At 38.6% G+C, this 60,948-nt stretch overlaps 5 protein-coding genes and 1 pseudogene across 7 annotated transcripts; 1 reads left to right on the top strand and 5 right to left on the bottom strand.

Moving 5' to 3' along the window:
• The first annotated feature begins 1,274 nt into the window (after positions 1–1,274).
• LOC127638860 (glycogen [starch] synthase, liver-like) lies at positions 1,275–7,790 on the top strand (annotated as a pseudogene).
• Positions 7,791–9,369: 1,579 nt separating this feature from the next.
• LOC127639257 (spexin prohormone 1) lies at positions 9,370–10,961 on the bottom strand. The gene is made up of 5 exons (XM_052121174.1): positions 10,861–10,961; positions 10,068–10,142; positions 9,915–9,972; positions 9,730–9,792; positions 9,370–9,508 (listed from the first exon to the last, which is right to left on the bottom strand). The coding sequence occupies exons 1-5, from the start codon at positions 10,864–10,866 to the stop codon at positions 9,408–9,410; spliced, it is 303 nt and encodes a 100-aa protein (XP_051977134.1). The 5' UTR covers positions 10,867–10,961; the 3' UTR covers positions 9,370–9,407.
• A 2,906-nt stretch (positions 10,962–13,867) lies between these two features.
• On the bottom strand, positions 13,868–19,652 carry LOC127639150 (vesicle transport protein GOT1B-like). 2 transcript variants are annotated; one of them, XM_052121024.1, is made up of 5 exons: positions 19,567–19,652; positions 19,028–19,119; positions 18,436–18,614; positions 17,051–17,132; positions 13,868–14,582 (listed from the first exon to the last, which is right to left on the bottom strand). In XM_052121024.1, exons 1-5 carry the CDS (start codon positions 19,589–19,591, stop codon positions 14,544–14,546), a joined length of 417 nt encoding a protein of 138 aa, XP_051976984.1. In that variant the 5' UTR covers positions 19,592–19,652; the 3' UTR covers positions 13,868–14,543. The 2 variants fall into 2 exon arrangements, with proteins under 2 accessions (XP_051976984.1, XP_051976985.1); XM_052121025.1 differs by lacking the exon at positions 13,868–14,582 and adding an exon at positions 14,621–14,906.
• A 2,611-nt stretch (positions 19,653–22,263) lies between these two features.
• LOC127639220 (short transmembrane mitochondrial protein 1-like) lies at positions 22,264–23,387 on the bottom strand. The gene is made up of 3 exons (XM_052121128.1): positions 23,233–23,387; positions 22,915–22,968; positions 22,264–22,763 (listed from the first exon to the last, which is right to left on the bottom strand). Exons 1-3 carry the CDS (start codon positions 23,245–23,247, stop codon positions 22,692–22,694), a joined length of 141 nt encoding a protein of 46 aa, XP_051977088.1. The 5' UTR covers positions 23,248–23,387; the 3' UTR covers positions 22,264–22,691.
• A 1,106-nt stretch (positions 23,388–24,493) lies between these two features.
• LOC127639247 (T-complex protein 11-like protein 2) lies at positions 24,494–35,229 on the bottom strand. 2 transcript variants are annotated; one of them, XM_052121160.1, is made up of 10 exons: positions 35,111–35,229; positions 32,105–32,285; positions 30,669–30,801; positions 30,045–30,165; positions 29,732–29,955; positions 29,439–29,575; positions 28,936–29,120; positions 27,887–28,068; positions 27,583–27,755; positions 24,494–25,924 (listed from the first exon to the last, which is right to left on the bottom strand). In XM_052121160.1, the coding sequence occupies exons 2-10, from the start codon at positions 32,274–32,276 to the stop codon at positions 25,722–25,724; spliced, it is 1,530 nt and encodes a 509-aa protein (XP_051977120.1). In that variant the 5' UTR covers positions 32,277–32,285; positions 35,111–35,229; the 3' UTR covers positions 24,494–25,721. The 2 variants fall into 2 exon arrangements, with proteins under 2 accessions (XP_051977120.1, XP_051977119.1); XM_052121159.1 differs by having other exon boundaries at positions 32,105–32,288; positions 35,111–35,219.
• An 847-nt stretch (positions 35,230–36,076) lies between these two features.
• Positions 36,077–46,992, bottom strand: LOC127639060 (plakophilin-2-like). Its single transcript, XM_052120895.1, is given in 14 exon segments — positions 36,077–36,407; positions 38,971–39,058; positions 39,176–39,368; positions 39,853–40,006; positions 40,145–40,321; positions 40,435–40,596; positions 40,749–40,866; positions 41,268–41,445; positions 42,108–42,315; positions 43,481–43,625; positions 44,994–45,613; positions 45,694–45,767; positions 46,700–46,928; positions 46,930–46,992. Coding segments are annotated over 14 exon segments (2,478 nt in total). The 3' UTR covers positions 36,077–36,338.
• Between the last annotated feature and the right edge of the window lie 13,956 nt (positions 46,993–60,948).

Genomic DNA, 60,948 nt, shown 5'->3' with positions numbered 1-60,948 from the left:
AAAACAAGAAGCTAAGTCTGATTAAAAAGTAAAGTAGCTCTGATGCATTACTTGGAGTGAACACTTGAAAAAGTTGGAGCATGAGTGAGTGTGGGACTGTGTGTAGTGATAATTAGGCCTGGTGTAGGGAACATAAAGGTCATCATGCCTGAAGGTCACAGAGGTTGATTGAAGGATAACTGACAGCATCTTATGATTTACCGGCAGATTCAATGCCTATTGGCCCCAGAGAGACCTCTATCTACTGATGAGGAAATGCTGAGGCTCTCTGCTAAAAATTATTTTTAATTTAAAATTTTTACTATAAGCATGCATGCTTTGTATTGCAGATGAATGCGTTCATCCATGTGTGTACTTAGCCTTCTTTTCTTAGACTTGGGCTATTCATTTTTCCCCCGATTTGATGCAGTTCAACATAGACCGGGAGGCAGAAGAGAAAAAGATTTACCATCGGTACTGTTTGGAGAGGGCTGCAGTCCACTGCACACACGTTTTCACCACTGTGTCCCAGATCACAGCAGTGGAGGCAAATCACATGCTCCACAGACAACCAGGTTAGATAGAATCCCCGTTTTAAAATTCTAGGCCTGCAATAATTGACCATAAAATATTCAGAATTTATATTCATTCTGAAATCATTGGGAGGTTGTAGTGTAGTTGGTAGAGGTTCAGTTCATAAACTGGAGAGCTACAATCCTAGACTGCTCAGAAAGGTTTTGTATTTCAAATTGCTTTAGTGAGAAAGTGTCTGCTAAGAAAATAAAGGTTAATGTAGGCATGTTCATTTTGGAGAAAAACATCCAACAATTTCAAAACGGTACTATCCAGGTGCTTAAATGTGCTCTCTAGTTGGTTTACAGTTCTTTGTTTTTTTGTCTTGGATGTTGTCTGCCTTATTGTTTACAACAGACAAATGCTTTTGGACATTGGTTGTACATTTGATATGTAAATTGTGTTGTGTAAGTATGTTGTTTATTGTAATTGGTATATGTCTCGTCACTGTCATGACTGCTATGTTGCTCGGAACTGCACACAAGAATTTCACCTACTGTTGCACTTGTGTACATGGTAGTGTGACAATAAAGTGATTTGATTTGATTTGATAATGAACAGATTTCATATTCAAATACTTCAGTCATTTTTCTAGCTCCATATTCTTGAAAATTGTATAATCCTTCTAGAGATATAGAGCATGTTTTCCCTGTGTTCATATTAAATTGCCATCACAGTGTACAGATCATATTTGCATTAATATTTTGTCATCCTTGCAGATATTGTCACCCTTAATGGCCTATATGTTAGAAAGTTCTCAGCCATGCATGAATTCCAAAGCTTGCACTCCACAAACAAAGCCAAGATAATTGGGTTTTTAAGGGGACATTTCTATGGGTCAGCAGACTCCCATATATACACTATTTACACTTGCCGTATATTTGGCATGTTATAATTTTCTAATACTACTACTCATTGGCAGCCATCTGGATTTCAATCTGGAGAAGACCCTGTTCTTCTTCATTGCAGGGCAATACGAGCTTTCCAATAAGGGAGCAGACCTGTTCCTGGAATCTCTGTCCAGATTGAACTATTTGCTGAGGGTATGAATAGTCACTTTACTTTGAAAACACACAACAGTGGTTCCAAAACACATGCTATTGTAATTGCTCGCATTGTAATACCGCAAATTGTATGACTTATTGAGGTTCAGTTTGATTTTTGTTAAGCATTCGTATTTTCTCCTGGCTTACCAGAATATCATAGGGACTTGAGGGTGTTTTTGTTTTTTTTTTTTTTTTTTAACTAGTAAGCAACCACCCAGAACACCCTAGCAACTACACAGCAATTCCTTGGCAATCAAACAGAATACCCTAGTGTTGTGGCATAGAGTTTTGCACAGAAAAGCACCACTCACATTATCACAAGTCTAATTAGTGTTACTGTAGTGTTAGTGAACTAGTCAAATGCAAGTGACCATTTACTGATTGTGTTTGTATAACAGGTGCATAAGAGTGATGTCACAGTGGTTGTGTTCTTCATCATGCCTGCCAAGACCAACAACTTCAACGTGAAGTCTCTTAAAGGACAGGCTATATGCAAGCAGCTGTGGAGCGTAACTGCTTAAGGGAAATAACCTCTACCATCCATCTAAACCTGTACTAAAAATTCTATATAAAAGATTGAAGTGCAAGAACTGTTTTTTCCCCACAGCTCATCTTCATTTATAACAGTTAGCACAGCTTTATAAACTATATATACACACACACACACAGTGGATATAAAAAGTCTATTTTTTGCAACTTTAATGTAAAAATTACAGCCTATGCAAACCAAATTGACACAATTAAGAGAAAAATAAATAAACAATTGCAGTGAAAATAAATAAAACAATCTAGATTTTCTTTTATATCCACTGTGTGTGTATAGATGTATGTGTATGTATATATATGGCATCAGACACCTCAGCTTTCCTCACAGAATGGCATCATTTATTAATGTATTTTGGTTAGGACAATTTCAAGGCCCCTGGACAGACAGGGGGCAACCAGAACCCTCAAGACTTTTCCTATGTGGTTTTGTTATAAATAGCCACTTAGCACTGGTTAGCAAAAATAAAGACTGCTCTTGTACAATATATTATTTATCAAATATTGAAAAGCAAGCCCCAGTTGAGAACAGGCTCTTATTTTTACTTATTTTTATTTTTCATTTAAGAATCCAATCTATCTGTCCATTGTCTCTCAGGGATACCGCCCAGTCTGTGAAAGAGAAGTTTGTCAAACGGCTTTACGAGGGCTTGTTAAGGTGGGTGACTCCCAATCTCTGTAAACCCTTAATCCTGTCATAGCAGAGCTCAAAACTGATGTTAGTATATGTTGTTGAAGAGAGAACTAACTTCTAACGAAGTAAGCTGGAGTGGCTACGTAACATTTGTGTGATTAAAAGTGTTGATTTTTGAGACTGTTAACCAGGTGTTGATGAGAGGCCATTACACTTCCTCAGTGAGTTGTCTGTTCATTATGACATTCTGTGATGTCAACAGGTCATTTCTAGTGTGATTTATTATTGTGTAATATTATTAATTTATAATATTCTTATTATAAATGTTGTGAACTAGTGTTTTTAGAATATCTTCTAATGAAGATTTGTGTTCACAGGGGTGAGATCCCAGACATGAACAAAATCCTGGACAGAGATGAATTCACAATTATGAAGAGGGCCATTTTTGCAACACAGGTCAGGTGAATGAATCATGATAACATTGAAAATTGACATGTAGCTTCTAAAAGTTAACTTACCCTGAAATCAACCTCATTCTACTGAATTAATGACAAGTGGCGTCCCCTCTCAGACATTCTGTAGATCAGTTCAACCATTATCACCTTTCCCTCTAGAGCTTCTGAGATCATGTTGCATAAGCAACACTGGAAACATGGGTTCTGGTACTGTGGAAACAAAAAAGTAATCAGGTTCACATAAACAATGATGAGCATGATTTGGAAGTTACATTTTTGCCTTTAAATTGCATTTTTACTCCACTGATTGTTAGATTTAGGGTTTGGGTTTGGGCGTGTTTAATTCCTGTTAACTGCATTACAGTATTTATAACTAAAAATGCAACTCGATTTTGGCACCACTCTGTGGACATTTATCCTGGAAACTGGTGCTCACACATACCCTCCATTCAACAGCACTTCCAGCTTTGGCCACTGGGGGCAGTGATTCGAATTTCAATAAGCACAGACCGATTTTAGTAGCAGAACTTTCGACCAACTGGCTCCGAATTCACCGTTTGATTAGTCTGGCTAAAAGTTCCACAATTATTAAATCACTAGAAACCACGTTGTAAATTAACGAGATTAGAAACTAAACCAACCCCTGTTCTTTACCCTTGGTGGTTTTGATGCAGTAAATTAATTCAATAATAAATTATTTTGGAACACAAAACATGACAACAGTATTTGAAGACAATATCTTCAATATATCAGAAAACAATATGTTTTTCCAAACCAATATGAATTTCTTGTTAGGCAGAATGTTAGCTTCAGTCCCCATTCATTTTCTTTGCATCTTTTTTCCATAAAATGAAAGTGAATGGTGACCAAGACTGTTATTCTGCCTAACATCTCCTTTTGTGTTCCACTGAAATATTTCATGAGGGTGAGTAAATGAGGATACAAGTTTTGTTTTTGGGTGAACTGTCCCTTTAATATTTCCATCTCTTTTAAAAAATCCACTTCATAAAAAAGGTTTCAGGACAAATTGGAAGTTGTGTCCAAAGATGAATGTTATGGAACTAATGACTAAAATCTCTCAGGGGGTTTTCATTCATTCTCTCCTGCATCTGTTTTTTATTAATAGACTTTCATCAAAGGTCAGCCTCAGGTTATAGTGAATATCGATATACTACGCGTCTTTAAATCCGAGGTGGAATCCCCTGTATCATTATACTGGGTCGCTGGCAGAAAGCTTGTGTTGCAATGCTCAGTGACGTATTTTCCTGACTGTCTGTGGTCGATAGATTGAATGTTACTGAGATTTATTCTATAGCTTCTTAATGGCAGTGCTATGAGCCACCAGTCAATATACAGCCACTCCACTTAGATTTATCTGTATATCAATATTTGTGGGAGCTACCTAAGGAGAACTATTAATCAGTTTGCATTGGTGTTTGTTTATAAAGAAGGAAAGAGAGTAAAAAATGAGCCTAATTTTTCCACAGGGTTAAAGACTGTTTTCTTATTTCCTAGAGGTGACTCAGTCTATAGACTTCAATAGCAAGAATAACATATAGAAACCATCAAAACTGTGCAAGTTCAACACAGTATTTTTCCAGCTGAACTATTTTAACCCCCTATTGCACCCATTATGAAAGCAATGTTGTCTTGAATAAATTGTTCCAAAAACTAAAATCGATAATATGGGGGCCCTTTTTAGCTATCTTGCCTGGAGGCAACACTGCATCAATGGAAATAAATAAATGATAAAAATTAAATGACAAATAATAATTAAGTGAACAATTTAATTATAATTTAATTATACAGTTTATAAGTTAATTTTATAATAAAATAAAATAAAATAAAAATGACTGCCAGAATGTCACAAAACCAAATAAAAGATAAGTAATCCCTTCATTATTATGACATTTTATGTGGTTTGTGTGATTGCAAAATGAAGAAAATGGGTTTTGTTACCCTTAGGCAAAACAATATATGGTTAAATGTCATTTTCTAAGAGGAGGACACTTAAGAGTATAAGAGCGACCTTAAGTTGAGACTCATGACTGAACATTGTGGTCCTCCTGATTTTTATTTTCAGACTTATGCATCACTGCTTTTATTGATTGTTAATCTTTAATTTACTTCCATTGTCAAATGCACTTGCATGCAATTACATACATGCCTTCTGTCACAACTCACAATATGCTGAATGACTCTACAGACCCCATCCTGAGCAACATCTGCCAAATCAGCCTCTTCAGTGGGCGCAATGACAGAGTAAAGGTGTCACTTTATTTGCTGTGATTCAAGTGCTTTGTGTGTGACCCCAACATAGTTGAGTAAAATCAATTGAAATGCTTTTTAAATGCTTCCTACTGGTTGCATGTTGTATTGATTGTATTTGGGGACTTAATATAAAAACAATAGTGTTTTATGGCCTTAGTGTGTTGAGAATAATTGTTGTGCCAGATTGTGTTCCACCCAGATTTCCTGTCCTCCACCAGTCCTCTTCTACAGATGGACTATGAGGAGTTTGTCCGAGGCTGCACATGGGAGTGTTTCCGTCCTATTATGAACCGTGTGGATACACGCCAGGTTTGATACAGAACACTCAACTAAACACACACCCATCTTACAAATGTACACACACATGTTTGTCTGTTTTTACATCTTAAAATGTTTTAATCGGGTGGAACACTGGGCTTCAAATAAAACTAATTGCATGGACAGATTTACAGCCTTTGTAATATACTGTACATATTATATGGTTGATTCTCATGAAACCAGTCAAGAAAATGATTACAATTAACTCTAAATCAATAAATAAATATGTATATATTATATTATATTTCGCATCAAGAAAAGTAAACCTACATTTAGGACCATGTTTTCAATGATGACCACTATAACAGTTTTTTACTGTATTACAGTAATATGCTGTTGTACTACTATTTTTAAAATTAAGATCAGATACAATGAAAGGCAGAACCAAGGGAGTACTACTGTGATGTATAAATGATTTACAATTAAAAAGAAGAACGGTAAGGATTGACACCTGTGGGAAATTATCTCTAACCACTGTTCTGTGTTGCAGTAAGAGATAAAGGAGGCAATCCAGACCGCCGAAGGAGAGCAAGAGAGAAAGAGAGAGAGATGCACAAATCTGTGTGTGTGACTGAGGTCATTTTACAATATAAAATACTGATTTGAGTTCAGTTTGTTTAATTTTGTGAGAAGGAGACCGTAGAGTGACATGAGACATGAACTAGCACAGTAGGAAGTAGAAGGAAATCAGTTGCCCCGGATAACGGTCAGTTATACAGTTTAGCAGTCGTTATATGGAAATATTTGAATACAGATGGCCGCAATTGACCAATCAGAAACAAATATGTTAGAAAGCCGTGTACAGTAATAATATGGAATAAGATGTTATATATTCAGATGTTATATATTCATGATGGCCCATTTTTTGTCTCTGCTCAGTTTTACATGCATGCCAGGCATCTCGCCCTCAGCAGATCATTCCCTGCTAAATTCAAAAAGGAGCATCTGAACCTTCCACCGGTGAGCCTTGAAAAAACTCACAATCTCTCTGATGCACATTAATTCTCATAATGAACTGCCTGTCCAGACTGCCATCCTGTCACACTTATATATATGCTATAAATGTTTTAGACAATAAAGTTTCATATCAGATATATCACAGGCTTTTTAACACTCTTAAGCGTTAGCAGATCATTCGAGTTAGGGCCTAGTTTGTCTGATTACATTAGTGTAAACTAATGTGTAGTAGAGAATGAATTGTAGGCTTACTCATTTTCTTCCACACCAACCCTCTTATTGCAACAAAATTCACATTGAGTGTGTTATAGAATGCATGTGTGAAGTCTAACACTCTTCAGTCAAAAAGATGAACCACTGAGGTTTTTTCTCGCCAAGTTTAATTGACAGGATAACATTTAACTGTGCAGAAAGATGACCTGATCCCTATTCCACCTCTGGTGGTCCCCATAGACTAACTCAATATGATCTACATGTGTGCTATACAAACCATGAAACACACACACACACACACACACACACACAACCAGAAAATAAAAGACAGAAGAATCTGTCATATTTATGGGGTAAATGAATAATCAGTTTATAAATGGGTCAATTTGGTTTTACATTGAATTTTAGCTTTAAATTTAGTAAAACGTTTCAGAATTAAGTATCAGAATCAGGATCAGAGAACGTGTCTTCATTTGTTTCCACAGACACAAGCTTTCCTTTACCCGCGGCCCTCCTCTGTTCCCCCTTCTCCATCGGCTTCGCTCCATTCCTCACCACAGCGACAAGTAGGATGAAGATGATGAGCCATATGATGAAGATGAGGAGGTGGAGAGGGACACGCAGAACATCAAGGCACCTTTCACTCTGCGTGCAGTGCCCGATGGTAAGAAGAAACAACCAGGACAGAATGAGTCATATTTGCAAACCTCCTGCTTATCTCATCTCCACAGTTCAGCCCAGCATCAGAGCTTCGAATTCTGCAACTTTACAAATTGTAACTCGAGGACAAATCAGCTCTGACTACCAGCTGAGAATATGATACATTTTCTGCCTATAACTTTTGGATGGATTGATGATACAATATCATCAAAACCCGTACCTACTAACATGAACAAGAATAGTGGTTCTCAATTGGTGGGTTGCAAACCAAAAATGTGTTGAAGATTTGTTCTGACAGAGTTGTGGACTGCGTTTACATTGATTCATGTAGCAGACAATTTTATTCAAAGTGAGTTACAGCAGAGAAAAAAACAGCGCTAAAGCAAAATTATAACTCATGCATAGTTAGAATAGCAAAATGAATGGCCTTGTCAACTAAAAGGCAGTAGAAAGCACTTCCTAGAGCTATTTTTGCTGACGTCAAAGGTTGTGCATCCAATCAAACTATTCATTCAATTCAAGTTTGGCAAACTAGGCAAATGCGAACAGGGACAGTTTGCATGACATGACCTCATCCTTGAAAAATATCATATAAAATACTGTGTTTTCAGTATTTGACTTTTGTACAATAAACAATTTTGGTGTTGGGTCTTCACTTGATGCCATCTTTTAGATCTGGGTCCTGAAGCAAAACCAGTTGAGAACCATTGAATTAGAAAGTATCTTGAACATATCAAATGCCCATGTACACTTTGTTCAACTGGTGATATATTGGTTGGACATATCTTCATCAGCCCTTTTGTTTTTGTGTTCAGTCATAATGTTAATGTGTAGCGAGGTCTTGTTTCACGTCTACTTTTATTAATTTAACAGATGTTTTTATCTAAAGTGACTTATAAAATGAGAAAGGATATATCATGAATGATTCATCTTTAAGATACAGTAACATGAAATATGCTGCAAACCATGAAAACCACTATGTTTTAATTGTATTAGAAAAGTATGAGCCAAGACAGAGACTGCAAATAATTTGTATTATTATTTTATTAATAAGAGTGTAGGGTTAAGTGCTCATGTAAAAGTTGTGTCTCTGGTTGTTTTCAAGTCTTTTCACCAGATTTGGGATATTGATTTGGTGAAGCCATAATATTTTATGAAATATGTAGATAAAATCTGATTTCATTTTCTCTCCATCAATGTCATTATTTTTCCAGTACAGTTCAATTACAATGTGCAAAATTGTCAAACATCACGCTAATATTATATTAAAGTCTCACACAATATAGTGGTTTTCAGTGCAAATTCAGTTTAATTAAACTCAGTCTCATATGGATTTTACATAGCATTAAATTCAAATGTTGAATCAACATGAGAAAATTAAAAGGTACAGTTACTTTATATTACACATCATTTTAATCATCATAAATGGTCTCTTTTCCAGGATATGGATATGTCTGGGAAAAATAAAAAATATCATCTCTCCTAAAAATAATAATAATAAAAAAAATGAAAATATCTTGCCATCAGTCTGCTATATTCTTTGAGATACTTAAATTATTATAAGTGGAATTACAGAAAAATCCTAATGTATCACAGGATGACAGAAGAACTTTAATCTAACATTAATTGTCTTCAAACAGAGATGAATGTAGAACCTTCAGATAAGCTGCAGATGACCATCTTGAAACATTTTATTCCACATGGCTCACAAAAATGCAAATATTCAGATGGAAGAGTGAGTTGTAACAGCCTGTGGTTTCAGTAAGGCTCCCCCTCATCTCTGGCTTGTTGGAGGACATTTAAGAGAAATGCAGCCGCTTTGGAGATACTCAGATTTTCTGTGTTTTGGGTGCGTGATTCTGTGGAGAGAAAGTGTTAGGCTAAACTTCACATTAGTGTTCATGTTACAGTTAATTGCAGAAGTACATACTGTGTAATTCTAATTGTAACCTTGTAAATATACTTTGGTAGTATGATTACTATTATTAAGATTAATTAGCTTTATGAACAAGGATAATTAACGGTTTTGAGAACAAAGTCATAGGCCTAAATTATGATATTTACAAATAATGATTCATACCCAAACGAATTGTGTCGTATAAGTCCCCTTCGTTTCTGTCCTCTGCTACAAAGCGCCGTCCTTCTATTATAAACATTGAAAAGTTCATTCACAATCTCGTAATGACAGGTATGGGAAAAACTCCCTCATACGTGCATTTTTAGACGCAAAGATGGTTGGAAAAATATAGCAGTAGCCTAACATACGTGTGCCCTTTAGATATAGCATTGCTTGGGGCGTCCAATTCCTGCGCTGAAAGCTTCCCTTTAATAAAAAACATTTGAATTATTTGCAGAAGTTCATATAAAACGTCATAATTTCAAACATATTTAGACGGTGCCATCACGCCGCTCCGTTACCTTTGGCGCGCTCCAGGAATGGGACGTCGCCAGAAGTAAGAGCGCAAGTGCGTACGCCGCAAGAGTTCTTAAACCCTGCAAATGTAAGTCATGCTCATATATAACTTTCAACACATTGAGTACAATCGCAAAAATATCAATTTAACATCTAGAATAACGCCCGTTTTCTCTAAACTGTGATTTACACTGTGCGTAAAAGTGTCTCCAGACAAGTCCATCATGCGTAAAAGCTGTGCCATTCTGTTTTTTTTAAAGTTCAACACGAGTTAGGCTCAATCAACAGCCTTTGTGACATAATGTTTTATTAGAAAGGAAAGTAATTTCGACTCGTCCCTCGTTTATTTTAAAAAGCAAAAGTCGGGGTGATAGTAGCCTATAAGGCACTTACAATGCAAGTGAATGGGGCCAGTCCATTAACATTAAAATACACACTGTTGCAGAAGTATAGCCACAGGACGTGAACGTTATACGTGTTAACATGATTTGAATGTGATCTGTTCTACATCATTTTAGTGCTATAACATCGCTTACCGGGATTACATGATGTACGGCGTTGTTGCCATGACAACAAAGTTGTAAAATTGGATATTATGATATGGTTTGTAAGCGATTGTATCACACAAAATGTAAACACGTATAACGTTCACGTCTTATAGATATACATTTGCAACATGTGTGTATTTTAACGTGTATAGGCTGGCCCCATTCACTTGCTATTCCAAGTGTCTTGCTTACAAAACACACCAAAATACAGTTTGCTAAAAGTGACGGGACTACTGAGCGCACGACTTACTTTCATGGCGACAGGCGTCCTCTTCAGCAGTTTAGTCTTGGCAAGATCAAGTGTGAAGAAGGCGAAGTGTGTGCTTGATATTTATAATCTTCAGGGTGGAGGAATGCTGAATGAATTAGTCTTCAGCTATAGGTCAAGTCCCATTGATTCTCAATGGGGCCGGACCACAAACCTTTTGGACACATTAGTTAACCCTGCCTTCAAAAATAAATACAACTAAACAAATCGTACGCCATTACACACACACACACACACACACCACACACACACACACACACACACACACACACACACACACACACACAGGTTTCTCCATAAACTATGAGTGATTCTGTAACGTCAGAATCTGTAGGGGAAACTCCAAGCGAGTGTACTTTTATTAGTAGCTAATAAAAAGAGGGCGGAAAGTATTGATATGTTTACACCTGCAGCAATGAAGCGACTCATAGATAAAATACCTTATTTTTTTTTTATGAATGAACGCAAGGTAGTTTCTCAGCAAGAGACTGATGGAGTTTCCCTACAGACAATGTATCCTGCTGTGCTTTAGCTCCAAATTACATTCATCTTATGCCTCTTCTTAAACGTGAGTAATGGAAAGGAAACGATCTTATATATATATATATAAGATCAAGGACTGTGATGATTCAGAGGTGTTTGCCTTAGAATGTTCATAAAAACCTTATATATATATATTATTTTATACTTATAATATACTTATAATATATATATATATTATTTTATTATTTTTTATTTAACAGGGACCATACAGTCAAACATAGTTACAATACAAAGCCTGTAACTAATTTTCAACTCCTGTCCAATGGTTGGGCATTTTTAAGTACATTATAAAACCAATACATAAAAATAAAAAAATCACATTTCTTTAAACACAAGCACACACACACACAGACCGACAGACACACACACACACACACACACACACACAGACAGACACACAGAAAAATAACAATAGTTTAAAAAAAAAAAAAAAAATATATATATATATATATATATATATATATATATATATATATAGCCACTAAAATACATTACAAACAACAAATCTTGGCAGATCTCATTACAACAATTAACAATAAATGAGCTTTAAAGGTGCACGTAGCATTTTGATTCCACATTAAAAAAGTTTTGTTCCTAAATAAATTAATTGTTAAACACGTGTATAACATTATGAGCGCTCGCATGAGATAGACCAGAGCCGGATTATCCATAAGGGCACTTGGGCCAGTGCCCAGGGGCACCAACCATTCACAACCACTAGGGGGGCACCACATGACACAAGCTTTAAAAATATTTTTCGTAAATTGTTATATTATTAACTTGAAATTCTTGAAAGACCATACATAACTTGTTTATGAACACTAATTTAACAATAATAATAATAATAATAATAATAATAAATTATAAATAAATGAAGATTACATGACCACTATCACTCCCCCCCTCCCCAATCTGTCACAGTTGAGTTGGTCCACAACAATTACGCGCAAATGTGTCATTTTTTTAACGGCTACTACAGAAAATGAATCAAAATCCAAAATGGACAGACGGCAATTGAGTGGTTTCGCAAAAAGAAGATTAAAGAAAGAGAAGGATGCTAGACGTTTAGCTACAATAAAAAATGTTCCAGGGATCGACAAATTTTTTGTTAAATCACTAGTTTTTGGGAGAACACAGGAATTGCAGACACCAGCAGCACCAAGTCTGACACCGCTGGCGCTGCTAGCGGGGGAGATGCAGCAGCTGCTAATGTTAGTCAGGGCGTCGGCGATGACCGCCATGCGAATGAGGATATTCTCCTTGTCCTTGGGGAAACAGGAGCGAGGAAGACTTCGGGTGAGGAAGAGGACATTAATGAAGATAAATATTAGGGGTGGGACGGTACATGTAAGTTATTCGTATTGAACCGAAACGGTACGGGCGTCACGTCTCGGTGCACGAATTTACACAGAGAATACACGGTATAAAATAAATAAAACTAAATAGCGATACATATCGCTCTATTTCGCATAATGAACAGTCTGATCAAGATTGCAATGCTGGAGTGTGTGTGTGTTTGTGTGCGCGCGCGCGTGATCAAACTTTTTTTTTTGGGGGGGCCTTTTGAGGTATAGTGCCCAGGGGCACCACACTGTCTTGATACGGCCCTGGATAGACTCCAGTCATATCGGTTTTATTTTACATGGAGGGGGTCCCCTGATGAAGAATGCCATTTCACTATCACATGACCAGCTGAATACTACTCCCTTATTCACAATAACCGCCCTGTTATTAGATCTTTTAATTTGTGGATTTAATTATGCCACACGTTTTTTTTAAATATCTAATTTACATAAAATGTTCTCGATTTCACCAATCATTTGCATATGCAAAAAAAAGCTAATTTATGTAACTTCACTACAGTAAACAACTACACTTCTATAAGTTGAAACAATGAAAGAATGAGAATGTATTGGGGCAGATTGCTGCCATCTGGTGTACAAAGAAAAATAACATGACTTGAAAAACATGTTATGACAATAATTGCCAGTAGATGGCGGCAGTGTTCTATGCAGCCACCTCCTGTGTAAGTTATGCATTTGTAAATACATTAAGACATTATCAAATTATTACTTGCCAGAGTTTAGCATTTTTTTTTATGTGTTTATTTTGCACTCTGTATGTTTTACAATCACACACCTTCATTTCTGTGTGTTTGTTCGGCATTGTGCTGATTTATATATTGTATTTGGCGAAAAAAAAAAACACTTAGGCTCATTGAATCAAGAAAAAAATTGTTGTATGTTCAGATGGCAAGTTGAGGAAAAGCTACCAAATCTTGCACTGCTCTGATAAAGGAAACTACTTTCATTGCATCTGAGAACAGCATAGGAAGGTTAACTGATAGGCCTAATACTTTTAATAATTATAATGATATCCTGTTCACTAACAAAACAAGCTAATACAAGCATAAATGAAACCAATACAAATGACACAAACTCATGGAAAGTTTTTAAATGTTTTCAATAGATTTAAGGTTTTCAACATACAAATTTCAGATACATGTTTGATAAAATAGAGCTAGAAACAAATGATGGCAACACCTTAGCATGCCAGTTGTCTAAGTAGTAAGAATTAGTAAGGTAACCGCTAATTTTACAAGAGTGTAAATATTGCACTTGGTGTTTCAACAGGTGTGTCGGCAAAAACAAGAAATGAAGTCATTCAGCTCTTTAAAATAACACCATAGATACAACAGTGTAACAAGGCCATTTTTGTAACCGAATTCAAAATTCTCAATAAAAAAAAAGTCAATAAAAACCAGGAATCTCTTCAACACATTCAACAAACCGTCCCTCGTGGAAGGACCTCTCCTACTTCTTCGTGAATTATGCATTCATAAAGTATACACCTTGTGGAAGGATGCTAGGTCCAGCGAAGCAGCTCAGTAGATTGCATTGTCCGGCAGGACGGAGGTGTGGAGTCTTTTCCACCCTGCACAATTCGCTTCTTGTTGTCTTAAATATCACGCACACTCAGACATCATTATTACAATGGTAATATGTCTGAATGCAAAGCTTCAGTAATATGAGCCCTAGATTTCACATGGCTGTTTTAAGGTAAAGCTTTAGAAAATCCATCATAAATAAGAGGTTTTTTTTTTTTTTTTAAATCAGTTTCTGTTAAACCATGTTGCTGCTTCCATTTGTGGAGTCCACAAACTGAAAAAAAAAAAAAAGAGTTATGGTAAAATAAGGATACAAATATTTTTTAATTATATATGAGAAACTATAGTAATATTGCTTAGAAATATATGTAATACATTTCAGATAATGAACTGCATTTGATGTACTTTGGTCTTAAAATGGAAGATCTGATTCGTGAGTCGTGACACTGTCATATTGTTATAAATACATGAAACCCTGAATTGACTAGTATCACTTCAAATATTCAGTGCACATAGAACGGCATGATTCATGCTCACATGCAAGACAGAATTAGCATTGACTGACCAAGATGGTCGACTGTCCTCAGCATTAGGAGGGCTTTAAAAAAACAACAAACACACATTCAAAGACAAAAGAAACTCGCAAGAACTTGTTTTCTATTCTGAAGTTGAAAACAGAAGAATCTTGCCCAAAAAAATGCTAAAGTGTGTATCTTGGTGCTCATGTTAACCTAATTCGCAAATGGTGGTCAACAAAGTGGATATGTTATTCCAGATTTCTAATTAAAGAGGTGTTAAGAAGATGTCAAGAAATCAAGACTCAAAGACCTTAAAGGAAACTTCACCCCAAAATAGTCATTCCAAACCCATGACTTTTTTTCTTCCATGGAAAACAAAAGGAGACGTTAAGCAGAATGACAGTCATCTTTCACTTTTGTTTGGAAAATAGATGCTTTGAAAATGAATGGTGACCTAGTTTAACATTATGGGGTCTATTTTCTTGAGTGCGCAAAGCACAGCGCTACGTGCAATGACCATGCGCTACATCTTATCCAATTTTCGTGGGAGTGCTATTTCTAAGTAAAATTTTCGTGCCAGCGCAAGTGGCCGTGGGTGGAAGCGTTTGCGCTAACTGTGAGTGTACTGAAGTGGCGCAAAGCACAATTTGCAATTTTCCAGAGAAATATTACATTGCGCCAAGATGTTTCAAAACCACGCCCTATCTCAGCGCAAGTTTAAACTCAGTTCCGGCATTTGTAATTTAGAGATTCCACCAGCAGGAGGTAATACATTTCATGTCAAAACTCTGAAAATATAGTGAAACATCAAAGTTTGGCCCTGACAATTGCCGTTTTATGAAACAAAAATGTATGAGATGTGTGTTCAATTTTCTAGAGGTCATGGTTTATTTGTCAATTATTACTATTATTTTTATATTTACAATTGTATTTATGATCTTATTTGTATTGGTATTTTTCCACCTGTTGTCATAGTGATTTTTAAGTCAATACAAAAGGTGCCTGTGAAAGTTGGAGAGGATAAAATATTTGGATTTTTTATATGATTTTTTTACCATTTCAATTTATTTCAGGTGTAATTTGAAATGTAGAAATATTTCTGGTTAAATATTTTCATGTTTCAATTTAATGTAATTGTTCAAAATCGACAGGTAGAAGTGAAGAGTGTGCCGTTTCATGATTTGTGTGTCAGTAGATGAAAATTATGAATAATACTTACATTCCCTATAATTTAACATCTAAATCCTGATTTATAACATTTTCTAATCATATAAAAGGATTTCTATAATTCTAATTCATTGCATACAGTCCACACTTCCAACTTCTTATGTGCCATTTTTGTATATATCGCTGGTGCTTGAGGGAATGAATATAATAGGATGCATACAGTGCAATACCCAGAGAAGAACCTCCAAATAAAATTGCACTTGACCCAGCCCATTAGTGCGTTGCACGTGTGATTTCGCCAAACCCACGCTTGCACGAATATACCAAAACATCATGGCCATGCCCACTGACTTAGCACTTACGATTTATGGCATAGCACTGTGCTTAACACTAGCACTTTTAAAATAAGGCCCAATGCCTGACATCCCCTTTTGTGTTCAACAGGTCATATGGGTTTGAAAGAAAATGAGGATAACTAAATTATGATAGAATTTAACTGTGGGTGATTACCCCTTTTAATAACCAAGTATCCTTGTTGTTTTTAAAATTCCAAACATCTTCCATATCACCTGTATTACATTAGTGACTAAGACTGTTAGTCTCAGAGCTGCTAAAGCAAGCAAACGCATTTTAGATGAATTTACATTGACTTAAAACTTGTCTTAACCAGGTGCAACAAGTTTCCAGCGACAAGTACTTTCTCTGTCCACACTAAAAGTGGAAACAGCATGTGACGTAGCACAATCAATCAATGTGGAGTGGATTTGGGATTGGGATGAGATTTCACTGTGGGCAGGGAAACACAACCAATAGAAAACAAGCGACAAGCAAAATTTCTTGATGCAAGCCACTTTTTGCGATTTTAAGGCTGGCTAAGGCAACAAATCTGATTAAAATGGTAAGATGAAAAAAGCTTTTACCACTTATCCCTGAATCGCATAACGTCTGGTTATTTCACATTAAATACACTGTAAACTCTGACCATTCTTTATTTAAAAGAGAGATAAAAGAGCACTGCATTCTCTTCTTCATCACCCTACTGAGTAAAACAACTTACCCCACTAATGAAGGGGAGATTTAGCAAATATCCAAGCACAGGAATCCTCCTGATGAAGCCTATTACAACTGGAAAGAATCCCCTACACACAAATAAGAGAGAGAGAATAAGGATATGAAGATATGCCTATTTGGCCATATTGAAATTATTGAAAAGGGGGTCCCTACAAATACTGAGGACATCCAACTGTATATAAAGTCTGGCATCATCTCACAACTTTATCTACAAATAAAAAGGCAGCTTTTTTTTTTTTTTTTTTTTAAGGCAGTTGACCTCGAGGCAAAGTCTTTTCAATATTATTTTCATGGTTTCTATCATGAGATTTAATTTTCCTTGAAAAATGTAGTTTTATGAAGAATAAGCATCTGAATTTCACCTTGGTCTTTTTTGACCCATATATGCATTGAATGGGGGTGAAATTACATATGCATTCTAGGGTTCATTGCACTAATAAAAAAAATTATAATAATTATTGCACAGAATGAATGCATTAAACTGATATTATATCTGCCATAGACACTTTCCTCTCTCCATATCACATCAACCATTTAAAAACCCATAATGGTCGACCACTACTTCTGAAAACACTTCTTAAAATTTTTTTTAAAGAGATTTTTCATCCCTAGGCCACGTCAACTCCAATATGTTTTCGTTTTAAACACATTTCACTACGTTTACGCCAGACAATCCACAGGCAGCAAATTAACCATTACAAATAAAACCAAAACGTTTTGCTGCATTTTGTCGGGGCTGAACGAGCCCCGGGTTTCTTTTTGCACACACAATGTATGATGATGATAGAAAGTTCTTCAATATGAAAACAGACAAATCTAGCAATCTGAATCTGACCGGATGCAAGAGCATGTATGTTCTCCCTAGGTTTCATTTAAAAATTAGCAGATTTGTGTTTAAAAAAACCCAAAAAAAACAGGCAAAAGACAGGGAATTACGTTAATACAACCTCTGCTTATTGCATCTGGTGCGACTCAAAGTTTCAGGCATTGACAGCTTTTGGGTGGGTTTATTGTTGTAACATTAATTTTCCAGTAATTTTTTAAGCCACCTATAGTTGTTATAACATCCTCTAAAAGCACATATTCCAAAAGCCTCCAATAATAGAGCTCTAGCATACAATAACAACAACTAAGTGAAAGTGCGGAGCATCCGAGAGGATGTAGCTCGTCATAAAGGCGCAGCCCATGGAGAAGTCAGGACAAAGGTGGATAACTCTGTTTTCCTCCCATCAAAAAGCAGAGTGCTTTGAAAACGTTTCAAAACTCTGCTTTCAGTTTCCTAACGTAACTGTTTTGCAAAGTATGCAGTTATGTAGACAGAAATGGATAATTGTGGACGTGGCCCAAGTCTCATGAGCCTTTAAAGCATACCTGAATAAAAGGAAGAAGCCATAAAACTCTAGAACCACTCCGATGATGGGCCATCCAATCAGCACCACGAAGATGCCCCCCAAGAAGAAGCTGGTGGCTTTCATCTTGTGCTTCTGAAAGAAGAACCTAAACGTCCTCTCCAAGCCGATAACAAACGCCAAGCCAACAACAAAAAGGATCTGAATCAAACCGAAGATCAAGAGGAGAGGTGAGAGAGATAAACTGTCTTTTGGTTAGGGGATATGCGTTTAAGCATCTCAATAAACTACTTAAAAGGATAGTTTGCAACAAAAAACTATTAAATTCTATCATCATTTACTCATGCACATCTTGCTCCAAACCACTATGACTTTCTTCCATGGAACACAAAAGGAGATGTTAGGCAGTATATTCAGTCTCAGTCACCTTTATTGTATGGAAAAAGATGCAATGAAAGTAAATGGTGACTGAGATTAACATGCAGAATGCCTACCATAGGCAAGTCCCTGAACCCTCATGACAGCTGTTTGCTTCTCATAAACCCTATTGGACATGCATAAACTAAACCAATCATGAGTACAAAGGCCACTTTGAGGACAAAATTAAAACTCACATTTCCTATAGCAAGGAGGGCTTTATCAAAAAATAGGATCATCCCAAAAAACAGGAAAAATACACCAAATCCTGTAAGCCCCACTCCAATTTCTGTTGAGAGAAAGCAACGAATCAGAACAAACCATTGTTATAACACCAATATAAGGTTGTTTACACTTTGCATGTTATATCTCTGTATTTTAAACAGCCGAGTATGACGACACATTATGTTACATAATATCAGTGAATAGATGAATATTACACTGCTGCATCGTCGTGCAGTTCAGTATGGTGCAGTCAGTGCAATATGACAACATTTAAACAGCTCAGGCTTTAAACCAGAACATTTGAGGAAGACTGCCGATTTATGTAAATGCAACCCAATATTTACATTTAAAGCATTTGCTCGAATGTGACAACTTCATGCAGCTGCAAGACACATTGTACACCTAAAATAAGACTTGAGATTATATAGAATAATTTAGCCTTTTCATGGGCATGCGCTGATGCAAAACATTATCTGCTATAAAGGTGTCAAAGCGGTTATAATGGTCTTACTCTGGGAGTCTGTGAGGGAAATCATCTTTGCTTTCACTCCTCTTCACACCCGCCTGCCGCTCACCAGCGGTTACAGTAGAGCCACGTGTTCCGGAAACATTCGCGTTCAACTTCCGGTGAAACTTTTCGCTAACATTTTTTACTAATTTACATGCACACTACTTTAATTTAATTCTAAACTGGTATTTTAGTCAACGTTAAAACTTTTAACAGACCGTAAGACATTATTTGCATGCGTGGTCATGATGAGTTAAAAGTTCCAGTGCCAAATATTAGATACATTATAATTTTTTTTCTAAATGATTCAGTTAATTAATATACAATGAGACACGTTAATACATTTAAACGGAGATGCGATCGTTGCATTTCGAACGCTGAAAAGCCGCGTGTTGTTTCCGGGTTCAGTCCGCCACCTGGTGGTGGTATTTACAACTGCGCTCTTCAAATTTGACCCATTTTAAAATGTAGAACTTTCTTCATTGTTCGTTCTATGGAGGGCCAAATTACTCGAGATTAAATAATTAAACTAATATTTAAATACACAATTAAATAGTAAAACAAATACAAAAATGTCATCTTTAATCACTGACTTTAACAATAAATGCCCCTTAATTTTAGCCCTATGTTGTATTTTCATTTTAGCATTATCTCTGGGTTTATTATTCATTTAGCTTCGCGATTCCATATAACAGCACCTCACTCAATGATAGTGGGCGTCACATATAAAATAATAAAAGAATAATACCCACAGCAGAGACTCTTTACTTGGAGCAGCAAGGACCATTCTAAGCATGCAGTCTCGAATATATTATTGGCTCATCTCCCAAAGCCTGGCAGATAGCTTCAACTCAGTCAATATTCAAGCTACACCTCTTACAGATCACAGAGCTATCTCTCTTAAGGTTAGTCTTTCTGCATCCCTTAATTCCGGTTCAACTCCTTCTTACTGGAAACTCAACAACTCTCTTCTCCAATTTGAAGATGCCAAAATTAATTTTATCTTACTAATAGAGCATCATTGGAAGAGAGCTTTAGCACTGAATTATTATTGTTGCCATTGGGAACTGTTAAAAATTGAAATATGCAAGTATTTAGAAAACTTTGGTAGTAATTTAGCTAAACTTAAAAGTGCGGATGAAAATAAGGTGGTCTCTAAAATTGCAACCTTCTCTCTTAAATCCCCTGAGCTGCTTTCTGAAACTGATAAGCTTGAGTATGCTAACCTGCAATGTAAATTAGACGAGATCTAGACTTGGGTGCCTACATAAGATCAAGACAAAAATGGGTGGAGATGGGAGAATTCAATTCAGCATAGAAATAAATTGCTTAAAAACCTCATTAATTGAAATCCTGAATGTTGATGGTACAGTCACTAATAATGCACAAGAAATTGCACATTTCTGTGCTAATTTCTACAGTCACCTTTACCAATGCAATTACTCTGAAGCGGCAGCCTGTACATTTTTGGAATCTGTTAAAAATTGTGAGATTAACAATGACTACAAAATCCTAGGTCTCTAAAAGATTCAAATCTGTACTGGGCTCCATAATAGAAGAGACACAATCCGGGTTCATGAAGAAAAGGCATTTAGCCAACAATATAAGATTAGTTATTGATTTATTAGATTATTCAGAATTAATACATGAGGACAGCTTTATTCTCTTGTTAGATTTAATAAGGCATTTGATTCATTAGCGCACCAATTTATTATTAAGCCTTTAGACAGATTTGGTTTTGGGGATATGTTCTGCAGAGTAATTAAAGCCCTTTACAATAATGGTAGCTGCTCAGTTAAATAATAAAATGGCACTTCATGAAGATTTAACCTGTCTAGAGGAGTAAGACAAGGCTGTCCCATCTCCCCTATTTATTTCTACTGTCTGTGCAGTTACTTTCAACATCTATAATTGAAAGCAGTATTCGAGGTATCAGTGTAGCAGATTATTATTAGTCAATTAGAGGATGACACCACTTATTTTTAAGAGATGCTTCCCAAATCCCTAGCAATTGATCATATAAAAACATTCTCTAAATGTTCAGGTCTTAATCTATATAAACATTAACAAATGTGAGCTATATGAAATATTTTATTATTAATTTATTATTGATACTTGCCCAATTTCACATTCATCTATGTAAATTCAGTCATCAAAAACCCTTATTTATTATTTTAAAAGATAAATCAAGCAATACATCCAACAATTTCACATTCAAAGAACTCCAAAGCCCTTAAGATAGTGAACCTGTGCTACCTCTTTAAATTATTGTGTTAAACTTTGATATGTAATACATTATATTTGTATATTTGGTCCTTCTCGCTTATATTTGTATGTACTACATTTATTAAGTTTGTACATTTGTATTTATTATGTATGTATTTCCTTGGCAATAAAAAACAAATGTTAAAAGGAAAATGGATGCAAATTATTGCTAAAATTAAATAAAAGAGATATTTAATTGTTTTGTTTTGTAATTATTTTAGAGTTATTTTAACAATTGTATGTATTAAGAATTTAAAACTTAACTTTGAGTATTATGGCCCTCCATATTGTTCAAGCTAAATCACCAGTCTTTATGTAATGCGTGAGATAATTTTACATTTAATTAAAATAAATATTAATTATCAGAGTTTATTTGTGAGTTAGTTCTGATGTACTATACTACACAGGCATTTCAAAATAATTTGAGTCACACTGTGATTCGTAACGACAAGAGTTTTTAAAGAGGAAAATGAAGGAGACTACAGAAATTGTTCAAGTTAATATTGTCATTTGTATTTGTGCAAGCTCGCTCCTTTAGAACATAATCATATTAAGAAGCTTTTATAAAGTACTGTTGTTTGCTATTCAACTGATAAATAATTAAACAATTTGTAACAGCAAACATATCTTTATCAGGTGTAAAACAAATGTACCCTGCTTAAAAAAAGAGGACAGGGAATACAATGCAAAACGCAGCAGAACACATCAACTTTGAACACATTGAGGCACCATTGACACTAGGATTATACTCTGCATTTTTGGGGCTCTTTTGTTCATACTTATGAACAGTAACATTGAGTATATTTCCTTGTTCCAAAATGTTCATCATAATGAGCCTTATTTCCACTTGTGACTCATATTTGTTAATCTGGAGGTTTCTTCTTGGCTTCCACGTCCTTTTTAAAGGCCTCTATTTTCTTTAAAATGTTGGGCACCTTTAAAACAAGTAGAAATGTCCATTAATCAAATTACATGACATGTAAAAATAGAAACAATCACTAAACAATATAGCTGTTCTATTTTATGATTAATAAAGTCAGATATTATGATAAATGTTAATAAGATGAAAAATGTTATTTCTCTAACCTCATAATTCTGTGCCAGATACATACCAACCACGTTTCCCAGAGTGAAGCCAAGCTGTGGAAACAATAGATGCTCTATTAGCACAATTTAATATGACAGATGACCTACAGAAAACACCAATCTTCTTCTGATTATGATTATTAATAGATATTCGTCTATTTAACTGCAATTGCATATTGCTATTACATAATGCTATTTGTTTTAACTCAGTGAGCCCTAATTAGCTACTCAAGTACATTAGTTTAAACACAGTTGTGATTGTGAAATTTCTCTAGCAAGTTGTCTAAACAGAACACACAAACTAAAGAAAATACTTACTATAAATTGCATCATGATTAAAGCTTTACAATTTTTTTTGGGCGAAAAAAGCTAAATAAATGTCAGAATGGTCCCGAAAGCTGTAACTGTCACTGGTTTTAACACGGTTAGCCTTCAACTAGCATCATTTGTCATCCGCAAGAAAACAAGAAACCAGAAGTAGTCTTCGTGCAAAATAAAAGTCTTTGAAGGAGTATTCCGGGTCGAATAGTACAAGTTTAGTTCTGTCGACAGCATTTGTGGCATAATGTTGAATACCACAAAAAATATTTCGACTCATTCCTCCTTTTCTTAAAAACAATAAATAAATAAAAACTACAAAAACTAAATAAAACAATAGCAAAAATAGAGGTTACAGTGGAAGTGAATGGGCCAATTTTTGGACTTAAAAAAAAAAGAAATGTGAAACTTATAATTTTATAAAAGCACACAACAAATGTGTTGAAACGTGGGTATTATTTGAGCTGTTAAGTTGTTTAAATAGTCGTTTTACTTTTTAGGGGTTTTGGAGTTAACCGTGATTATGGTGTTAGGTCGTCATAGCAACAAAGTTGACAATTTTACACAGAAAATGTAAGTGATTTTATAACACTAGAATCATGTCAACACGAATATTGTTTACATCCTGAGGATCTATGTGTGAGTTTTTTTATGTTTATGGATTGGCCCCATTCACTTTCATTGTAAGTGCCTCACTGAAACCCAGATTTTTGCTCTTTTTTTTTTTTTTAAAGAAAAGGGAGGATGAGTCGAAATTAATTTTAGTACTAATTAATATTATGCCATTGAATTTTATGCCATTATGTACTGAACTTAGAATATTCCTTGACGTCTGAGATGAGGGGGCATATATGCAATACTTACAATGTTTGTTTGATAAATTAAGATTTCACTTTGTAAAGTAAAGCATTCATTAGATACAGGATTCAAAACCCTCATACTGAAATATAGTCATGACACCAAACAAGTGTTGCTAAGAGTTTTGGGGACTCTACATGTTACACATCTAATGCATTTTTGTTAGGCTACAGAAAAGTAGTGTTAGTATTATGTCTCACAGTACTATATGTTCTTGTTTTTGTAATGGATCACTGTAATCTATATATTGATTTTAAGTTCTAGCTACCCAGTCAGATGACATAAGACATTACAGCATAATTTTCTGTCAAGCTGCTTTGAAACCATGTGTATTGTGAAAAGTGCAATACAAATAAAAATGACTTGACTCAACATAACATTTTCATTATTTTATTTTAATGCTTGTCACACATATTATATTTTTGTTGTTCTTACAAATATTCAGAAAACAAACAATACATATACTGAAGGTCTGTAAGGGTGAAAAAAACATAAAAAAAAAAAGATATATGTAAAAAAGAAATGCATGGCTTCCTTTACAAAGATGTCATACTTATCAGAATGGAGAAAAAAAAATCAATAGTCTTTATAATGTTGTTTGGCGTGACCTAAATGTAAAACAGAATCAGAATTCTAAGCAAGAACACAAACACATATGAACACTTAAATTTCAACTGTAATAAAACAAACATGCCTTTAACCAAAGCACAATAACATACATCATACAAAAGTAACCCTAAGTTTGCTTTCTAATTGATAAAAAAAAAAAAAAAAAAGGAAAACAAATGATCATGCAGTTGTAAACCTAAAAAAGACACTACCATGACCACAATCAAATTGAATTTGATATATAATAAAAATCCAGAGTTCTGGTCACTTCCATTTAAAATCATGCAGAATTAGAAATTCAGCCAACATTTTTTCAAGTTTCCAAGTATATATATATATACATCAAACTAATGTAACAATACTTTCAAACAAAGTATAATTTCACTTTGTTACCAATGTATTTTCATTCGCTCTGATAACATTAGGAAATCAGCGTGGGATAACACACACTGGTATCTCTAAGTAGACCAAGCAAATACATATCCTCAAATGTCTTTAAAGGATCTATTTAAATATATTTGCCTAGTTTGTCTATTATTTTAAAAATCTGTATGAAAAGAAAATGATTAGCCTTGAACAAAACAATATTTGTTAAATAACATTATTTTATTATACTGTATGTAAATTAATACATTTCCATTGCAGCAACACTATCAAGTGAAAACCACATTTATGGAGATGCTAAAAATATAACTTGGACTATAAGAACATAGTTTCTTTATAACATAATGAACAACAACGAACACTTCCCATATCTTATAATTTCTCAACTTTAAGCACCATAGCACAAAGTTGTTCTTCTGTCTTTTTCATACTGCAGAAATCCCACTGAACTCCACTGGTCATTTGAGACGTTACAGATGATTCCTTATCTTTAGTTACTTAACACTCAAGTGAAATGTCTATGTCAATGGCACCTCCTCAAAGCTGGAGGCAGTGAGCAAAACTTCCTCTATTTGGACTCTAGTGGGCTGGTTGGTGGACCCTGTTTGTTTCCATTTTGTTGAGTTGCCCCTGTTGAATCAGTTAACAGTAATATTCTTCAGGATGCTAAAGTAGAAAGGACTGTAAACCTGTTTGTTGTAGTTGACAAGGTTGACAAAACTGAGCCCCATTGCCATGAGCTCTGGCTGAATCAGGCCCAACCCTGGCGGTACGGGAGGTGGGGTATTGTTTGAGTTGGCAGAAGAGAGGACCACTTTGAAGTACATCTGTGTCCTTGTTTCTGTGGGACAGCAGAGGTGTGTTAAAAATTAGACAATGGATATGTTACAAAACATAGTGAGCTGCCTCACTGCCTACTATGTACATAGGCATCTGCCTTTATTGGCACCATGCTAACAGAAACAGAAAATCAGTGACTGATTTGGAACTCTTTACATAGGTACAAACTCTGTGTCATAAATAGTGCTCCTAACGTGAATCGCTCGGGAAACTTAACAAAAAAATTATTTCAATAAAAGGCGATGCCAGAGGAATGATGCAACACTAATACAGTTTTCTCAACCAGGGCTGCAAACCTTCACAGGGTTTTTCCAGCATAGAGAACTACTAGGCGGTCGCCTCCGTCAAATTTCGTGTTGGCCGTCTACAAAACTCTGGTGGGTGTCTTCATGGAAAACACTAAAAAGCGTTGCACTCGGTGGATTGTCATTTGTAACTGCAAATCTCAGAGATAATAATAAAAATTTCCATTGTCGAATAGTTGCTTGATGTCATTTATCATAACATGAGATCATATAAAACTATAATGTTTTGGATAGACTAGACTGACAAATGCTTATCAATAATACTCGTATGGCTAAAAATGTCAACAGTTTTGATTGACAAAACTACATTAAAATGCCCAGACTTTGTCAACTAAAACTTGACTAAAACATTTTTTTAAAAATAGGATAAGGTTGACTAAATATGATAAAAACTAAAAAGGACATTTGACACAGGACTAAAACTAAATTAAAACACAGCTGGCAAAATTAACACTAGTATTCAGTAGCCAGGTCATTAGGATTGTATTAATGCAAAGCCAACATTTACGTGTTTTCAACGTCAATTTTGATCAGTATAGTACCAGCTCCGCCTCATTTTGAGCCAGGAAAAACCCTGCTTCAAGGGGGGCTAAAGATGAATTAGAATAATTTAAAATAAGTTAGCCTATGATATAATACTCTACAGAACTCGCTAAAATCAATCTTAAAAAATCCACACGTTTTTAATTGAAGAACATACAGTTGAAACTTCTGGAATCACAAAATGAATCGGGGTGAATTACTTTAATAATTGATTTGAAATTTTAACTAATATTGTAATATTGACATTTCTGGTTCCTGTAAATAAAGGGGGGCCTTCAAATTTTGTCTTGGACAGTGGAAGGCCTTGGAGTCAAACAGGCTGAAAATCAATGCTGTAATAATTATATACATATATATATAAGATTATAATTATATACAGTATATGTCAGTGCATCAATGATGCCTTGGGTGTTGTTCACTCTGAATGTGTTGCGTGTCTGTCTGCACCGTTTTTGAATGTACAGCACAAATGCGGTAGATGGATGTCTTTGACCATTACACTGTGTCTCACTGTTTTTTCAGCATCTTGCACAAGAGCACCATGTTTTAAGATGGCATGTAAATTAAATTTTTTTTGGACTGCTGCATTTGGTTCTGTTTGTTGCTTTGCATCTAGCTTTTTTAGTACAAGAACACCTTCTAGATGTCCCCTTAGGCCACCTCCACACTCCACGCGTTTTCATATACAACTCTCATCCACACCAGAATGCTTTCTTTCCTCCACCAAAGAGTTTTTGGAGTCTCTTTAAACAAAATCAGCTCTTTTAAGAACAATACAAATGTTTTAAAGAGGTTAATGTGTTTTCCTTACCAACAAGAGTACGTATTGGGTTGTTCTGCTGGGAGATGTCACAGATCTGGCCTTTCAAAGTTGCTTGCAGTTCGACAGGGAGAGCTGGGAAATTTCTTTCGGTCAGAGATTTGTTGACCTCACAGCAGATCTGATCACGGACATTACCAAGAGCTTCAGTCAGGTTGAAATCTCTGTATATCAGGCATCCAAAAGGAAGGGGGGACATTCATTTATACTGCAATTATTTTTATTAGGTTATGCACAAGTATGCATGTGTTGCATGCAATAGTAGTATTTTGGGAAGGACACGCATCGGACTCACACACTATGCATGCCCTCGAGCAATACTGCTGTCATCTTCTTAAGTCGCTCAACAAGAGCAGGCAGGCCTGACACGGCTTCTCCAATTGAGCTGTAGACTATAAGCAGAACAGATGCCACAGCTTGGTACAGCTGAAGAGACCTCTGCAACTCTTGCAACCTCACTTCATCAGTCATCAAAGTCTACAAGTGCAAAAAAAAAAAAAAAAAATGAAGAAAGAGACTGTTAAATCATAAAAACACTCAAATATTCATGCTTCGAGGGGCCTGGGTAGCTCAGCAAGTAAAGATGCTGACTACCACACCTGGAGTCGCAAGTTCTAATCCAGGGCATGCTGATTGACTCCAGTCAGGCTTCCTAAGCAACCAGTTGGCCTGGTTGTTAGGGTGAGTAGAGTCATGTTGCGTTATTCTCCTCATGGTCACTATAATGTGTGGTTCTCGCTCTCGGTGGGGCACATGGCGAGTTGTGCGCGGATGCCGCGGAGAATGGCGTGAAGCCTCCACGCGCTATGTCTCCGCGGTAACGTGCTCAACAAGTCACGTGATAAAATGCAAAGATTGACGGTCTCAGACGTGGAGGCAACTGAGATTTGTCCTCCACCACCTGGATTGAGGCGAGTCACTATACCACCATGTGGACTTAAAAGCGCATTGTTAATTGGGCAAATTGGGAAATTGGGGAGAGAAAAAAAAAAATACAAATAAAAATGATGCACGCCTCAAAATGCAGCCATTTACCAAAGTATAGAGTACAAGTATGAAAACTTGCAATATACACTGTCTTAACCACGCACGATATGAAACGTTTCCAGCGACAAATAATTTCTCTTTTCAGACTTACTGTGAAACTGCTGCCCAACATGACACATTCACAGATAAAAGATATGTATACAGTTATGTGGAGAAGAAGCTGGTATCACCCAGCTCAATGCCACAGAATTAGAAATCAAGTGATCATCAAAATGCCTTGTTTCTGGTCTCGTTCGCGGCTGGTTAGGACACTGTATAAGAGTTACCATTGTGTGTGTGTGCGCGAGTAACTCTAACCTCAGGTAGAGGGCCATTGCTCTTGTCCCAGGTGAGCAGTCTAAGGTAGGCAACATTTAGAAGCAGCATGGGCCCTGGTAAGGATTTGCCGCTCTGCCCAGAATCGCTGCCCTTTGCTGGGGGCATGATACGGATGGCCTCCTCTATTGATCCTTTGATCCACTCAGTTGTGTGATTCAGAGCATCTGCATGCAAATTTACATTATATCTAAAGTCATGTGCCACTTTCGGTTTGTGGAACACAAAAGGAGATGCTAGACAGAATGAGCACCTCAGTCAACTTTCATTATATGGAAAAAGATTCAAAGTAATTGCACGGTGACTGAGACTAACATACTAGATGCCATCTCATTTTGTGTTCCACTGAGAATATAATTTTTGGGGGTGAACTAAAACTTTAAGGCAAAAAGAAACGCTTCATATAATCAACTTCAAGCGATTTCACCTGATTCAATGTGTGAATATATGCATCCAATATATTTATGGTATTTAAAATGACTTACTAGGAGTTTTTTCCAGAATGCTTTGGAATTTGGCTCGCTCATACTCTACTGACTGCCTCTGCAGCTCTGGCCTGAGGTTCTGGATAGTAAAATTCACCATGTCCATTTTCATCAGGTCCAGAACTCTGAAGATCTCCCTAATCCACCATAAGTTACCAATGAGAATTTATTTGTTTCAGGCAAATGCATGCTTGGCAACTATTTTTCATGTTATTATGTCATACCTAGTTCTACAAAATAATACAAGAATAAACCTAATATTCTTCATCAAACAAAGACTTCAAACGACATACTTGAACACATTCACAATGTCGCCCGAGTTCTCCTTGAGTTTCTTGATTTCATCGTCACGGACAGGCGCGCAGAACTTGCCCATAGTATTGATGATGTAAGAAGCAAGGCCCTGGATATCAACCACATTGTTATCAGCCTGCTGCCGTATCAGGTCCATGTCCAACACCTCCATGATCTGAGTACGGAGGCGGTTTGCCCCAGGGTTCAGGAAGGAAATCAGGATCTTTGATAGAAAACAAAGAATGATTGATCAATAGATGTAATTGCATGTGCTTTTTCATCATGGTTAAATAAGATTAACATGTGACGTACATCTCTGATCTCTTCCAGAAGTTTGATGGCATAATCGTACTTAGGGGGGTCGTCATTCAGCTCTGATTCAAGACAATCCCAGAAGGCCTTGTGCACCATATCTTTCACTCTTTTCTCCAAGCTAGTGGTAAAACAAAGGATATTGAGAGATTGAGTTTCAATGTTATGATTTTTATGAGTTATGACTAATTTTATTAGTTTTTTTATGACTACAGATTCCAAGCCTGCACACCTTAATTATGAGAATATGGGGAGGGGGCTCACTGTAGGGACCATTAGTTCAGGTCCTCTAATCTGATTGGACAAGCGGCAATCCAAGAGTGCTGATATTAATATAACAGCACTGGGATACTTTGCTGTTTGTATCAGTCTGATATAAATATCATTATTATATACATTATCGTTATTACATTCACACTGTAATGTTGAGCTCAAAATGCAAATTAGGGTACTTTAATTCTGCACAGATCAGCACAAAATATATGATGGCTAAAAGAATGCTTCAGTGTTTTGACTTTATATACTGTATTTATATTGTATACGAGTACATTTTCTCAAACCCCATGTATATAGTTATAAGCACCGTTATCAAGGAAAGTGGGACCAATCAGATTAGTCTAGTACCTATTCTGAGGTAGTTCTGGTGGCTCGAGTTGGAAGTTGCGGTTGACTACAATCTCATGAGCCAGACTCAGATTGGACAGGTCCCGGGCTGAAGCCATAACCTCATCAAGCGTGAGGGTTTTAGGTGGGCTGCCTGAAAACACATGGCAATACAGATTTGTACATGTTAATATGTTAGACTTATTAGGTGTTCTGACCTTCACTATTAATCTGCATTCAGGGGTCTGAATTTTAATCCTGCAATTTGATAACAGGTCAATCTTAGTGGTCACTCTAAAAGATACTTTTTGCTTAAAGGGATTGTTCACCCACGAATGAAAATTCTATCACCATTTACTCACCCTCATGCCATCCCAGAAGTGAATGAATTTCTTCTGCATAAATTAAGATTTTATCTGAGCTCTGTAGGTCCATACAATGCAAGTGAATGGTGGCCAGAACTTTGAATCTCCAGAAGCACACAAAGGCAGCATAAAAGTAATCCATACAACTCTAGTGAAGTCTTAATCATTCATCTTTTCTGAAGTGATATGATAGGTGTGGATGAGAAACAGACCAATATTGAAGTCCCTTTTTACTATAATTTCTCCTCCCTGCCCAGTAGGTGGCAATATGCATAAAGACTGCGAATCACCAAATGTATTAGGAATTAGAAAGTGAAAGTGGAGATTCATAGTACAAATTGATGTAAATATCTATCTGTTTCCAACCCACACCTATCATATTGTTTCAGAAGACATAGATTAAACAACTGGAGACGTATGGATTACTTTTATATGCTTTGTGGAACTTCTAATTTCTGGCCAATATCCACTTGCATTGTACAGACCCACTGAGCTGAGATATTCTTCTAAAGATCTATGTTTGTGTTCTGCAGAGGAAAGAAATTCATACACATTTGGGATAGCATGAGGGTGAACAAATGATGAACAATGTTAATTTTTGGGTGAACTAATCCTTTAAAGCTGATTAGCTTAATATGCAGAATCAGCTATAAGCAAGCCATTTGTTGGTTGATGTGGCACTATCAAAACATGAAATGTTTGTTTGAGCTGCCTATCTGGACCGACACAGCAAAATTGAGTTTGTAAATATTGGGTAGGACTATCTGTTTGTACAACCAATGGAAGACAGAGGGAGTTTCTTGAATCTGATTGGCACAAAAATATCTCACTTCAGCTTTAAATGAGGACGAGCAAGAACCTCTTTTAAATTGTTAAATTTCATTAAATGTCATAATTACATACAGTACATTTATTAAATAAAATAATATAGAAATAGATATATTATATAAAGAAAGAATGAGTGCCAATTGAATTTCTGTGATGAATTTAATGTAAAACCATCAGATCTACACAAATAACATTTGAATAGCAAATCTCTTTCTGTGCCTTTGTGAGTATGTGTCTCTGTTTATGTGTTGGCAGAACACTTACAGGAAGGAGAGTTGTGTTTGCTGGAAGAGTCACTGGTGAAGCTCTGGCGAGAAAAGTCCACATCACTGGACAAGGTCAAACTGTCACACCTTTCCGATGACTCGGTGTCACTGATCTGATCCTCGCTGGACACTGTAGACGTGGAGGTGGGACGTTCATCGTTCAGTGGCATTGTGAGCAGCTGCTGGGAGTTAAAGTTAGTTGAATGTAAAAAGGGTCTGCAATTTTTCGCTGACAAACTAATTCTAGAAAGGGAATTAGGGCAATCTCTTATAACAGCAATGGAAAAACTACAACTATAAAAGTGATGGCACACTTTCAATGATGGAAATTTCCACAAATACATAAAGCTTAATTGACATGACCAAGGAAAGCGGTTTGCAGAGGCAACAGCAAATAAAGAGGCAACAAAAAGGCTCAGAGATATTCATGTGACCCACAAAGGGACATTGTATTTTAAATGTTATGTAGACGTTGAGTGATGCCATCTCTTGGGAAACAGATAACGCTTGATAACAGTGTGTTCTTTATGAGCAAACCTATCTAGTTACACCCTGCTGCCTTTTATAGGCTCCATTACACACCTGTTACCTGATGTAACGGAGTTTGTCTGCCTGTCTTTTCAGCTTATTCAGCTCAAGCAAAAGATGTCTTATATAATTAAATATAACAAAACATATTTAACAATGATTTTCAGATGTTATGTAGAAAAATTAGTTGCTCATCAAGACTAAACTTTTTGACTAATCCCACCTGTTATGCAAGTTAAAATTATTTAAACTGACAAAAAAGCTTGTTTATTTAACTCCCTTGTAATATGAGGTTTATCTACTGTGGATTAATGGATAATCTGTTATAATAGAAACACAAATGATATAATCTGTTCTAGCCTTTCCATTCTTAACACACCCAAAAGAGTGTCTATTTTTGGCCCCCCCCCCAAAAAAAACACTTGAGACCTCCTCATGTAATAAGCCAGTACTGCGACTCATGGTGGAAATAGAAACCCCCTGGGCTGCCCTGCAAATTCTCAGTCGGGTTTAACTGTCACCCGTGCATGAGGGGAGGGCACTGGTGACGCACTGCTGACATTGGTTTCGGCCCGTGCAGCTTTGGGCTCTAAAAGGAGATGCTGTACCAATGTGAGACAAGGGATATGTTTGGAATCACATACTACCATACTGCATCTGCAGTATGCAGTTGGTACAGTACATTTTCTATTTTCTAATTTAATGTTTTTATTACAAATAATATAATCCGTATGACAGTGAAAAGCTTAATAGAAAAATTAACATTCATTGGTGTAGTATGTCCCCCTTTTTTCTCTAATGTGCACTGTCATTTTTTATGCATGTCATCTTGGAAAAATACTGACACCTAGTGGCATGGAGACAGCATTATTCAAACTCAATAGTTTTCATTTAAAGGGGTCATGACATGCCCTTTTTAATTATGGTTATATGTTCATTATTGTTCACTTAAAATATTAGTAGTTTTTTTTTTTTTGCACAAAATTTTTACATATATATATATATATATATATATATATGAATCAAGCATGATCATTTTCCACCCTCATTTTGACCCTCTGTCAGAAACACTCAGTATTGGTGCTGCTTCTCTTTTAGACTTGACAGTAAAGCCCACTGTTATTATTGGCTTTCTCCTCTTGCCATCTCACTGCTCATCACTACTGGGTGGGACTACGGAAGTGATAATAAGGTAAAGTAGGTGTTGATGTGAAGCCGGTTAGATGCAAATATCTGTCAAAGTGTGACATCACAATGTGGAGGAACAAGTTGTTTTAGCGGCACAGTTTCAACAAATGCTTTTTTTTCAGTGAGGAGAAAGTTTTGAGTTCTAAATATTACAGTATGTTTTTTTATAGTACAATAAACTCATATGTCAAAGATAAAGGAAAATTGGATCCCCCGTGTCATGACTCCCTTTAAAGAGACCTTTGTAGAAATGCACTATTCACAGCTAGCCATAATTAATTTAATCCAGGAGTGTTACTGATATAAAACACACAGTATTTGGCTGCTCTTGTGATTCTAAAATTGCAGCCCCCATGAGTGTAGAATAAAACAGCTTTTATGAGGTTACTGATATGACTGGATTTGTCATCTCATGTGAGAGCTCATGATTTTATAGGTTTCCAAATCACAATTAATTTATTAAAGAGTACAACTTTTTTAATGAGGAAAAAAATACTGAGTGCACCTTTAAATGACACCATATACTCGATGTGAAGTATTCAACAAACTGCATACTTCGAGAAATACTGTATCCCATTCAATTTATTATGTCAACCACAATTTTAACATATTCTTGACTTTAAAATAAAGTTAATACATGTTTTAACAATGATTAAAAATGCAAAAAAGAAAAGTTGTTTATTTCCAAAATAACTGGATGCCACTTGCTGAAATAAATATATCAACGTTAAAACATTTATCATTACATACTGCTTCACATACCAAAAAGAGTAGGCAAAAAAGGTGTACACTACGCAGTACGCTAGTATTCGACACTGCGCCCAGTTGCTCTTCACACGGGCTTCTGGTGACACGTGACCTTATCATCAGCACACAAACAAGGACAAAACATATGAGTAAACTCAAAACAGAAGAGCGACGGAACTAGACTTTACATAGCAGGCAACACCAGCCTTTTCAAATAGGAGCGAAATCGTGGGTGAAATTATTAAACACTCACTTTAAAATCTAAAATAAATGTTAAATAAACCGTGAATGCATGACCATTTGATAGTGATATACAGTCGTCTGCGCATGAATGCATAGCTCGCGAGACATCCTGTGTGTGTGTCCGATTTAATTTACCAAGGAGGGTTAGTAACGCTTGATTAACTAATTCCTTAGTAATCCATTGAGTCAGTGTTATAAACATAACCATTGTCTAGCTCTGTGAATTTCCTGAGGTATTATAAATACCACAAATATAAACTCATGAAAGAACTGACGAATAAAAGTATGTAACAGTTACCTGAGTCAAGTCCCCGAGAAAGGAGACTTGGCAAACAACAGGGAACAATTGAGATTTTCTCGATTTGCAAGAGAAAAGTATCGACACTCCTTCACCAGCAATACATTGGGACTTTAAAGGGCTCTGTAAATATCACTTGGCTTGCAGTGTTTTGTCAAGCGGGAGGGTCTATTATTCCGCATATAGAGGGGTTCCCATACATTTTCATCGACCGAAGATGTAAGGGCACAGGCGTGATATTACTACACAACTGTCGGGGAGTTAAAGTAATTTTAAATGCGCACATTTAGGGCAATGATATTTTTTTTCAGTGAGATAAACGAACAGAATGTTAATAATAGTGTATCTTCAGCAGTGACGCGCAACCCCTAGTAACACAATGGTGCAGTCCAGTTCGCATGAGCTTCTTTGTTTACGGATGTGACGTAGGGGTACATTAAAAAATGCTTGGTGAACACGACGACCTCATGGAAAAAAACAATTGTTTTCAAACGCAGTAGTCATTTATCCTCGTCAAATTCACCTCAGAATTTTATACAAACGCTTTCATTCCTTTTAAACAGTCTTCTTTTCCATCCATCTCGCGCTTGATCCCTCCCACCGAGGATTATGATGATGATTTGTTTTTATTCAAAGACTCAAATCACTTCCTGACTGTAACACGAGCTCATACACAGTTCTCAAACTACATGCAAATGATCAAGCCTATCAAACGTTACGGGCGAGTTCCTTCTGATATTTTTTATTAACGTTTGGATTTTAACAAACAGTGTTTGCTCATGCGTTAATTGCAGGCTGAATTCAAACGGAACCATGGTAACAAAACAAACCAAACAAAGTGTATCCCCTCAGTTACGTGGGTAATGGTTAGAAATATTTCACTACACGAGTCTCGAAAGCTGCTTTACCCAAGGTAAAAAAAAAAAAGACAAGCATAAAAGAAACACAGATTTTAAGAATGTGGTTTTAATTTTGTATTTAAACAGACCAAAACATAAATAAATAAATACAACAAAGCTATATACAGTCAACAGACTTGTATTTAATTAACACAAATGTTTAAATATTTAGTATTTAAAATAGGATAGCACACACCATAGCTATGTTACTTGGCAAGTTTTTATAAGGCATATTTCATCCAAAAATGAAAAACTCAAAGTAATGTATTTACATTTTTCCTTAAATAAACAGGTGAAATTCTTTGTCCTGGCGATACATCTGGATTGCTTTAGTCATGAGCAGAATTCACAGCCTTCACTGTCCTGTTGTTAATGAAGTCGGTTTTCTTATAACCAGCCTGACAAAGATTGGAAAACAGATAAGATTAAGAATACATGAACATACATGCACCATAATAGCACCTTATGTTTTTAATGTATTTTCTTTTTAATTCTTTTGGAAATTGTTGTTTGTCATTAACAATTTTTTATTGATTCCAAACACAAATTAACACAAACAGCACTTGGAAAAACGAAATTAACTTTTAATTTTTTAATTAAATTACCTAAAAGAAAATTATGTATTTGTCCCCTACATTAATAAATGTAGAATAAAACGTTAGTGCTCAAGACCACACAGATATGCAGTGCATCCGGAAATTATTCACAGCACTTTTTCCACATTTTGCTATGTTATAGCCTTATTCCAAAATGGATTAAATTCATTATTTTCCTCAAAATTCTACAAACAATACACCATAATGACAACATGAAATAAGTTTGTTTGAAATCTTTGCAAATGTATTAATAATTAAAAACGAAAAAATCACATGTACATAAGTATTCACAGCCTTTGCCATGACACATGACAAAAATTGAGCTCAGGTGCATCCTGTTTCCACTGATCATCTTTGAGATGTTATTACAACTTGATTGGACATGATTTGGAAAGGCACACACATATAAAGTTCCACAGTTAACAGTGCATGTCAGAGCACAAACTAAGCAATGAAGTCCAAGTAATTGTCTGTAGACCTCTGAGACCGGCTTGTATCAAGGCACAGATCTGGGGAAGGGTACAGAAAAATGTCTGCAGCATTGAAGGTCCCAGTGAGCACAGTGGCCTCCATCATCTGTAAATGGAAGAAGTTTGGAAACACCAGGACTCTTCGTAGAGCTGGCCGCACGGCCAAACTGAGCAATCGGAAGGAGAAGGGCCTTATTCAGAGAGGTGACCAAGAACCCGATGGTCACTCTGACAGAGCTCCAGCGTTTCTCTGTGGAGAGAGGAGAACCTTCCAGAAGAACAACCGTCTTTGCAGCACTCCACCAATCAGGCCTGTATGTTAGAGTGGCCAGACGGAAGCCACCCCTCAGTAAAAGGCAAATGACAACCTGCCTGGAGTTTGCCAAAAGGCACCTGAAGGACTCTCAGACCATGAGAAACAAAATTCTCTGGTCTGATGAAACAAAGATTGAACTCTTTGGCCTGAATGGCAAGCGTCATTTCTGGAGTAATCCAGGCACCTCTCATCACCTGGCCAATACCATCCCTACAGTGAAGCATGGTGGTGGCAGCATCATGCTGAGGGATGTTTTTCAGCGGCAGGAACTGGGAGACTAGTCGGGATCGAGGGAAAGATGAATGCAGCAATGTACAGAGACATCCTTCATGAAAACCTGCTCCAGAGCGTTCTGAACCTCAGACTGGGGTGAAGGTTCATCTTCCAACAGGACAATGACCCTAAGCACACAGCCAAGATAACAAATGAGTGGCTACGGGACAACTCTGTGAATGTCCATGAGTGGCCCGGCCAGAGCCCAGACTTGAACCCAATTGAATATCTCTGGAGAGATCTGAAAATGGCTGTGAACCGATGTTCCCCATCCAACCTGATGGAGCTTGAGAGGTCCTGCAAAGAAGAATGGGAGAAACTGCCCAAAAATAGGTGTGCCAAGATTGTAGCATCATACACAAAAAGACTTGAGGCTGTAATTGGTGCCAAAGGTGCTTCAACAAAGTATTGAGCAAAGGTTGTGAATACTTATGTACATGTGATTTTTTATTTTTTTTTTCTCATAAATTTGCAAAGATTTCAAACAAACATCTTTCACCTTGTCATTATGGTATTGTTTGTAGAATTTTGAGGAATGTAATGAATTTAATACATTTTGGAATAAGGTTGTAACATGACAAAATGTGGAAAAAGTGAAGCGCTGTGAATACTTTCCGGATGCACTGTAACCTTAGTATTTATTCTCAATTTGGCCAGGAATATTAGTGCAAAAGCGACCTCCTGTTGATGTAAGAGTTTCTTGCAATCCTTGAATCGATCACTTTTCTCTCTTGTCGAATTCGCAAAGTCTGGGAACAAGAAAATGTTGTGGTTCTTCCAAGGAAAACTTCCTATGAGAGCTTTATCGGATAATCTCAGAAATTTGGCTAGAACTGATCGGGCCTGTCTCCCTCCGTGGATCTATGAGCCAGGACCTTGTGAGCTTGCTCAATTTCCAGCTTATGGCCTGTTATGTCGAGCAGACTCGGGAAGAGCTCATCCTTCGCCAGCATTGCCGACATGCTCGACAGTTGATGCTGAATCTCTCCCACTGCACCGTCCAAACCACATCCCTGGTCTGCGGCCTTGTCAGGAGTATCAGCTTGAGCACTTATGTGTCTTTTACTATCTCCAGAGCCTGAGGATTTTGAATTCTTTGACATATTGACTTCATAGAACAGTTATGGAACAGGGTGTATCAAATCTCACCGCTTTGTGACAGAAATAGTATTAAAACTAGCAAAGTGCGCAGAACTCACCGTTCACACATTCGACCCTTGGATGGCAACCCCCAGTGTTGCTTATTCTTGTATATATCAGTACAATATCTTGGACATTGTATGATGTAAACTTGTTGTAACCTCACCTTCTTGAAAGTGCTATGAAGCTCAGAGTGCTTCCACAGAGTATGCAGTAATATACAGGCTGCTTGGCCCGCTCGTGTGGGCCCAAATCTATATTTAATAGAGAATTAAACACATGAATTAAAAACATGAATGTACATATACGAGTCAGTTCCATTATTACAAATTCCAAAGTCTTTTGTCGTGCAAATGAAAACCACAGAATACCCATTATCTTTGTTGCTGATGCTGATAATCTTGGGTAACACTCCTTGTTTTATGATGGCACAGGTGTTCTGTACAGATGCATGGCTCATGTTGATGAGGATGTGACAGATTGACACTGTGACATCTATTGGCTGCTCTGAGCTTCTATCAGAGTTTGGTAACCTAGCAACCAGCTCTGGCAACACCTGTTTAACTGTAATTATAAACATGGACGCATTCAAATAAATGAGTTTATCAGTATGTACAGCAATACAGCATGTGACAAAAGAGTGTTAAAGGGATAGTACAGCCAAAGAATGAAAATTGTGATCATTTACTCACCCTCATCTTGTTCAAAACCCATATGCATTAAAAAAGGATGTTATTCAGAATGACAGCCTCAGTCACCATTCACTTTCATTGTATGAAAAAAGATGCAATGAAAGAGAATGGTGACTGAGGCTACCAGTCTCTAACATTCTACTGAACAACATCTGTATTCCACAGAAAAAGTGAGTCATACAAGTTTGGAACAACACAAGGGTAAACAATAACCACATTTTAATCTTTTGGGTGAACTAACCCTTGAAACTACTGTAAAACAATAAAAAAGAATTATGTCTTTTACAGATTTATTACTTATAAATGACATTGCAGTGAAATGTTACTCCTTATACTGGAATGTCAATCCAGCTCACCAATGTCTGTATGCAATTCTCTGTAGCGAGAGACATTTCGTAGCAATGACACAGATATTCTAATCTCTTCCTTCTTTTCTTCTTGCAGCATCTTCTTCACCTGAAGTAGGACTCCCTCCTTTTGCACAATGAAGTGTGCGATGGCCTGGGATGTCTAAAGGACAAATAGAGTTATTTATTCAGTCCCGGTGTATGCAGACAAGAAATACTTTGCTTCTAAATGTTACATTTAAAGTGAATGCTCAAAATGTGATCCAGTTTATAGCCATTATCTAGTCAATCCAGACCATACCTCTCCAGAAAGAGCAGTAAGGTTCTGCAGAGCTCCAATGGAAGCCTCCTTCGTATGTTGGTTTGCGCTAACAGCAATAAGAGAGAGATACATGCGTAAAGTGATAGCGCTCCAGAGCCACTCTTCACCTTGTGGATTGCCATTCTCCTCGAGTTGGGGATAGTCAGCATCTGTATCCTGAGATTATAATTACACATGAGGCTAGCATGCTTTCAATACCATCATCTCACAACAATAAATCAACTTTGTTTGATTTTGAAGTCTTTAATTATCTGTGGTGTAGGACTAACCTCCTCAGACTTTTTAGGACTCTTAAGGATGAAACAGCCTGGTGTAGTTTCTGTTGTGTGATTCTGTTTGGGCTCTTGTATCACCGGGGAATCCACACTAGGTATCTCAGAATCAAACCCGAATGACAGGTTATGCAGGATGCACACACAGTTTTCTGTGGCCTGGAAAGGATAAATTATGAACCATGAATTATGAAATGAAACATTTCAAGGCTCACATTTTACAAGTAATGTTATTGTTAAACATAAATCGAAGGCTGACTGTTGCTGTTATTTAAGGGATAAAAAGGAGGAATTAATGTGAGTGACTCTACCTTATCATCAGGTTTGTAGTCTGCAATGGTGCCACGGATATAATAGATGAGACATTCGATGAGATCATCGCAGTTCCGCATGACTTTACGTCCATCAGGACCAGCTGAACTCAAATTTCTACAGAAACAAAATTAAATTTAATTTAATTAACAATTTTTGTGGAAACAATTCAGTACAAAGTTCATAGCAAGTGAAATCCATATTAGAGCCAAAAAATTCAAAAAGATGCACTCTGGAAGTTGACTTTTTAAACGTATCATTACTGCTAAGTCAATACCACATAAATCCTTGTCATTACCCAACATGATCCCACAGGAAATTGGCATGTTGGTTCTGATTTTTATACCCTTGAATGGTTAATTATAAAATAAGGTATAAGGGAAAATCTGTGCAATTCTTCGGCAGAACTTGCATACGGAATGTGTGGATTTGATTTTTGTGGAAAGTTTTTTCAGGAGTTAATATAATAGTCTGCTTCCTAAATATACTTTTTAGCTTAATCGTTTAGTTTGGAATACCTCAGGCAGCCAGTTGCATTGTAGAAGATCTCTGGGTCAGCAAGGAGCTCCAATTTTGGATCCTCCCCTTCAGAAAGGCCTGAGCAAGGCACCAGCACACTGTCTGTGAGAGGTTTGACCGCTTCTCTCGAGAGCTGCTCTTTCAGCAGGTCATGGGATGACAGGTTCCACAGCAGCCCTGAGGAAAGAATGACCGTCTGGACGATTAGTGAAAGGGTAGGGGTCAAACTTTCAAGAGGCTTTGGATGTTTTCTAGGTTACAGTCAAGGCTTAGATTTAAGTCTTAATAGGAAAAGTCAGGTTTGGATATGTAATGAAATAAAGTTGATGAATTAAACTGCACTATAGCTCATTCTTAATAGGTACAGTGGGGTCCAAAAGTCTAAAACCATTTTGAAAATCTGGGATTCAAATGTATTGTAATATAAACCTGGAGAGGATTTTGGGAACATTTTGGCAGAAAAATAATAAGAGATTTTGCACCATTTCTAGGTCACTAATAAAATCTAAGCAAATTTGGACTTTGAGAATGTTAACTCCAAAAGGCAGATTTCCTTGCTTCTGAAAAACACAAGAAGCTCTTTGGAACATTCTCAAATCATGCTGGATCTTACATGGATGAACATGTTTTGCATAAACCTGTCCATGTCAGCTTGAGATCAAAAAGTCAACTTTTCAACATTTATGGTGATAATATAATTTGTGGTGGAACTAAACGTTTTACTTCAGAAACATGCAAAAAAGTAAGCATTTTCACAAGTGGTCTCAGACATTTGGACCCCACAGTTCTGTATGTGCCATTGCTATTGCTAAAACTCATTCAACAAATGGTTCACTTACCTGTGAGCTGTCGTCGAGTCTCAATGTCTCTGTTCTTCTTGAGCAGGTTCAGGAGCACTGGAAGCCCCTCACAGTCTTTGACTTGCATTTTGTTTTCATTGTTTTCAAAAACGACATTTCGGAGTGCACTGACGGCAGCCTGCTGGAGATCCTCGCTCTCATCCTGCATGAGTTTCAGCAGTTTGGGGATGCCTTGTAGATAAAGTAGCTGAGGAGACAGACTATAAATAAACCCTAGCACAAGAGGTATGTTTTATTTCATTATTTTATTTATTACATGCTTAATTGGATGGCAATGAAATGTGATTTGTTTTCTCCTGATAGATATTACTATGCCGTTTTTAGAAGGAACTACACTGTAAAAAATGTATCCAAAAGATTTTTTACTTTTCTCAACTTTTGACCAAAGTACTGTACCTCACTCAACCCAAATGTTTAGCTTTGCATTGGAAAAAAATTGTTGAGAAGTTAAAAAAAAATTTAAAAACAGATTTCTGAGTATTTGTAAAAGTGTAAATGTCCTCAATACTTTGGCCAACTTTAATTTGTTTGTCCAGCTGACTCTGTTAGGTTAGTTGAGTAGTTAACATATGCGCTGATCTCTGATAACACTGATCTCTGCCCTAGTTTCAAGCAAGCTATGAGCATGTGAACTGTAGTCAGTTGCTTTCAAATGGACATTGAAATGTTTGTTGTTCTCAATAGATAAAGGTACATTTGCTATCATTCCCTTTTGTCAAATTAGAAATAGCAAGTCAAAGAAACGTATTGCATTGAAACTCTGTGGAACTAACACTTAAAATGTCCATTAGAAGTTTTTGTTCCCCCAAGCATTATAGACTATAGATTTTCTAGCATCATGAATTCAAGTGACTCATCATGGAGCAACTTAGATTAAATTGCGCACAATGGAGAGAGTTCATGAATCACATACAGTAGCTCATATCTGTAAGCAGTTGGTTACACCACCCCTTTTAATGGGATCTGCCCTTTAAACGCTCGTTTACTTTCCCTATGTCAAATGATTAGCTTCAATACAACTCTAAAAAGACATGAGATATAGCTCTTTCAATATTTTCCTTCATTTCTGCCATATTGGAACACTGGTGCAAATGATCTCATCAAATGTTGTCATTCTGATGTTTTACTCCAACAGAGATATCACAGATATCACAGCATCAAGAACATTGTCTGCTTTCCTCTTACTTTTATACACACTTATTTTTCCTCATTGTTTCATTTTGCCTGGAGTGTTTGTTATCTGCACAACCACTAAGGCAGGAGTTTAAGGATTCTGCATGATATGATAATCATGTAAATTACATTTTGGGTGGATAATTGCATGAGCCATTTCAGAGAACAGCATCACTTACCTTTTTCTTAGCATCAGGAATGTTAAAGCACTGGTTCTGTATAAAGTTAGCTGCTGTGATTTGTGATTCCAAATTATCTTGTCCCAAGAGCTCTACAGCCTCCTTTAGTGTCATTTCTGAGCTGTGCTCACCCTGTTTGCCCTTCCTTCAAAACAAACACACACAGAATGTACATTATTAAGATAAAATCAAGAAGATAAAAGTACAATGATGTCGATTCAATCCAGAATACTTCAAACCAAATTGTTAAAGGCTTCTGAAAGTTAATGCCTAAAGGCATGCTGTCAAAATACACTAATTACCTAATAATACTACTACATACTTACGTACTAATTATTTATAATAAACCACCTTAATCAAGTTAGCTATTCAAAACATAAACATTTCTGTAACACTTTACAATAAAGTGCCATATGTTAACATTATTTAACAACATTAGTTAACATGAACTAACAACGAACAACACATTTACAGCATTTATTAATGTTTGTTAATGTTAATTAAGACAATAACTAATACATTTTTAACTAATACGTGTATTTGTTAACATTAGTTAATACAATATGAACTAACATTAACTATCAATGAACATTTGTATAAGATAACAGTAGCAAAACTTAATAAAAGCTGTAATAAATATATTGTTCATTGTTAATTAATGATACCTAATGCATTAACTAATGTTACTTTATTGTAAAGTGTCACAAAAATGTCTTTATCAAACTTAAATAACAACTTAAAAGGGTAGTTGATGCATAATATGTTCATATGCTTGTTTCTTATTTCTTCGTCTTTTAAACATACACATTTTAGGTTACAGTGTATAAAGGAAAATGTATATTGTAGGTCCAATATCATAATTTCTTTTTAAGTATTTCACATTTTTGCCATTACTAGTTCATTAAAAATGGTCCTGAAGTGACAAATATTCCATATATTCTCTCAATTATAAAAGCTATAAAAAAGTCAGAAAAGCTTACATTTATTTATTTATATTTATCCCATTTTTTCCCAATTTGGAATGCCCAATTCCCACTACTTAGTAGGTCCTCGTGGTGGTGCAGTTACTCACTCAATCCGGGTGGAGGAGGACAAGTTAATCCACACATCTCCTCATGTGGCTTGCTGTGCATGACACCGCGGAGACTCACAGCATATGAAGGCTCATGCTACTCTCTGTGATCCACGCACATCTTACCACACACCCCATTGATAGCGAGAACCCCTAATCACGACCACGAGGAGGTTACCCCATGTGATTCTATCCTCCCTAGCAATCGGGCCAATTTGGTTTCTTAGGAGACCTGGCTGAAGTCACCCAGCATAAAAGCTTGATTTAAACAATTCTAAAATAATTGCTAAATGCTGTTTACAATAGTTTTTGGACTCTTGCCACACTGCAGGATATGTCAACTTCTCCAAAGTATTTAATGTCAACTACCCAAATACAATCATTTGTGTGTTGTAACTCTATATGATTCAGTAACTAAACATGTATAAACTATTGACTTACTTTGGAGGAACTGCCATTGCATGTTGCTTGACCCCCACCTTTTCAATCATTCCTAAACTTCCTGACTTCTCTTCCATCCTGATAAGGGAGCTCTTCTGGGAGGGTCGTCTTCCTGCAACAAACTCCAGGCTCAGTTTCCGTTTGTGACTCTGCCAAAATACGTTCTCTAAACCCCCCTCTCTTGGCTGGCTGAGGGTTCTCTGAATGGTGTTCTTCTCTAATTCCATCCTGTTCCTCTCTAATCCTTCTGAAGCACCTTTAAGAGGGGTGCTGCTTAAAAACACGACATCTGTATCATCTACGTGTTTGTTCTCAAAGGCAAGTTTACTGGGGAAAGGTGTGACAGTTGACAGGTCAGTAACATAACGTGTTTTTCGTAGAACCTCAGAGTGGGCATAACGTAATGGGTGAAGGCTCATATGGAAATGGTCCATTGTAGGGGCAATTGGGAGCGTGAAAGAATTGGACCCCCAGCATAAACCTGCCCTAGAACTGGGGTGACGAAAGCTTCTGTAACTGCTGTGAAACCAGTTCGGCTCAGAACTTGGCCATTGAGATGTATCAACCCTCTTCAGTGGTCTGGGGGCTTGTGGTATGGCATCATGGTTGACAGATGTATGCTGCAAAATACAGTGTATGCAACATCATTTCAAGTCAGATTATTCAAATCAAATGAAGGAAACTGAAGAAATTACTGTACCTTCACATGTGCACTTCCTAAAGATGAGCTACTTGAAATGTGGCAGCTGGACAGACTTGCTGAGAGAAATGAATCTGTAAAACCAATAACGCACACACTTATACGCAAAAATATAATACATGCACAGTGCAGTGTTCATGTTCATTTATGAATCCTATTTAAATTACATTTTAAGTTCTGACAGATCACACCTATTCCAAAAAAAAATAAAAAAATAATAAACAAAATACAAAAATGTACCATGGCATTTCCATTTATTTGAGCATGGTACCTTGCTACTACTTTTTGGACATACAACATGTTAGTATCGTGGTAATACCATATGATGCCATTACTCTACTAAGGTTCAACCAAAGGAGTTTTAAAGGGATAGTTCACCCAAAAATGAAAATGCTTATTATTTACTCACCCATAATGCCATCCCAGATGTGAATGACTTTCTTCTGCAGAATGAAAATTAAGATTTTTAGAATAATATCTAAGCTCTGTAGGTCCAAACAACGCAAGTGAATGGTGACCAGAAATTTGAATCTCCAAAAAGCCTGCTGGCCACCATTCACTTGCATTGTGTGGACCTACAGCTGGGACATTATTCTAAAAACTTAATTTATGTTCTGCAGTATAAAGTCATACACATCTGGGATAGTATGGGGTGAATAAAAGATGAGAGTATTTTAAGTTTTGGGTGAACTATCCCTTTAAGGATCCAAAGGCTATAAAATAAAGAATAAATCAATGAAATTATATTTCAGTCTTCTAAACTTTAACATAGGTTTATGGCTATGGCCAAAGTTTAGAAGACTGAGCAGACTGAAAGCAGAGATCTGAGAACAAAGGGCCAGTGAAAGCTGGCCATTAAACACAGTGCTGACCTGACTGACTTTCATCTTAAACTTTTATCAATACATTTAAAATCCTGCCATCTATTCAAAACATAAACACTGCGTATCTTTCCATAGTGTGTTTTATACTATCCACCATTCCCTTGCATTTTGCTTCTGCATACCTGGCAGTTTTGGTTTGTTTCTTTTCCGGGAGAGGGTGAGCTGCACTTGTTGCTGCAGTCGGCTGCGCCGGTGCGTGTCAGCGTGAGTGAGTTTGTCCGCATGCGGTACAGCTAAAGAAGTGTCCTCCGATTGAAAAGAGCCGTGAACGGGCAACACGGTACGCATAAAATCTGCCTCCTCCGCCATGGGCTTTTTTTCAGATGGGGTGTAGTGTCTAATGTCAGGTGTGTGATTCTCTGTTGGGCGTGTAGCGCTGCGGTTGTCCTTTGTGCTGAGGGTGCGGTTTAAACATGCGTCACCTGACTCAGATCGTGTTACTGAGTTTATAGTGATGGACACACGCGTGCACTTACTGTAAACTTGGGGATTATTTATCAATAAAACTTGGGCCCCGCATTTTTTTTTATGTAATTGAAGGATGTTTTAGGACACGGGGCCCCTGCCACAAACAATTACGTAATACGCAAAAGTTTGTATCTTGATGAAATACCTTCACAAAAACTTTACCATGTAACCATAGTTCTCTTACGAGAGGTTCTCTCGTATTGCGTAAGCTAGCTTACGCTACGGAAAGATTCATCTTTTCTGAGATATTGAAGTCAAAAAATTATCCTTAATTTTGTATCATTTGTCAACGCAGTGCAGCAAATGCAGACCTTGAGCGGGCTAGCTAGCGAGCTCATTGGTTGCTCTGCAGAAACTGCTGCAGCCTATAGACGAACTTGGGCGAACTCGCGTCCAATGAGAGGCGTCCGCGCGCTTACTGCATCAAAGCCCGCCAAAATGGGCGTGGCTAGAGTGCATATAAGCGTAGTTCGTAGGCTGGAACCCTGATTTTCATCTCTTCAGCGAAGCTTTTCGCATCTCTGAACTGGAAGCCACGTCGCCGTTCGAGGGGCATCTAGCAAGCTTGGACAGCGCTCGAAGAAGCCGGCCGTCTCCGCCACCTTCAGCCATCCTGCGAGCTACACCATCCGGCGACGTATCCTTTTTTAGAGCAAGCTAGTTCTTAACGAACTTCACAAAAGAGTAACGATCGTCTTTTTTAAGATGCCTCGCACCACTTGCGCTTCATGCCGCGCCTCTCAGCGCCGGAGACCGCCACATCATCTGCGCTCTCTGCCTGGGACTGTGGCATGCAGAGCTCGCCCTCGCTGAAGGCGGATGCGACCTCTGCGAGGAGCTTCCGATGTCGACCCTGCGGGCTCGACTCGAAGCGCTCAGAACCGAAGCTGCCGCGCCGCCTTCCGTTCCGCCGCACAGGAAAAAGCGCCGCTCCCAAAGGCTGCCAGAACCGGTGATAGAAGCGACTGCCTCGCCGGAGCCTCTCCCTCGAGCATCGCTCTCACCCTCCCCGCCCCCCCGGGAAGCGCAGTTGCCGCCCAGCGGCCGCACTGCTGCCATCTCGGAGGACGAGGCGGAGGATAAGGGCTGTTCCATCATGGCTTCGGACAGCGAGGAGTGGTCAGGCTCCTACGCCTCCTCCTCGGCCCAGGAATCCAGCAGGACCCGCGCTGGAGTCGAAGGGGAACTAACATGCCTCCTCACACAGGCCATCGACCGCCTCGGGCTCGAGTGGTCACCGCCCCCTGAGCAGGCTCCCAACAGACTCGACGGCTGCTTTCTTCAGAGCCGTCGCCGCGCAACACCCGCAGCCTGGGCCGCTCCCTTCCTGCCGGAACTCCACACTGAGCTTGTAAAGTCGTGGAACGCGCCTTTCTCGGCCAGGATCTAAGAAGCGCGACGGACCTCGCCCTTCGCGCCACCAAAGCTGCAGCCCAAGCTCTAGGGAAGTGCATGGCCTCGCTGACTGTGACCGAGAGACCTGTGGCTAACGCTAGCCGACATGGGAGAAGCAGAGCGCTCCACGTTCCTCAACGCACCGCTCTCTCCGACCGGTCTCTTCGGCTCCGCGGTGAGTGGCATTGTTGACCGCTTATCAGAAGTCCAGAAAGCCACCCAAGCCATGAACCTCTTCCTGCCGCGTCGCGCTAGCTCCTCTGCAGGCCGCCCCCGTGACCAGCCTCCTGCACGAGCCTCTTCACAGCGCCCAGCTCAACAAAGTCAGACTTCTCAGCGTCGACAGGGCGGCCGCCCTCGATCGCGCTCAGACAGCCGCCGCAGACCGCCGCCCCCCCGCGGGCCTCGGTCTAAGGTTGCGCTGAAACCTGAGCAACCGAAGTCCTCCTAGCCTTGTTGAAAAAAACGACGGCTCAGTCCCGCCACGGCGGGACCACCGGCAAAGCTTCGCCCCCTGTCAGTCCCCCTCTCTCAGGCTACTACAGTGGTGGATTCAGCAGCCAACAAGCCGGTGATACTGCCCGCTTGCCTGCACTCAAATGCAGTTTTCACGGCAACCCAAAGAAATCTTGTAAAGAGCAAATATGCCTTATGTGTAGAAAATGTGCCCACAATCCAGTGTTCACCCCTACACACAAGCATTACACTTCCCGTGTTCCTATCAGAGCCCACTCACATAAAGCGGACACAGCCCGCTCGAGTGTTAGAGTCAATAAACGCGCCCACGAATCCGTGCGCGCGCCCCTTCTCTGGCCGCTCTGTCACACGACCAGCCTTATGTGTAGAAAATGTGCCCACAATCCAGTGTTCACCTCTACACACAAGCATTACACTTCCCGTGTCCCGATCAGAGCCCACTCACATAAAGCGGACACAAACCGCTCGAGTGTTAGAGTCAATAAACGCGCTCACGAATACGTGCGCGCGCCCATTCTCTGCCCGCTCTGTCACACGGCCAGCAAACACTTCTCTGTATGTAAGTCCCGTGCCCGTGACTATGCTCGCGCATCACTTAACAGATGTGACTCTTTCCCCATTCACCTCAATCGGGAAGTCACTCACAGAACAGCCTGTCCCTGCTGTCTGCGAGCAGTCATGCATAAGCACAGTAAGCGCGCTCACACATTCTGTTCAGCGCGCTGTGTGCAGCAATCAGGGCGATTTGGCCATTCACCCTCTAGCGTTACGCTTCAAAGCGTGGGAAGCTATCCCAGGGATATCCAAATGGGTGTTAAGCACAATAAAACAGGGCTATTTGCTACAGTTCGATCGCCGCCCTCCCCGCTTCAGAGTGCGGCTCGAAACTATTGTGAACACGGAAGCAGCCTGCATGCTTCGTTCAGAAATAGCAAACCTTCTGTGCAAAAGGGCCATAGAGAAATTGCCACCTTCGCTGAGCGAGTCGGGGTTTTACAGCCGTTATTTTATTGTTCCCAAGAAAGACGGCGGCCTCAGACCAATATTAGATCTCAGGGGTTTGAACAAGGTGCTTGCAAAAAGACCGTTCAAAATGCTTACAATCAGGAAACTCCTCGCGCATACGCGCCAGGGGGACTGGTTTATCTCTCTCGATCTGAAAGATGCCTACTTTCAGATTCAGATAAATCCCCGTCACAGGCCATTCTTGAGATTCGCCTTCGACGGCCAGGTTTATCAATACACCGTCATTCCGTTCGGCCTGTCTTTAGCACCCCGTACTTTCACGAAGTGCATGGATGCGGCGCTCACACCCCTGCAGAGTCAGGGCTTGCGAATTCTGAACTATTTGGATGACTGGCTGATTATGGCACAGTCACATACGGAGCTTCTGTCTCACAGAACTGTACTCCTCAGCCATCTGAACAGTTTGGGTCTTGCATTCAATTGGACCAAGAGCTCACTACAGCCCAGTCAGGCAATTTCCTTCCTTGGAATAGAACTAGACTCCGTGGCTATGACGGCTCGCTTATCTACACAGTGCGCACGCCGTGTTCAGCGACTAGCCGCGTCCTTTCAGATGAACAGCCTCACGCCTCTGAAGAAATTTCAGAGAGTGCTAGGTTACATGGCCTCAGCTGCAGCAGTACTTCAGCTGGGTTTACTGCGCATGCGCCCGCTTCAGCATTGGCTAAACACCCGCGCGTCTCACCAGGCTTGGGCCACAGGCCGCCAGCCGATCAAGGTGACTCAGACCTGTATTTCAGCTCTGCAGCCCTGGACAGTGGCCGAATGGTATCAGCGGGGAGTGACGATGGGAGCTGTATCTCGCCAAAAAGTCATCTCGACAGACGCGTCCAACACGGGTTGGGGCGCGGTCTGCGAGGGCTCTCCGGTTTTTGGCCTATGGTCAGTTCAGGAAAAGCTCCTTCACATAAATTGTCTGGAAATGATAGCGGTCGAGTACGCGCTTGTGCACTTTCTCCCAGTCATTCAGGGTCACCACGTCCTGGTCCGTTCGGACAACAGATCTGTGGTATCCTACCTAAACCGTCAGGGCGGTGTCAGATCCAGGAACCTCTTCCATCTGACGAAACGCATACTGAGTTGGTCCCAGTGCCACCTGCGCTCGCTGAGGGCGACGCACGTGCCAGGCCACCTGAACGACGGCCCAGACAGACTGTCCAGAGACAATATTCCTCCAGGGGAATGGTCCCTGCACGCTCAAACAGTCCAGAAGTTATGGCGCATATTCGGCAGAGCAGAGATAGACCTCTTTGCGTCAGAAGAGAACTCTCACTGCCCAATATTTTTCTCGAAAGCGAGGACGCGCTGGCCCAGGACTGGCCCAACCGCCCGCTTTACGCCTTCCCTCCCGTCTCGCTATTGCCACAGGTAATGCAGAGGATCAGGGAAACGCGTCACTCGGTGCTCCTCATAGCCCCGCGTTGGGAGAATCAGACATGGTTCCCGGAGCTTACGCAGCTGTCACTGACAGCGCCGTGGCCCATCCCAGTGAGAGCAGATCTCCTCTCTCAAGCTCGCGGCACGATCTGGCATCCCCACCCAGAGCGCTGGGCACTGCACGCGTGGGTGATCAACGACTACCCGTCGCTCTGCCAGAAGGGGTAATAAACACCATCAAACACGCTAGAGCCCCTTCCACGAGAAGACTCTATGCGTCAAAATGGTCTGTGTTTTCAAAATGGTGCACCGACAGAGACCTGGACCCACGGACATGTGGGGTGTCGTCGCTGCTCGTGTTTTTACAAGAGCTGCTGGATAAGGGCAGATCCCCATCCACGCTCAAAGTGTATGTGGTGGCCGTCGCGGCGTTCGCTGAACCCCTGCACTGCCAGTCACTGGGAAAAAACGAGCTGGTCATCTGCTTCCTCAAGGGAGCTAGAAGGATGAACCCCCCCGCGCCACCCATCGGTTCCTATCTGGGATCTTTCTATAGTTCTCGAAACTATGAAAGCCCCCCCTTTCGAACCACTTCAATCCGTGGATTTGAAATACCTTTCACTCAAAACCATTTTTCTGACTGCCCTGTCATCAGTCAAACGTGTGGGAGACCTTCATGCGCTGTCTGTCAGCGCTGCGTGTCTTGAGTTTGGACCAAGTGACTCCAAGGTCATTTTAAAGCCTAGACACGGCTATGTTCCCAAGGTGATCGGTACTCCTTTCAGAGCACAGGTCATTTCCCTATCGGCGCTGCCAGCATCCGATAGCGAACGCGACGCCAATCTCCTTTGCCCAGTCAGAGCACTGAGATTGTATACTGCGCGCTCCGCCTCTTTCAGACGCTCTGAGCAGCTTTTCGTTTCGTTCGGAGGGCGCACCAAAGGTCTCGCCGCCTCGAAACAGACACTGTCTAGATGGATAGTGGACGCTATTGCTGCCGCATACGCGTCAAAAGACCTGCCATGCCCGTTGGGCATTAGGGCTCACTCCACTAGAGGCATGGCCTCATCGTGGGCATGGTCCAGCGGGATTTCCATTCACGACATATGTGTGGCAGCGGGCTGGGCTTCCCCTTCCACCTTTGTCAGATTTTACAATCTGGAAGTGCCCGCCCTGCAGGCAAAACTACTAGTGGTTTAATACGCTACAGCTCCCCTGGTGAGCTGCACTGATGGGACTCATTCCACACAGACCGGCACCGCCGCTCTGTCGTTCCCTTCCCACTATGTGCTTATGTATTACACACACACTGGCCCGCACTCTTGCCGGCCAAATATTATTTCCCCACTCACAAGGGCTCCCCCGGGTCCCCCCACCCCCGGGGCTCATGCAGTGGATGCTTGGCGCGCACGGCGTTGACAATGGGTTCCCGTAGCGTAAGCTAGCTTACGCAATACGAGAGAACCTCTCGTAAGAGAACGAATCGGTTACCTAACGTAACCTCGGTTCTCTCTAGATGAGGGAACGAGTATTGCGTAGCCGGCCGTGCTCGCGCCACGAGCGACTTTCGCTTCATTCAATGAAAACCAGGGTTCCAGCCTACGAACTACGCTTATATGCACTCTAGCCACGCCCATTTTGGCGGGCTTTGATGCAGTAAGCGCGCGGACGCCTCTCATTGGACGCGAGTTCGCCCAAGTTCGTATATAGGCTGCAGCAGTTGCCGCAGAGCAACCAATGAGCTCGCTAGCTAGCCCGCTCAAGGTCTGAGGTTGCTGCACTGCGTTGACAAATGATACAAAATTAAGGATAATTTTTTGGCTTCAATATCTCAGAAAAGATGAATCTTTCCCGTAGCATAAGCTAGCTTACACAATACTCGTTCCCTCATCTAGAGAGAACTGAGGTTACGTTAGGTAACCGATTCGTTTCCACCATTATACCATAGTTAGTTATTAGTGGTGCTTGCAAAGCATCACTATTGTAATCTCACATACTTATTAGTGGTGCTTGCAAAGCATCACTATTGTAACCTCACATACTTATTATTTTTATTTTTATTAGTGGTGCTTGAAAAGCATCACTATTGTAATCTCACATACTTATTATTATACTTTTTATTTTTATTTTTATTTTTATTTTTATATCTCTTAACAAAACTTCGGCACCTAACTCGTCCCGCACCGTTTGGCGTAGACCCACGAATGAGGTGTCAAATCGAACGGCCTATTGAGGACACATGTGCTATGACTTTTATAAGCGATCGGGGTACGGTATTTGCCCCAGGGGCAAAAAGCGGCCGAAAAATCCCATAGACTTAACATTGAGACAAACTTTGACGCGTCACAGCTCCAAGCGAGGATTTCGTAGAAACGTGTGATTTGCCACATTTGAAGAGGCTGGCAGGCTCTGTAAGAGCATACCTCAATATGGGGTAAAAGTTGCACCCCTGGGGGCAGGAGCTGCCCAAAAATGCCCCAATTGACTTATAATGGTGTAGGACGGCCCATGAAATGAAAAGGCATAGGGATTTGTATTGAACATAGCTCTGGATCACAGTGTCATAGAGACGAGGGGGTGGGCTCATTTTACTCAGACAACCAATCAGTCTCTCTGGATCATTGTGAAGCTATCAAGCCACGCCCTAGCAACCATTAAGAGCACCTTAGCAACAAGTCCCATACACTTCTATTGAAAAAGATCAAAGGGATATCTCCGGATAGAAGTGTCATAGAAACACAAGGGTGGTCTCGTTTGACTCGGGACAGCAAACAGCCAATCATGCATCACTTCAACACTTCCTAGCCCCTCCCTAGCAACCATTGTCGAGCACCTTAACAACCAAAATCCATAGAGGGATATCTTCCATTCTGAATGTCACAGAGGCATGGGAGTTGGTTTATATCATTCATACTGACAAGCAGCCTTTGGAGATTCATGATTGGCAGCTGCCAAGCCACTCCCTAGCAACTACACAGAGTACCCTAGCAACCGTTTAGCAGTAACTATATCTCTGCATCAGAAAATCGAGAGACTTCCGGGTTGACTTATTTCAATCAGGATGGCAAGGAGACTTCATTAGTATCACTATGGTAACTGCCTAGCAACCAGATGGGGTTACCCTAGCAACCGAGTAACAAATCACATATCTCTGCATCAGAAAAACATAGAGACTTCCGGGTTGACTTATTCCAATCAGGATGGCAAGGACACTTGATTAGTATCACTATGGTAACTGCCTAGCAACCAGATGGGGTTACCCTAGCAACCGAGTAACAAATCACATATCTCTGCATCAGAAAAACGTAGAGACTTCCGGGTTGACTTATTTCAATCACGATGGCAAGAAGACTTGATTAGTATCACTATGATAACTGCCTAGCAACCAGATGGGGTTACCCTAGCAACCGAGTAACAAATCACATATCTCTGCATCAGAAAAACATAGAGACTTCCGGGTTGACTTATTTCAATCAGGATGGCAAGGAGACTTGATTAGTATCACTATGGTAACTGCCTAGCAACCAGATGGGGTTACCCTAGCAACCGAGTAACAAATCACATATCTCTGCATCAGAAAAACATAGAGACTTCCGGGTTGACTTATTTCAATCAGGATGGCAAGGACACTTCATTAGTATCACTATGCTAACTGCCTAGCAACCAGATGGGGTTACCCTAGCAACCGAGTAACAAATCACATATCTCTGCACCAGAAAACACTACAGACTTCCGGGTTGACTTATTTCACTCAGGATGGAAAGGAGCCATGTATTGTATTACCTTGGTAACTGCATAGCAACCACATGGGCTTCCCCTAGCAACCGAGTAACAAATCACATATTTCTGCACCAGAAAATCGTACAGACTTCTGGGTTGGTTTATTTATGACCATAATTTTTGTTCTTTTCCAGTTACAACATGCTGTTTGACGAGTTTTGCCACGGCAAGCACCACTCACATTTTCTTCAGGAAATGTACCTATCTAGTTATACTTTTATTTTTATTTTTATTATATCTCTTAACAAAACTTCGGCACCTAACTCGTCCCGCACCGTTTGGCGTAGACCCACGAATGAGGTATCAAATCGAACGGCCTATTGAGGACACGTGTGCTATGACTTTTATAAGCGATCGGGGGTACGGTATTTGCCCCAGGGGCAAAAAAGCGGCCGAAAAATCCCATTGACTTAACATTGAGACAAACTTTGACGCGTCACAGCTCCGAGCGAGGATTTCGCAGAAACGTGTGATTTGCCACATTTGAAGAGGCTTGCAGGCTCTGTAAGAGCATACCTCAATATGGGGTAAAAGTTGCACCCCTGGGGGCAGGAGCTGCCCAAAGTTGCCCCCATTGACTTACAATGGTGTAGGACGGCCCATGAAATAGGGATTTTTTATTAAACATAGCTCTGGATCACAGTGTCATAGAGACAAGGGGCCTGCCTCATTTTACTAAGACGACCAATCAGTCTCTCAGGATCATTGCAAAGCTATCAAGCCACGCCCTAGCAACCATTTAGAGGACCTTAGCAACAAGTCCCATAGACTTCTAATGAAAGAGATCAAAGGGATATCTCCGGCTAGAAGTGTCATACCAACACAAGGGTGGTCTCGTTTGACTCGGGGCAGCAAACAGCCAATCATGAATCACCTCAACACTTCCTAGCCCCTCCCTAGCAACTATTGTCGAGCACCTTAGCAACCAAAATCCATAGAGGGATATCTTCCATTCTGAATGTCACAGAGGCATGGGAGTTGATTTATGTCATTCATACTGACAAGCAGCCTTTGGAATTTCATGATTGGCAGCTGCCAAGCCACTCCCTAGCAACTACACATAGTACCCTAGCAACCGAGTAACAAATCACATATCTCTACACCATAAAATAGTACAGACTTCTGGGTTGATTTATTTCACTCAGGATGGCAAGGAAACTTGATTAGTATCACTATGGAAACTGCCTAGCAACCAGATGGGGTTACCCTAGCAACCGAGTAACAAATCACATATCTCTGCACCAGAAAATACTACAGACTTCCGGGTTGACTTATTTCAATAAGGATGGCAAGGAGACTTCATTACTATCACTATGGTAACTGCCTAGCAACCAGATGGGTTTACCCTAGCAACCGAGTAACAAATCACATATCTCTGCATCAGAAAAACGTAGAGACTTCTGGGTTGATTTATTTATGACCATAATTTTTGTTCTTTTCAAGCATGCTGTTTGACGAGTTTTGCCACGGCAAGCACCACTCACATTTTCTTCAGGAAATGTACCATCATCTAGCTTAGTACTTTTTATTTTTATTTTTATTATATCTCTTAACAAAACTTCGGCACCTAACTCGTCCCGCACCGTTTGGCGTAGACCCACGAATGAGGTATCAAATCGAACGGCCTATTGAGGACACGTGTGCTATGACTTTTATAAGCGATCGGGGTACGGTATTTGCCCCAGGGGCAAAAAAGCGGCCGAAAAATCCCATAGACTTAACATTGAGACAAACTTTGACGCGTCACAGCTCCAAGCGAGGATTTCGTAGAAACGTGTGATTTGCCACATTTGAAGAGGCTGGCAGGCTCTGTAAGAGCATACCTCAATATGGGGTAAAAGTTGCACCCCTGGGGGGCAGGAGCTGCCCAAAAATGCCCCAATTGACTTATAATGGTGTAGGACGGCCCATGAAATGAAAAGGCATAGGGATTTGTATTGAACATAGCTCTGGATCACAGTGTCATAGAGACGAGGGGGTGGGCTCATTTTACTCAGACAACCAATCAGTCTCTCTGGATCATTGTGAAGCTATCAAGCCACGCCCTAGCAACCATTAAGAGCACCTTAGCAACAAGTCCCATAGACTTCTATTGAAAAAGATCAAAGGGATATCTCCGGATAGAAGTGTCATAGAAACACAAGGGTGGTCTCGTTTGACTCGGGACAGCAAACAGCCAATCATGCATCACTTCAACACTTCCTAGCCCCTCCCTAGCAACCATTGTCGAGCACCTTAACAACCAAAATCCATAGAGGGATATCTTCCATTCTGAATGTCACAGAGGCATGGGAGTTGGTTTATATCATTCATACTGACAAGCAGCCTTTGGAGATTCATGATTGGCAGCTGCCAAGCCACTCCCTAGCAACTACACAGAGTACCCTAGCAACCGTTTAGCAGTAACTATATCTCTGCACCAGAAAATCAGAGAGACTTCTGGGTTGATTTATTTCAATCAGGATGGCAAGGAGACTTGATAAGTATCACTATGTTAACTGCCTAGCAACCAGATGGGGTTACCCTAGCAACCGAGTAACAAATCACATATCTCTGCATCAGAAAAACGTAGAGACTTCCGGGTTGACTTATTTCAATCAGGATGGCAAGGACACTTCATTAGTATCACTATGGTAACTGCCTAGCAACCAGATGGGCTTACCCTAGCAACCGAGTAACAAATCACATATCTCTGCATCACAAAAACATAGAGACTTCCGGGTTGACTTACTTCAATCAGGATGGCAAGGACACTTCATTAGTATCACTATGGTAACTGCCTAGCAACCAGATGGGCTTACCCTAGCAACCGAGTAACAAATCACATATCTCTGCATCAGAAAAACGTAGAGACTTCCGGGTTGACTTATTTCAATAAGGATGGCAAGGAGACTTGATTAGTATCACTATGGTAACTGCCTAGCAACCAGATGGAGTTACCCTAGCAACCGAGCAACATATCACATATCTCTGCACCAGAACACACTACAGACTTCCGGGTTGACTTATTTCACTCAGGATGGAAAGGAGCCATGTATTAGTATTACCTATGGTAACTGCCTAGCAACCACATGGGCTTACCCTAGCAACCGAGTAACAAATCACATATTTCTGCACCAGAAAATCGTACAGACTTCTGGGTTGATTTATTTATGACCATAATTTTTGTTCTTTTCCAGTTACAACATGCTGTTTGACGAGTTTTGCCACGGCAAGCACCACTCACATTTTCTTCAGGAAATGTACCTATCTAGTTGTTACTACAATACAACTGTGGAGACTTACAATAAGCCAGCACGTTCATCAAACAATGAAATTAACAAGTTCAGGTCGTGCAAGCTTGTTTGAAGAGTCCATAATAACTTACTATATGGTTTTACATTAGAAATAACAATAAATGTAGTAGGCTTACTGTAGGATTTTGGCGTTTTATTTGTTCAAATATGAAAGAGCAACAAATATAAAACATGATTCATTACTTCCACACTGAAACTTCATGAGACACAACTGGCTGTCAAACACATATTGAGCTACACATAACACATAAGAAACACCTAAGTATAATCAGTGTTGGGGGGTAACGGAATACATTAATACATAATTACACATATAAAATTCAAAGTATAAATAACTGTGTTCCAATACAGTTACAATTTACATAATTGGTAATTAGAATACAGTTACATTTAAAAAGTATTTTGATTACTGAAGAGATTACTTTGCATTTTATTGTAATTTGTTTCCTTTAATATTTAGTCCTTTCAGATGGAAAAATTTATACATATAAATGATGCGATCTAAAGTGAATTTGAACAGCGGTGAAACACTTCTTATGATGTGTTACATTCATACGAGCAGACAGAGAAGTTTGAAGTAAGTTTAGAAATAAACCTTGTGTAAATTCTCAGCTTTACGCTAAGCTAAGTTACTATTTCTAGCCATTTTACAAGCACATGTTACCAGATACGATCATATTTATTATCAAGAAAATTCAATTTAGATCATTATTTCTATTTTTCTAGTAAGACCTTTGATATTAGGGCAAAAATCCTTTTTTCTTTTAAAAAATTTTTTTTGTATTTTTTCCTGTAAAAATATCTAAAAATCCTTAAAACAAGATCAGTTTAATTTATCATGTTTTAGAAACAACACTGCATAAGATATTTTGTTTTTTTAGAGAATGTATTTTGTCTTACTGTACTGGCAGAGTTTTTATATTCAAAACAAGTGCAAAAATCTACCAGTGCTGAAGAAGTTATCCAAAGTATTTAGAATATGTTACTGACCTTGTGTAATCTAACAAAATACATTACAGATTACATTTTACAGCATGTATTCTGTAATCTGTAGTGGAATACATTTCAAAAGTAACTTTTGAAATGTATTTCACTACAGATTACAGAATACATGCTGTAAAATCTAATTTGTAACATTATGTTAGACTACTCAAGGTATATATATATATAAATCTTACATTTTGCAATTTATTTTGTGTTACACTATTTATAAATAAAGGTTGCGGAATACTAATGAGGTGCATAACTCTAAAAATGAATGAGGTCCCGGTCAATAAAGACCCGAGGTATGCATTTAAGAGTTCACGAAAGCATGCACTCGAGCTGGTATAGACTCCACAAGATTGTATAAAACCTGATGATACATGTTGTCCCACCATTATTTGAGGATATTTCAAAGAAAAATCATCTGACAAATACTGCAGCAGTACAACTATTTCACCGGCAGAGGACAGTGAAATTAAGAAAATAAGTCTAAAAAGAGTCACAAGACTTATGAGTCTCTGGCAGATTCACAAGAGCAAATATTATATTACGAGTATCGATATAATGCAGACCAGTTTTATGTTAAGTATTCATATATATATAACGTGCAAGACAGATAAGTGAATGCATGAAAATAACAACATCAAAAAGGAAATGACCTTAATAAAACTATTGGTAATAGATACTAATAAATTAAACTAATATTAGGCTAATTAATAAGATTATAATTAATAAGATAAAAACAATTATGTGCGTAATAAACATTATTTTATATTTTTATGTATATTCTTCTTTTATTGCATAAAATATATACCCTTTAAAAAAATGTAATTACATTTTTACGATTTACGCATTTTAATTTCAATTCATCAAATTAAATGGTGTAATTTTTTACAAAATAACATTAATAACACGTATTAATATATATATATATATATATTTTTTTATTATTTAGTTAATACATGTGGTGATGGAGTGGTGGATAAAAGCGTCTGCCAAATGCATAAATGTAAATATGTTTGTTATATAATATATATATATATATTATTTTGTTATAGATTACTCAGTTTAATTTGTTGAAATTTTGTTATGAAATTGAAATGTGTAATTCTTAATATATATTTTTTTTAATACCTGTTCCTGCTAGCGTTTGCAAGAGTTAATGGTGAGAATTTGACTAGCTTTCATTTTTTTCATTTATTTTATATTGCGTAGCCTGTTTTGTTTGTGTCATTTCTGCATTTACAAGTCAAATGTGTATTTTAGAGGACATTTCTATCCATCCATCCATCTAACAAAGGGAAAGAAAGGGAAACTTCAGGACAAAACATAACAAAAATAAAACAGAATAAAAGTCAATGATTGTACATATGGTTTATACAAAAAAAAAAATGTGTTGTCTGGTGAAAATGTATTTCTTACGTGTTTTTTTAAATTATCATTATGCATAGTCAAAGTAATACAAAACAGGCAACATTGTGTTATATTTACAGTTTACATTGTATTATATATTTTTGGAAACAGTCTTAACATTCTCTAAAAGTGCAATTGTCACAATGGTTTTCTGG

The sequence above is a fragment of the Xyrauchen texanus genome, chromosome 47, assembly GCF_025860055.1.
Source record: "Xyrauchen texanus isolate HMW12.3.18 chromosome 47, RBS_HiC_50CHRs, whole genome shotgun sequence".
Classification (NCBI taxonomy): Eukaryota; Metazoa; Chordata; class Actinopteri; order Cypriniformes; family Catostomidae; genus Xyrauchen; species Xyrauchen texanus.
This window is presented reverse-complemented; position numbering and strand designations above follow the sequence as displayed.

Excerpts from the sequence above, each read along its gene's own strand:
- LOC127639257 (XM_052121174.1), bottom strand. Across the intron at positions 9,793-9,914 it reads GCTATATCTAAAGGGCACAC|AAGGACGGCGCTTTGTAGCA; the intron begins GTATGTTAGGCT and ends TGTTTATAATAG. Across the intron at positions 9,509-9,729 it reads ATACGACACAATTCGTTTGG|AATCACGCACCCAAAACACA; the intron begins GTATGAATCATT and ends TTCTCTCCACAG.
- LOC127639150 (XM_052121024.1), bottom strand. The coding sequence starts at position 19,591 with ATGATTTCCCTCACAGACTCCCAGA. Across the intron at positions 17,133-18,435 it reads GGCTTCTTCCTTTTATTCAG|GGGATTCTTTCCAGTTGTAA; the intron begins GTATGCTTTAAA and ends ATTTGTGTGTAG. Across the intron at positions 14,583-17,050 it reads ATCTCCCCTTCATTAGTGGG|TTTGTGGACTCCACAAATGG; the intron begins GTAAGTTGTTTT and ends TTTTTTTTTCAG.
- LOC127639220 (XM_052121128.1), bottom strand. Across the intron at positions 22,764-22,914 it reads ATCTGGCACAGAATTATGAG|GTGCCCAACATTTTAAAGAA; the intron begins GTTAGAGAAATA and ends CTTGTTTTAAAG.
- LOC127639247 (XM_052121160.1), bottom strand. The coding sequence starts at position 32,276 with ATGCCACTGAACGATGAACGTCCCACCTCCACGTCTACAGTGTCCAGC. Across the intron at positions 28,069-28,935 it reads GCAATGGCCCTCTACCTGAG|ACTTTGATGACTGATGAAGT; the intron begins GTTAGAGTTACT and ends TTGCACTTGTAG. Across the intron at positions 27,756-27,886 it reads CTCGAGGGCATGCATAGTGT|AGATTTCAACCTGACTGAAG; the intron begins GTGAGTCCGATG and ends CCTGATATACAG.